Source organism: Cherax quadricarinatus, chromosome 39 (assembly GCF_038502225.1).
Source record: "Cherax quadricarinatus isolate ZL_2023a chromosome 39, ASM3850222v1, whole genome shotgun sequence".
Taxonomy (NCBI): Eukaryota; Metazoa; Arthropoda; class Malacostraca; order Decapoda; family Parastacidae; genus Cherax; species Cherax quadricarinatus.
Window position 1 is genome coordinate 23449904 of NC_091330.1, and position 72089 is coordinate 23521992.

Sequence of the window (72089 nt, forward strand, 5' to 3'; positions counted from 1 at the left end):
CAATCCTCTACATATACATAATTCAATTAGAGGTCCCCAAATTATCATCAACCCCTGACATTCCAAACTTACCTACTACGCCCTCTACAACCGTTTCTCTCAATGTAACATTTTAGCCCCCCACAACAATTTTCTCACTCAACATTTGCCTAACACCTCTCAAAATCTCCATCTATTCTCTACACTCCTCTTTCCTAGCCACTTCTAACATTCTACTCTTGCCCACTTAAAAGTCTTCAACTCGTAAAGCTTTGACTTACTGTTAGGACATCAAGCTGTCTTGTCATTCATTACATTAACAGTCAATTATTTCTCTTGAATGTACGTAGGTACATTCAAACACCCTAACTTCAAAATTTTCTTCTTTTTCGTTTTAGTAATGTATACTAGTAGCCATTTAGATACCCATTGCTTAAGAGATTTAGCACTGCACTCTTCCAAAGAGACGATTGGAAACACTACAAGGACAAGAGCTATTAAGAAATTGTATGCACACTCATCTGAGTGTGCATACACATACATGTATTTGTATAACCGCAAATGCAGTATGAACGACGTAGAAAAAGAAAAAGCAGCAGCAGCAGAAGCTGCCGCAGGAGAAGAGGTACCTGTCATCTCAAATATATATGTCGTGCCGAATAGGTAAAACTTGTGATTTTGGCTCAAATAGCAACGCTCGTCTTACCGAATAGTTTAAGCCAAAATTTGTGAATGCAATAATTTCACAAAAAATCATTCTGAACCTAACAAAAAAAATATATTTCATTGTGTTTATTACTAAATTACTGTAAACTTATCTAAAATATATTTGGCTGGATTAGGTTAAATTAAATTGCGCTTGTTATAATAAGGTTAGGGAAGCTCACTAATGTTCTCTTGGAACAAAATTATGAATTTTTACATTAACATAAATGAAAAAAAATACATCTCTAAACGTATAAGAGAAAATTTTTGAAAGGACCTAAATTTAAACGAGTTCTTGCTAATTGACCAATTTTACTTAATCGGCACGACATATACATCAGAGCTCTCCCGAGCTGGAAGAGTTAGTGAGAGCCCTGAGCCACAGCGGAGGAAGATATAACCAGAATTACCTAATTGCTAGTAATTTTAAGACCTTTTTCATTTACCCATTTTAACTGTGGAATAAATTGTCCACGTTGCTTTTTATGGTGTAACTGTGTTTATTGCCACTGCTCACTGTGTGTGCTATCGGTTCTTATATCCTTCCTAGGCAATAAACTAGATGAACCCTTCCTTCTCATTACTTGACCTGTTTTATAAAATATTGCTGTAGAATCTCAAAGATTTCGCTACACAAAGATCCAGGTCGTGAATAAATAAGACACACTGTGGGTTATGCCATTTTATGGTCGAGACGTTTCCTCCACCTGGGTGAATTGGTAGTCTCTAGTAGACGAAACGTTTCTTGAATAAAATGCGATTACCTGCATTGCGTGTGTTGACATACTGTGGTATACTATATCGTTGAATTACCGGGGTAGTGAGGAACAAGTTATAGGTGACAGTGTGTATTTTCGAGACAGAATCATTAGTGATGATTGCTTGTACGTGTGAAGCCGGGCAGAAGTCAGCCGACAAGCTCCTCAACATGTTAACGTAACAATAGCCTATCTCCTGGTCTTCCCTTGCGTTTAGTTATTTACCATTATATTCAAGCATCCTGTCTGCAAGTCACGGTCGAACTCGTAATAACCATGACTGTAAACAACTCACGGAATGGAGAGGATTTGAACCCATCCGAAGCCAATCTTAGAACTAGCCAGCATGGTACAGTGGTACATCTCTAGGTATCCATACACTGAGATATAAACATCTCGGTGTGTATATACGCCTACATCGGATTTTCCTATATACACCTCTAGATGTATATACACAGATATACAACTTCTGGCTTATATACAGTCCACGATATATATTTCGAGGTGTATATGTATACACACACACACACACACACGGCCTGACGACACTGGAGGACAGGAGGGTCAGGGGAGACATGATAACGACATATAAAATACTGCGTGGAATAGACAAGGTGGACAAGGACAGGATGTTCCAGGGAGGGGACACAGAAACAAGAGGCCACAATTGGAAGTTGAAGACACAAATGAGTCAGAGAGATAGTAGGAAGTATTTCTTCAGTCATAGAGTTGTAAGGCAGTGGAATAGCCTAGAAAATGACGTAGTGGAGGCAGGAACCATACACAGTTTTAAGACGAGGTTTGATAAAGCTCATGGAGCGGGGAGAGAGAGGGTCTAGTAGCAACCGGTGAAGAGGCGGGGCCAGGAGCTAGGACTCGACCCCTGCAACCACAAATAGGTGAGTACACCTCTGAGTGCATACAGGCCCATATATACACCTGTGGGTGCATGCACCTTCAGATATACACCACTATGTGTATATACACTCATATATACACCTCTGGTTGTGTTTACCCTTCCACCGTGTAGTTGGTTCACGTTGCTCGGGCTTCCTAAGTCTGGTGCTGACAATTACCTTCAAGTTCTGGCTCAAACAAACAACTGGCAGCAGTTGCTGATGTAACAGCGCAGCGTTCTCAGCCTCTTCACTCACGAAATTGGTGAATCAACGCGCGAAATTACTCTGTGATTGTTCATCCAGTTCTACTGCTTCAAGTGTGCCTATTGAGAAGGATGGAAAGAAGGTAGTGGAGAGGAAGAGAGGGGGGGAAGGGATAGATGGATCAAGGGGAAAAAAAGAAGAAATAGAGGGAGAGGTGAATTTACGACTGGATAAAGTCGAGAAGGAAAATAATGAGGAAGGAAGAAATAGCTCGACGGAGAATCTTAAAAAAAAAGAGGACGACGAGAAGCTGCACAAATTACTCTCTCTTACCAAACAATCGCTTTATTGACGTCAAATATTCTTTAAAAAAAATTAGGACGTATCTACATTCCAAACAAAGCCGGTCGATCCTTTAATTCAGTTCACGCTAGTACAGAGAACTAAACCAGTGACACTACTCTCTTTTCATGATACTTGTAAGTGTAGTAAAAGACTAAGTTTCAAAGTCTATTGGAAACCCACTAACCATCTTAACAAAAGTAGAAGCAATACTGTCCCAGGCTTTTTCCTAAGAACTCACCGCATCTGCCTTCCTCGAACCCTCACTGAATTACACTGCCGACGACATTTTATTAAGGATTACATTCAACATGCTCATAATAGCGTCAACTTGCCCAGACTCGACACCAAAAGAGAGAGAAAAAAGTTTTCTCTTAATAATTCGTTGGCAAAACACATCACCAAGATCTTCTCCAAGTGCAAACTCAGACTAGCCACCAATGCCTCTAATACAATCAAAGACATCACCCGACAGAAACAGAAAGCTGACTTGTAGTGATTTGATAATTTTTATTGTTTATTTTGCACAGGATCTTTGCGTCCTCAAATCTTATCAAATTTATTTTTATGTACTCCTTTAAGTCATTTATATCAAATAAAAACTATTATCAAGGCAATTATCGATTTCTGTGGCACCCCACTGCCAACACTTTTTCAATTTCAGAGGTTTTATGCACATTCTTCTCAAGCCCATTGTGATATCTCAAGTGGTCGTATCACTTTTTGTTTTGCTAATATTCAGTATTAACCTCTTTTACTTCTTCTTTGGGTACTTCAACATTGTTTACATCAATCAGCAGTTCGGGATTATAATCTCTGCATGTAAAGTATTCTCATCTTACCTATTATCTTGTATATTCCTTCCCTACTTCGGTGTTTGTACTATTTTACTTTGATTCTTTGTATTTCGTCTTTCCCATTTATTTCAATTTTTACAAATTTTAATAGGAAATTTAGTTCCATCTTGCTTTTGTCTAATATTTAACTTTCAAAGATTCTTTCTTCTTACATCTGAATATTAATATCTGTCTTGTCTGAATCTCTAATAATAGTCTCTGGGATAACTATCTTTTTATACCGCTTCCAAATCTTTCTTTTTACGAAACTCTCGAGCAATTTCCTAATAAATCACTATTATTCTAACACCTTTTTCAGAAAAATTGTTTGATTGCATATATGATGCACAACTCTTAATAAATTGGTTACCTTTGCCCCGTGTAACATTTTATTTCATTTAGTTTTTCTAAACGTAGCTTTGGATCAAGTTTTTCCTTCTAATACTATAGTCGTTCAAACATTATTTTTTTTCTATTCTAAGTCATCTTTGGAAATTATTTATTTTTAAATTTTCGAATACAGTCACTCTTTCCAAGTGGATTTAAATATAAAAGTCCGGTAAGTACCATGCCTCGAATTGGTGTGTTTTTCTCACTACGGTCGCTTCTTTAAAGTGTCGAGTCATAAAAATTATATAAAAGAATTTGGCGGACTACTTGCATAAACTGCCCAATCTAAGTTTAGGGCAAAAAACTCCAAGTTACAAAGACATATTTACGTTCATTATATTTGGATTTTTTTTTTGTTATTCCTCCAAGGTGTGTGTGATAACATTAGAATGCCTCGTCTGATTAGCTTCAGAGTTGAAGTGTTGGTATATCTTAGAGGAATTTTCGGATTGGTACAAGTTGTGTACAGTGCCATTTTGGTCTATTCTATACTTGAAAACAGCTCAACAGTTTCCCTGTGATAACCTAAGAAAGCCTTTTTTTAGATCAGTTTCGCACGTTTCACACAAGTGTACAGCGTTACAAGATTTAGGTTGTAACTTGATTAAATTACTAATTTTCTAACTTGACTTACGAAATCGTAATGACACGATTGGAGTTTTGTGACTCTCTGATCGCGGGTTCTACCCCCACCCGTGGTATGGTTTGGTTAATTTTCTAATTTTAATTGAAAAAGAGTTATTTTTCCATAAGATTACTTGAGAATGCCTCATTGGAACAACTTCAAACTTTAGAGGGAAACGCATCTAACATAAAAAAAAAGCACTTTAGTTTTAGGCTAAGTGAAAATTTCTGAATTCTCTAAAACTATTAACAAAAATAGAAATTACTGTCTTCCCATGTAATACCTGGAGAATACATCTGATCGTCTTCAAAGGTTTACCTTCATAATGGCTTGTGTAACACTCAATTTGACATTTTTTTTAAACAGAAGTATTAGTTTTTGTGCGACAACCCCTTGTGTGTTGCTAACCTTTCTGTCGGTTTTAAAACTTTAATGCATAAGTATTTTACTTAGTGAAAAGTTCCGATAGCTTCTTGACTGTATAAGAGCCAAGTTAAGAAAATGGGATATCGGTTTCTGTGCAATAACATGTGAATGCCTCTTGTGATTGGCTTCAAACTTTCATTGCCAATATATTTTACTGGGATCATGGTTCGGAATGCTATTGGACTGTCTAGGGGTCAGTTAGTCTAATTTACTGTGAATTGCCCCCTAAGTTCTGTATGACTGCTAGCTATGCCAGCTCCCTTCCACATTAAACAAAAATATATTCAGGTGGCTGTGTGATCCTAGTTCCATAACCCCTGTACCTCAGCCCACACAAAAGGAATAGAGAGAGAGTAGCGTAAGTTTCAGATACAGCCAATTATAAAAGTATCTGTACTGTAACTCAATTCTTTTGAAACGTCCAAGAGCTGTAGATGTCTACAAAGAACTCTAGATTCAATGAATTGAAGCTACTTTTTTTTTTTTTTTGCATGTATAAAATCTGATTACCTCTCATTCCCCGGACGCTGCATAACCCATATGAATTTTGAGTTTCCTTATAAAACAATAGAACACATTTAAATACTATATATTGGCACCAATCAGCCGTGCTCTTAAGATTCTCGCAAATGGCGAAACTTGTCTGGAGACTGATGATATATCACGGACACCAGTAAACTGAACATAATAAAACTCGAGCTATTCTGCCATTCTAGGAAATATACCAGGGTACAAAATTAAGAAAAAATGTAATTTTTTTTTAAATTGTTGAACAGATAAAAATGATCTAACAGCTAAAAGGAATTGCATAATTTTTCAGCTTTACAGCCCAAATGGACAAGAGTACGATGTTAAAATATTTGTACAAATATGGTAAAAAGATGGCTACAAAGCCCACTAAAAAGCATTATCCTTCTCAAAGTCGGACACACGAGCACTATAAGCTAGAACTCGAGTTAATAAGGAATTCTCAAATAAGAATTCCAAATTTATAATTAAATTATAAAATTATAAATTACGCAGTTCAGAACCTATTAACCTTTACTAATTATCACTAATTTACTAATTATTACTGGCTTATAGAAGGCAGCAATAATAAGCACCTTCCTATGGATATAATAGAGCAGTGCTAAAAGTTGGAAGCTGATCAAACGAGACATTCTCCAGTTACCGCATGAAATCTAATAATCCCTGCATTTAACTGTGAATAAATTAACAAATCTGCATCAGTATTGAAGGTTTCAAACCTTTCAAAAGCGACAAGTTATTTTATTGAAAAAATATCAAATTTCAAAAAAATCGACAAAGTGGTACTTACTCTCTTCAGTAACCTGAACCTTCTAAGTAGGACACAGCAGTGTTTATATCCGACCAGATGACTTATCAAATTTCTACAAGGAAATCATAATCACTTTCTGGTCTATTATATGACCAACAGGCAACTGCATATTCTAATAACAAACTCTTCCCTAGATACTTTAAGATAATCGACAGTTTAAATCTGATCGTATCCCCATTTGGGGAAGATAAGATAAGATTTCGTTCGGATTTTTAACCCCGGAGGGCTAGCCACCCAGGATAACCCAAGAAAGTCAGTGCGTCATCGAGGACTGTCTAACTTATTTCCATTGGGGTCCTTAATCTTGTCCCCCAGGATGCGACCCACACCAGTCGACTAACACCCAGGTACCTATTTGCTGCTAGGTGAACAGGACAACAGGTTTAAGGAAACGTGTCGAAATGTTTCCACCCGCCGGGAATCGAACCCGGGCCCTCCGTGTGTGAAGCGGGAGCTTTAGCCACCAGGCCACCGGGCCTGCTTAAAATAAAAAAAAGTTTTATAGGAATGTAAAGAATTATAACCAGAATAATTCTATGACAACTGACAATATTAAAAACGTACCTGTTAATGGTTTGTAAAAATTTAATAAATTTAGCTTGATCCTCAATACAAAGAAGACGCAGATAGCTGTCCAGAAGTGAATATTTTTTTTTATTTTGTGAGAGATTGAAGAGTATCAAAAACTGAATAAAAATATGAAAACACTTGAACATAATGAAAAAAAATATCTTGCGTTATTATTACTAAAGTTATACCAAGCACTAAACCCATGAATGTCATTTAGTGCCAGGGGAATGGGAGGTAATCAGATTCGAACCGAGGAAGGGGAGGGTTATTACATTTCTTTGAATCGAGAGACCTTCCCTAGGTATACCACTTGAGTGAATTGCGTTAAAGGTACTGGGCTTTTGAAATTGTTGCTATTCAGCTCCTGGGCCTCTTGGGAGAGTTGAGCTATAGCTTGTAAGTCTCCTGAGAGTTGAGTTGTAGCCTCTTTTTTTTTTTTTTTTTTTTTTTTTTTTGAGGGTTTTAAGAAGAACTACTGAGCCTCTTGCGTGGAGTGAGGTATTGAGGCTGACGTTCGGGAATACTTGTAACACATCTAATTCTCTTAGCATATTATGTAGTCTCTTATCTTTTCAAATTCTTCTCTCTCTCTCCCAAGTGTTGTATATTATAGGCATGAATGCATGTATTCTCGTAAGTTTCTCGTCTTGATTTTAGATTTTTGCCACTTAAATATCAACTTTTTTATTTTTTTTTTATTTTTGTTGTTCATTTTCACCAATATTCCTGTCTTCCTAGCTGTATTTCTCTACACCGGGTAGTTTCTCTTGGATACTGCCTTATTTACAATATATTTTTCAACTAGATTCACGCTTTTTCTTCATTTACATTGTCGCTTAACTCTAGTGTTTATTTAGATTATTCGATCTATGTTTGAATAAAAAGTCTTTGTAAATGTATTTGTTTCAGAATTTCACTTTTTTTTACACCTGTTTTGTCTGGGTGCGCCTAAGCTGTGAAAAAAAATATAGGCTGTTAGGTGGAAAAGTAGGTTAGTTATAGATGCCGGGGATGGGGTTATGTCTTTGCTTACCGCACCTCTACTAAACCACGCACAACCTACAGTTGTATATCAGTGATATTCAGTGCCGACAAGATGAAGAATTAGACACATGTACAGCTGGGTACCTTTTCTTGTTGACATTTCGCCATCTAGTGGCTTTTGCTGCATCCCTTCCTGTGTGCACTGACATTCTAATTCATAAATTGTGTACAGAGTTTGCTTTCTCCATTTCCTCTTCTAGATTATTTCACTTCTAAACAATCCTGAAATGAAATAGTTATTCCCAACGCCTTTTTCTGTTTACTTGCATCTTAAACTTACGTTTATTTTGTGTTTTCTGTCGGCCCCGAGCCAAGCCTTGTAGACGGTCTGTCCCTGTCCACCCTCTCGTGTTATACTGGCCTTCTGTCCTCTTGGGTCGTCAGGCTCATTTCCTAAATTCTTTTCTCGTTGGTCAGCCCTCTCAGCTGTGGAACCATTATTGTTGCAGACCTCAGGCTATTCTCTAATTTCTCTGGTCGTATATAGATACGAGCAAGAATTAAAAACCTAAATTAAAATGGCTGGTCGCTCACCAGCGGCATTATCCTTAGATTACTATAATAAAACCCTAATGGGCGAAACATCTCTTTAATATCATTCAACTGACCAAGCGCAGATTCTACGCTGATACCAAGTTTTACTCTTCATCATACTGTGATTCCTCCACATTCTGATCACAGATCATGTAATCTCAAACGCAGTAATATACTCGACGACTCCTATGTAACAATCATCTACTTACGACCCGTCTTAATCCTCTATTCTTTCTACTTCCTCCTCCACAGTCTTCTGATACCGTTTTCCAATCCACTCAGTGTATGTCCTTAGTGACCCCCTGGTTTCTGCCACCAGATCCTGACTTTATTGATCATTCACCCACTTGGCCTGTATGTTTTCGTTTTCAAATAATCTGTATATTTTACATTGGAATATTTACAATGGAATATTCTATGGTTCACCTCGTCCTTCATAAACTCATCTGCTGATATGCCAGCTCTAAATATGTAAAACACATTTATTTCTTCCATACTCCCTCCCTCAATCTGATAAGTCAATCTATCATTGCCTACACTTTTTGTTATCCTCATCACCTTGCATCCAAAATTCATCCACCAACTTTCGTAATTTGCCTTCAGAATACCCTAAAAGAACTGTGTCATCAGCAAAACGTAACTGTGATAACTCCCACCATGTATCTGATCCAACATCCTTCAGTCCCACAATTCCCAATAACCTAGAGTTTACTTATGTCACACCCTTATCTATAAATATATTAAGCAACCACAATGACACACACGCTTCCCTAAGTCCTACTTTCACTTATAAATAATCCCCTCCCTCCAACATGCTCTAACCTGAAGCTCACGCTCTGCATAAAAACTTTTAACTGCTTTTAGTAACCTACCACGTCTTTCATTCATTTGCAACATGCTCCCTATGGTTAACATACCCACTTATAATATGCATTTTATATGCTCTTAAATGCATCAAACAGTTCCTTACCTTTATCTAAGTACTGCTTCTCTGCGATCCTACTTTCTGTCTTACTACTAATCTCTTCAGCAATAATTTAACTATAATCTTTGCCTTGTATACCTAGCAGATTTACCTCCCTTTAATTATTACATTATCCACCGAGCCCTTTTCCTTTATACAAGGGAACTATACCTGCATGCTCCATTGGTACCTTCGCTTGTTTCACGCACATACTGAACAAACACACCAACCACTCCATCACTACATCCCCACCTGTTTTTAACATCCCTATTTTAACCTAGTCAATCCCAGCCGCTTTATTCCCCTTTCATTCTACCACAGCCTCATGGTTTTTCCCTCACTTCCACCTCAGGCTCCTCCTCACCCCTCTACACGATGCTTTCCCTCCTGGCCCTATGCATGAAATCACTGCTTCACCTTCATTAGTAACATTAAACAACTCATCAAAATATCTTGTCCATATTTTACGTACCTCAACCTCCCCATCTAACATCTCCCCTCTTGCGTTCTTAACTGGTGTGTGTACTCACCTATTTATGGTTGCAGGGGTCGTTTCATAGCTCCTCGCCCCGCCTCTTCGCTGATTGCTTCTATGTCCTCCCTCTCCCTGCTCCACGAGCTTTATCAAACCTCGTCTTAAAACTATGTATGGTTCCGCACAGTATTTTATTTGTTATGTCTCCCCTGACTCTCCTGTCCTACAATGTCGTCAGGCCAATTTCCCTTAACCTTTCCTCGTAGGACAATCCCCTCAACTCTGGGACTAGTTCTGTTGCAAACCTTTGCACTTTCTCTCATTTCTTGACGTGCTTGACCAAGTGTGGATTCCAGACTGATGCTACATACTCTAGTATGGGCCTGACGTATATGGTATACAGTCTTGAACGATTCCTTACTGCGGTATCGGAACGCCTTAGGTTTGCCAGACGCCCGTATGCTGCAGCAGTTATCTGATTGATGTGGGCCTCAGGAGATGTGCTCGGTATTATGCTCACCTCAAGATCTTTTTCCTTGAGTGAGGTATGCAGTTTTTGGCCACCTAGACTATACTCTGTCTGTGTTTTGCCCTTCCCCGATCTTCATGACTTTGCATTTGGCAGGGTCAAATTCAAGGAGCCAGTCGCTGGACCAGGCTTGTAGCCTGTCTAGGTCTCTTTGTAGTGTGTGTGTGTGTGTGTGTGTGTGTGTGTGTGTGTGTGTGTGTGTGTGTGTGTGTGTGTGTGTGTGTGTGTGTTTATGCGTGTTTGTGTGTGTGTGTGTTTATGTGTGTTTATGTGTGTTTGTGTGTGTGTGTGTATTCACCTATTTGTAGTTGCAGGGGTCGAATCACAGTTCCTCTGTGCGCGTGTGCGTATGCGACCGTACGTGCGTGTGTGCGTGATTGCCCTTTAAAGTATAATGAACACTCATCAGTGAGAGAAACCATACGAGACCCCTAGTTGAGGTTTTCATCAGATGTGAAGGAATGAGGAGACAACAGATATTTGTGTGTGAGAAAAGTAGTCACTTCCTTGTAGATCATCATGCTGGAGCATATCTTCTTGGGTCCTCAAGGTGCTTGGTATCTCACATAAGGGTACCATTTATGGAATGTGAATGTGTTTAGATTACCTCTCTTACAGAACTGTCCTTATCTGGGAGCGAGTGTGTCTGGGTAATTCTTGTGTCATAAGATGCTCTGAAAACAAGAATAAAAGAGAAGACCACTGCGATAGGCCTGCTGTATTATGCTAGGCGGTTCCAGACCGTATTTAAAAACAAATTGTTTTGAGGGCGTCTAGGCTACAGTTGTATGCCTAATTCATATCTATGCAGGGATTTTTTTATTGATTATTTAATTACATCTGGTCTGAAATTTCCTTATGAAATGTTAACATTCGATATGGATTCAGTGTGGTTTCAATTGATTTTCATTTGAGTTTTCTATCGAGTGTGTCATGGCATCGACGAGGGCACCTGAAACGAAGTTAGCATGTAATGTGATGAACAAGACAATATATTAGATGGTGGACTGTTAAGACGACCTGACAATCCTCACTGAGTGGCACCAACTTTTCCAAGTTTAATGTATAAAATGTACAGGTGCACGAGTACCATTTTCAATGGCCATCAGCAATGGATCCTTCATGTATTGATTCCTCATTCTTTCTCTCTCTCTGCTGAACTTCTGTGGCACTGTTCTTTTGATTTGACAGCAGTGAACAATCTCCATTATAGCAATCATTTTCCCAATGGCTTTACCTCTCACTTTCATATCCGTATCCACTGTTTCTCCGAAGGCAATTTGAGCATGAAAATGTCACGTTATTTACGCACCACACCTGTTCCTTCCCCTCTCACCGATGTCCTCTTTGAATATGTCATTACATTTATTCGCTAACCCCCTTCTCTAATAGGCCGGAATTGACATTCATTGTACTTCAGATATACATTTTCAACAACGCGTACCCTGGTGGTCACTAGACTGTTCTCGGACTATTCGTCTCGATCGTCCAGCCTAAGAACGTTACCAGTACCATTTTTCCACCGCCCCCCCCCTATCATGCCTTCATATAACCAAAGGTCCACACCTACTGTGGTAAGTGTGCTTGACGGCGGGCTAACGTCTCGAATCTGAACGCCACCACTTCTACGAGTGCGGTGTGGAAAAAGAACGCGAGAAATGGCAAACAAATACTCACTTTAATCAGATCCTCTCCTTGACGTTAATGGTGTGGAGTTAACAAAATCAGTTGACGTGGCAAACACAATAGAATATCACACTTCACAGGTCTCTTTGTGGTCTACACCTGTCTCCTGCCTTTCTGAAGCCTAATTTCTTCCATGAAATTACTTCATGGGATTTTTGCCTGTCGCTTGGATTCATTATTTTCAACATATATAGTTTCTATTGTGATCATATATACACTGTCATTATCAATTTGCTATTGTCGTGATCCATACATTAATATTATTGAAATCACAAAGTAAAAAACTGGCTATTTTAGTTTTTTTTTTTTAATTTAACAATCCATATCAATAATATATCCATTGGCAGTAAGTTTGAACAAATTTAAACAAAAGGGCATACATCACCATCATTTTTGCCGAAAGAAATACTGGATTCTTAAAGAAGCCCTATAGAGGCACTAGTCCCAGAGAAGCTATAACCTCTAAGCTCAAACTGTCAGAGCACAACCCTGTTAAAACACAGCGTCGGAGACGTCTTAAGTGATCGTGACTGGCTTTACTTATCTCTGGTATCATGGGTTCTCTTATATATCATTTTAAAGTAGTGTATGGAGTCTGTCTCCACTCATTCATCGTCTGGTCATTCCAAATCCTGACCACACTCGGGCATAAAAGGTATTTCCTGACATTCTTGAGGCTCACACGCTTAACTTTCATTTGTGATCCATTGTTCAGGGTTTCTACCAGAAAACAATCTTTTCCTATTTACCCATTTAGGTCTTCCAAGTAAACTCTTGTCTTAATAATGCCTCCCCTGGTTCTTATATCCTCTATAGAATCATCTTATTCAATTCTTTTGCCTCTTACTTTATCATATTCACGAGGAAACACTAAACCCATAAAGATCACATACCATCTGAGGAATACGAGATAATCAGGTCTAATCCAAGGAATGGCAAGACAAGTCCAATTCTTTGGCTAAAAAGTCCCACATCAGCATCAAGAAACTTCCCTAGAGAGGTAGGCCAGTGGGCTGATGTGCGTCTCCGATGGGCTGTTGGGTACTGCACATTTATCTTGAATTTGCACTCACTTTATGGTTGTATTTTTCCATCATACGATTTTCATAACTATGTAACTGAGGGGGATGAATCTCATTAATTTCTCGTATTTCCAGCCCTGCAATTCACCCAGGTTGCCTGTATATACATCAATTTCTATTCACTTATTAGTGGCTGCAGGAGTCGAGTTTCTGCTCCTGGCCCCGCCTCTCCACTCCTCACGAACAGTACAATGAAAAAATCTATGAAACAGTACAACGAAAAATTCTTTGCCTCAATAACGAGTAAAAAATTCCCCTTCCCTCTTTGCTGTGATTTACAGCCCAAGACTTTGAACGAATTAAGGATATGTTTGGACTGCTAATAATGAACTTCGTTATTATATTAATTGTAATAGTGTTAAGCAGCAAATCTGTATTGATAGTCTGCAATCTGTATGATATTTTCAATTTGCATTGACAGTTTGTAACGTGCATTAATAGTTTGCGATTTGTATTGATAGTTTGTAATTTGTACTGTTTACAATTTGTACTGTTTGTAATTTGTATTGATAAATTGCAGTTTGTATGGTTTGTAATTTGTATTGATAAGTTGAAGTTTGTGTAGGCTGTAATTTGTATTAAGTTGCAGTTTGTATTGATAATTTGCAATTTGTATTGAGAGTTTGCAATCTGATTAAGTGAAAAAACAAAACGGTTCGGGTGCTTTATCTCATGATCAGACATCATTCCTATCTTCATCTCCAGTGACTGAAGCTGATGTGACATAATGAACCTCGAGTGACTGAAGTTGATGTGACATGAACTTCGAGTGACTGAAGCTGATGTGACATGAACCTCGAGTGACTGAAGCTGATGTGACATGATGAACCTTGAGTGACCAAAGTTGATGTGACATGATGAACTTCGAGTGACAAGATGTAACATGATGAGCTTCGGGTGACAAGATGTAACTTGATGAACCTCGAATGACTGACGTTCATGTGACATAAGCCCGGGTGACTGTCGTCTGCAGCAAGTTACCCTCATACGGTTGCTTCATAATTATTGTTGCAACAGCTGTATGATAGTTTCTAACGAAATGCACAAGATAACTGATGCAACAAGGTTAATTACCACGTCCATCATGAAAATTGTTGCAATTGCCTCTTTTCATGATTTACGAATCGTGTGTTGTTGCAACAAATTTTGTAATGGTAGGAGGAAGTCATTGAGAAAATTTCTTGCTAATTGATGTGAAGCAGGAGATTGTCATTGTTTTAATTACCCTGGCCGAAGCCATTAAAATCATTACAACATCGACTTTCACGTTTTTCAGTGGTCATGAATAAAATGGAATGATGGTTGTTGTGTTGTTGTTAGTGAACAGAAGCCAAAACAACATAGGTGTTCCTCCGTGCCCATCCCGCGCTCATCCCTACCGCTCTCCATCGCTATCCTCGTCTATTCGTCATTTCTACCAGCTTCTGAATATAATGTAATAAAATGCAAATTCCAGGGTATTTATCGCTGTGTTTTGTGAAGTTGAATTTCAGGTTTAGATGTTTCAGGAAGGCATTGGATCATTTTTAATGGCACCTTTATTAACTGGCTTAATATGTTAAATTTCAATGGGATTCCTATCAACTCCTCGTCCTTCCAGGTAAGCTCAAGACAAGTTATAATGAACGACTGTCAATGGATAAACAGGAGAATGGACGAGGGTTCTAACCATGGGCCGTTGCGCTTCCTAATGTTATTAAACGGTTTGATTTCCCTTTCATTCTTCCATTTTTCTTATTGAAGAAGGTATAGATTAGGCTACATAAACGTCTACAATATTAAAAATGACCAAGACATCTCTGGCAAGGTGGCAGATAAGTAATAGTAGTAGTATTATAAGTCAGGTGTGAACAAGTATTACTAGTACGGTGAAAAGGAGCTGCTAGTTCAGTAGTTACAAGATACTTCAACTTGTGATAATAAATCTTGGTGCAGTAGCTACACGACACTTGAGTTTGTGGTAGTAACTGCTCAAATAGTTCATTCAACAAGCAGGTCTTTCCATCACCCCAGTAGCTCATACAGCAAGCACGACCTTCCACCAATCAGGCAGACGTGCCCTTTCTTCAGTATTATTGACAGTACACCACCTGGTAAACATACATACAATACGGACGACTTGTATGCAAATAAGACAAAATGCGGGTTGATAGTCACCACCAGACTATCAACTCTGTGAATCATCTCTGGTGGACGAAACATTTTCCTCATAATATACCATACCCCTCAATTTGCGTCTTATTTACATACTTTCTGAATACTCTACCAGTATATGACTGACAGGAAGGACCTTCCGTAAGTCAGATAGACACGTACCTCCTGAAAATAGAAAAAAATACGTATTAGGAAAAGCACTTGTATATAAAATATGTGACTCTATAAAGATAGCTAAGAGTAATATAAACACAGCGAAATAATTATAGTCGGTTATTTCTTTTAATATTGGTCGATGCAAAATTATGAAGGGTTTACCGTTATAACATTCATTCATATATTTTAAACTATAAAAATATGGAAATTTTTACAAAAACACATTGGAAGTATTGGTTTACATTTGTATTTATGCAAAATTGCGTACGAACCAAAAATGAATTTAACGTTTTGTGTGTGTGTGTGTGTGTGTGTGTGTGTGTGTGTGTGTGTGTGTGTGTGTGTGTGTGTGTGTGTGTGTGTGTGTGTGTGTGTGTGTGTGTGTGTGTGAGCGCGCGCGCGCGCTCTCTCTCTCTCTCTCCATATGTTGAGGTATGGGCGGGGGGGGGGGGGGGGGACGAAAGTAGGCGCAGAATGCCACTAACTTAGGTTCCGAGGAAAACTGTGATATGTGGGAGTATCGTAGAGAGGGGGGTTTATATGTCACTAGGTCATGTATAGGAGTGTTAAGTTGCTGGAGGAATAATAATTCTCTTCAGTACTGTGAGTTTTAATGACTGCTGCTTTAGACATATTTTCCCCCATTCTAATTTTCCCTAAAAATGAATCATTACACATTTTTAGTTACGCATGTCTGTGTCTATGGCTGATACATGCACCGTTAGTGTTGTGGGTGATGCACACATGCAAGGTTTACTAAAATTTTTGTTTCAATCTGGCCTATTTTCCACACATAACATTAATGATATTACATACTTGAAAATGTGCAAACCTAGCCTTCATGTACTTGTGGTTAAGTAAGATCATGAATTGTGAACGTCAAGTGACACTAACAATCGTGGCAAAGCTTCTCTAGGTAAAATAATACACCTATCCATTTTGCTATTTTTTTTTTGGGGGGGGGGGATATTAAAGGAATATGTTGCACTCTTCGTTACCAAGCCTTTATGAATTTATATACGGAAATTTAGTCCAGATTTTTTTTTTAGTTGAATTAGGCTAAATTAAATTGCGCTTTTTATAATAAGAATCTTTTGGTACAAAGTTATTCATTTTTATATTAACAAAAATGAAAAAAAAAATTTTTGGAAGGACTAAATTTTAAATGAGTTCTTCCTATGTGATCAATTTTACATATTCGGCAAGACACACACACACACACACATATATATATATATATATATATATATATATATAACACTGATCTCTGGCTGAAGGAGACTCGAACCTACAAACCTTGAAACAAGGTACGCAGTGCTATACCAATCTACCCACACTGGCGTGCAGCTTGCGCTACACGTTGATCCAAGGCAGCCAGCTTTCAAGGAGAAGGCTTACAGCTTTTTCATCTCATCCCCTGCATGCATCAGCGTTACTAGAGATTTTAACAATGCAAGGAATTCGCAAGAGCAGGTGAAATATACACAAACAGTGTGGGTAGATTGGTATAGCACTGCGTACCTTGTTTCAAGGTTCGTAGGTTCGAGTCTTCTTCAGCCAGAGATCAGTGTTTGAATATATTTCGCCTGCTCTTGCGAATTCCTTGCATATATATATATATATATATATATATATATATATATATATATATATATATATATATATATATATATATATATATGCAAAGAATTCGCGAGAGCAGGCGAAATATATACAAACACTGATCTCTGGCTGAAGGAGACTCGAACCTACGAACCTTAGGACAAGGTACGCAGTGCTTTACCAATCTACCCACACTGGACAATACCTTGGCGTGTAGCTTGCGCTACACGTTTGATCCAAGGCAGCCAGCTTTCATGGAGAAGGCTTACAGCTTTTCATCTCATCCCCTGCATGCATCAGCCTGATGCATGCAGGGGATGAGATGAAAAGCTTTAAGCCTTCTCACTGAAAGCTGGCTGCCTTGGATCAAACGTGTAGCGCAAGCTACACGCCAAGGTATTGTCCAGTGTGGGTAGATTGGTAAAGCACTGCGTACTTTGTCCTAAGGTTCGTAGGTTCGAGTCTCCTTCAGCCAGAGATCAGTGATGTGTATATTTCGCCTGCTCTCGCGAATTCCTTGCATTGTTAATATCTCTAGTAAGGCTGATGCATGCAGGGGATGAGATGAAAAGCTGTAAGCCTTCTCCCTGAAAGATGGCTGCCTTGGATCAAACGTGTAGCGCAAGCTACACGCCAAGGTATTGTCCAGTGTGGGTAGATTGGTAAAGCACTGCGTACCTTGTCCTAAGGTTCGTAGGTTCGAGTCTCCTTCAGCCAGAGATCAGTGTTTGTGTATATTTCGCCTGCTCTCGCGAATTCCTTGCATTGTTCAAATCTCTAGTAAGGCTGATGCATGCAGGTGATGAGATGAAAAGCTGTAAGCCTTCTCCGTGAAAGCTGGCTGCCTTGGATCAAACGTGCAGCGCAAGCTACACGCCAAGGTATTGTCCAGTGTGAGTAGATTGGTAAAGCACTGCGTACCTTGTCCTAAGGTTCGTAGGTTCGAGTCTCCTTCAGCCAGAGATCAGTGTTCGTATATATATATATATATATATATATATATATATATATATATATATATATATATATATATATATATATATATATATATAATATGAAGGAGAGAGTTAAATTGCATAACATCACAAATTTGGCGGGGTCAAGTTTAAACTTGCTTTTATTAAAAGTTTAATGAGCCCGATACATACAGTGTGTATACTGTAACACAATATCTCAATAAGATACATGAAAGAAGCACGTACATTATTATGTGATAACCTTGAACAACTCTCTCCGTCCGAGCGGCTTCTTTTTCTAAGTTTGTATTAAACTCCCTTCTTGTTTTACGGTTGATGCGTTTGTTAAGAGTGGAGAGTGAAAACAGGATCATGTAGAGCGATGAATGAGCATTTGTGTGTGTGGTTGAGTCTCATTTGTTGATGAATGAGGGTGAACGAAGCGTATAATGGGATCGCCGTGTTGTTAATTGTCTGTATCTATGTGTACATCCAAAATGTATAAATGAATGACACTTGACGCAGGGCCTATGTTCAGGAATACAATTCGTGAATAATCGGATAGCACACTAAGGCTATCCGAAATTGCAAAATGAGTAACTGGAGGCTTCTGAGGCCATACTATTTTGTAAACTATCTTACAGTGCATGCCTGAGAAGGCGTCCCTCACTTTAAAGAGAGATAAGCGAGGTGATCTGCTTCCAGTAACGGGTATTAACACAAGACCACTGTATCGACAGTGATCACTCATGTAGACTGTACTGCTTATGTGACGTTTCAATGATGTCTACAGCTCATGTGAATATTTTTATGTATTTATTCCAACGTCTTTGAATAAACAGACTATGAGCTGTTGCTCAACCTCAGCTCTTTCCAAAGTGTATCTCTAACCAAGGTATACTTTCACTGCCAGGGACGCAACGCCAAACATCATTGGACACCCAGATACCTATGTAAACACAAGACTGCCTCGCTAAAAATTTAACATGTAGCAAAGCGTGATTACGATCGTGTAGAAGTGGGACGAATACATTATAGTGCACAAACAGCAACAAATAAGAAATGTTTCTGAATCAAAATTGCTATTGATATTTTAAATGTGTATGTAAATCACGGTGCGCCTTGTGAGGTGTCCCGTAGCTCAATCGCAAGTGCACTCACCTCACACTCTGAGGTCCGGAGATCGAATCTCCTTCGGTATGGCTGAAAAACATTAGGGACGTGTTTCCATAAGACACCTGCTGTCCCTGTCCCTGTTCACACATCCGTTTAAAATGGGTACCTCGGTGTTAGCCGACTAGTGAGTCACATCCTGGGACAAAACTGACCTAATTTGTCCAAAATGCTCTGCATAACAAGGAATTTTCTATGTAGTATGCCATTGATGTCAGCTAGGCCTGTATACCTTGTATATGTACTTGTAGCAAATAAATATATTATTATAAGCATTACGTATGCTGTAAAATTTGAAAATTATATAGTGACTGATAGTATAGCAAATATGTGAAATATTTTGAAGTATAGTACCTGTGATGATGAAAGCAAGAAATACGACACATAACTGGAGAATACTGTGTTGAACATTTTTCGTTATAAGGCCATCGAAATCTGACTTATAATAGAAATGGCAGACGATTTTCAAAATGGCTGCCACCGAAATGCTTAACATTTTCTCTATCGTATATCTGAAACTCAGTGGATGAAAATTAATGTGAATTGGCCTTAATTTGATGTAAGAACAAGCATAATGCCATCATACACACACATACACAATTTTACAATATTTTTTATGTATTTTTTTTTTTATATTTTAGGTGGAGCCGTTTGACAATGAATCCTTTACTTCCTGACATATCAACCCAGTGTTTAAAAACAGGTTGAACCAGTTCCGTTTTGTTCCAGGAAACAAAATCACTAGCTGCTTGTTGTCCTCCTGAATCTAAACGTATTATTATTATAATCAAAAAGAAGCGCTAAGCCACAAGGGCTATACAGCGCTGCAGGGCAGGAAGGAAGCGAGGGCATCAGGTGGCAAAAGGGAGGTGGATAAGTAATAGGTTACGGATAACAGCGGAGCAGTGGATGGTGAAAGGGTAAAGGGCAGCAAGAGACTGAGCTAGAAAGGGCTGAGGGGAGTGCGTAAGGTATCAGACTTTGTGGAGTAAATCAGTCGTTGTCAAGAAGTCAATGAGAGAGTCAGGATTAAAGGAGGGTCCATCAGCAAGAAAGGAAGGTAAAGAGAGAGTAGTAGAACGAAGACGGCGTTGGAGGTAAATTCTGCGTGCTCGTTGATAGAGAGGGCAGTCTAACAGAATGTGGCTAATCGATACAGGAACTTGACACTGCTCACAGAGAGGTACAGGGTGCCTCTCCATGAGATACCCGTGAGTAAGACGAGTGTGGCCAATGCGAAGACAGGAGAGTGTGGTCTCCCAACCATGGCACTGATGACAAGAAGACGGCCAGTAACCTATGCTCGGTTTAATAGAATGAAGTTTGTTACCAAGCAGAGTTGACCAACGTTGTTGCTAACGGGCGTGAAGGTGGGTAGCTATTGCAGCAAAATAGTCCAGAAATGGAACACCTCCATAGGAAATTGGTAGGTCATGTACTGCTGACCGCGCAGCAGTGTCTGCCTGTTCATTGCCCTGTACGTCGACATGACCAGGGACCCAACAAAAAATAATATCTTTATGCTTCGTAGAGATACGGCGTAGCCAAAGTTGGATATGGAGAACTAGGGGGTGAGATGTATCAAATTTTCGTATAGCCTGTAGAGCACTAAGGGAGTCTGAGACTACCACAAATGATGACACAGGCATAGATGCGATACGAATAAGTGCTGCAAGAATGGCATACAATTCAGCAGTAAAAATGCTAGCCGAAGATAGTAAATGCCCCCACACGACGCTGTCCGGAAACACTGCTGTGAATCCGACGCCGTCTGAAGATTTAGAGCCATCTGAGTACACAGCGATGGCATGAGAATGGGAGTGGAAGTGATCAAGAAAAAGAGAGCGGGAAGCCACCATAGGCAGTTGAGCTTTCGAGCACGGGAGTGAGAAAGAACAGACCCGAACAGCTGGAACTTCCCAGGGGGGTACGGAAAAGTGAGATGCTACATGAATATATAAAGGTGGTAACTGAAGGAAAGACAAGAGTGAATGTAGGCGAAGAGAAAAGGGACGGAGCAAACAGGGGCGGCGAACGAATAAAGAATGTCTACTAATATCGGTGACCATTCTATAAATGGAAGGATTGTGGAGATCGTGAGAGCGTACATAGTAGCGAAGGCAATGGGCATCACGGCGATCAGACAAGGACGGAACATTCACTTCTGCATAGAGGCTCTCAACAGGGGAAGAGCGAACAGCACCAAGGCACAAACGTAATCCTTGGTGATGGATAGGGTTAAGGCTAGAGAGAGTAGCAGGAGAGGCCGCTGAATAAATCTGGTCACCATAATTGAGTTTCGATAAAACGAGGGCTGAATGTAGGCAAAGCAGAGTTCGACGATCAGCTCCCCAGGAAAGACGAGCAAGGGTTTTAAGAAGATTTAGCCGGCTGTGACAAGTTGCCTTCAGAGAGATAATGTGAGGTTTCCAGGATAACCTACAGTCAAAGAGAAGGCCTAGAAACCTGACTGTATCACGTTCGAGGATACGGGAGCCATAGAGATACAAAGGATGATCAGAGATGACAGAGCGTCTAGTGAAAGTAATTTGGTGAGTTTTGGTACTTGAAAATTTAAACCCATGCATGGTGGCCCAAGTGGAAACACGGTCGACCGAATGCTGGAGAGAAACTGCAATGACAGTCAGCGCCTGCACAAGCAATAGCGAAGTCATCAACATAGAGTGATGACCAAATATTGGGTGGAAGAACAGAGGTCAAATCATTTATAGCAAGGAGAAAAAGTGTTGTGCTCAGAACACATCCCTGAGGGACACCTTCAGCTTGGACGAAGTCCGGGGAAAGAACATTATTGACTCGAACACGGAAATGTCTGTCAGTTAAAAAGTTCTTAAGGAAGGATGGTAGATTGCCTCGGAGGCCTAAGGAGTGGGCCTGGGCCAAAATATTATACCTCCAAGTTGTGTCATATGCCTTCTCAAGGTCAAAAAATATGGCAATAACTGAGTGATTATTCGCAAAGGCATTACGAACATACGTATCCAAGCGTAGTAAGGGGTCTATGGTAGAACAGCCCTTACGAAAGCCATATTGACTAGCGGAGAGACTGTTGTGTGTCTCTAAATACCACATTAAACGTCGATTTACGAGATGTTCCATCACTTTGCAAACTGCACTAGTAAGAGCAATGGGACGATAGTGGGAGGCATCATGTCCTGTAGTACCCAGTTTGCGGAAAGGGAGAACAATGGCAGATTTCCACAGCTGGGGAAGAACTCCTTGTGCACAAATAAGATTGAAGAGGTGTAAGAGGACTACAAGGGCTGACCGATGTAAATGTTGTAACATACGAATATGAATGTCGTCAGGCCCAGCTGCCGATGATCGGCAAGCTGAGAGCGTTGCCTCCAGTTCTTGAAGTGTAAAAGGCACATTATACTGTTCTTCTCTGAGAGAAGAAAAGTCCAAGGGTGGTAACTCTCTGGCAGACTTTGAGGAAAGAAACGAGGGGCATAGATGGAGCCCCCGAGAAATACGGACCAGATGTGTGCCAAGTTCAATGGCAACGTCGAGAGGGTTTGCTACATCAACACCAGCGACCCGTAGAACAGGAGCCGGGTCAGGAGAGTATTTACCACTCAATTTCCTCACTTTTTTCCAGACTGCACTCATAGAAGAAGCAGAGGTGATGGTGGAAACATAGTCTCGCCAGCAAGTGTGTTTAGCTTCACGGATGACACGGCGAGCGATCGCACGCTTCTGCTTAAAATCAAGAAGTCTATCAGCGGTTCTATTGTACCGGTACCTGCCTCATGCAGCGCGTTTCAAACGTACTACACGAGCACAAGCAGGAGACCACCAAGGCACGCACTTCTGAGAATGCCTGCCTGAGGTTTGGGGTATAGAATGAGAAACTGCGGTATAAACTGACGTCGAGAAGAGGTGTAGGAGCTCATCAATGGAGGATGAAGAAGGAACCTCACTAAAAGCAGTGAGTTGCGAGTAAAGATCCCAATTTGCCCGATCAAATTGCCAGCGAGGGCTACGGAAAGGTGGTGAATAGGAAGGAGAAGTAAGAATGATTGGAAAATGATCGCTGTCATGTAAGTCCGGTAGAACAGACCAGGTGAAGTCTAGTGCAGTGGAGGAAGAGCAGACTGATAGATCGATGCAAGAGAGAGTATGAGTACGAGGATCAAAATGGGTGGGAGTACCTGTATTTAAAACATGGAGGGGGTGAGAGGCGAGAAAAGCCTCCAACTGGATGCCACGTGAGTCACAATGAGACCCCCCCCCAGAGGAAATGGTGGGCGTTAAAATCACCAAGTAACAGAAGTGGTGGTGGTAAGGATGAAACAAGAAAGGTAAAGTCTGGGATAGAAAATGCTCGAGAAGGAGAGAGATATAAAGAACATATCGTAAACCACTTATTCAAGTGGATACAGGCTGCAGTGTAATGCAGCGAGGTATGGACAAATAGTTGACAGTACGGAATATCATTGCGTAGAAGAAGGGCACTTTCATTAAAGGTCCCATCTGAGAAAGGATCCGAAGAATACAATAAATTATAGCCTGAGATAGGTTGGAAAACAGCAGAGTGTAATTTTGGTTCTTGTAAGCAAGCACCAACAGGGAAAAACCTGGAAAGCAACATCTGAAGCTCACCCCGATTACCCCTGAGGCCGCGGATATTCCACTGTAAATAGGCCATGATTGGCGATGAAGAAAATACCAGGAATCCGTAGGGAAAGGCACCTACGGACTAGAGGGGTTAGCAAAAGCCAACGTGTGGTGGCATTGGAAGATGTTCAAGCAGCGAAGGAACGGAGCGTTGCGAAGAATGGGGTTGTGAAGATGGAGGAGAGGGAAGAGAAGGAACAGGAAGTGAATCAGTGTCCATTGAAGGTTTAGTCTCTGCAATATATTCTGAAATGGCTTCAAGTGTTTCTGAATTCAAAGATGTATGTGAGACCATATTGGAGATAGAAGGGGGAGGGTGAGTAAAGATTGGGACAGTAATGGACTGTACCAAAGTAGAGGGGGAAGAAAGAGTGTAAGGGACTGGAGATGAAGTGTGGGGGGGGGACAGAAGAGGCAGAAACCTGGGAGGTGGCAGAAGAGGGAGAAACTTGGGAGGGGATGGGGGTGGAAGGCATAGTACGAGGAGGAGGGTGAATCTCCACACTTGTAATAGAGCCAGAGAGAGGGGAAGAACTAGGCACCGAGACTGGAAAGGTAAAGTGTGGAGGTGGAAGAAGGGAAGGAAGGGGCAAAGAAGATTTGAGCAATGTGGATTTTTTTGGACTTCTGAGAAGTAGAGGGGCGATTGGTATTAGGTGTTGTACGAGGTCTTGTCGATACTGGGGCTTGTGAGGAAGGACGCGAAGATGTGAGAACAGACTGAGTTGTAGTCGGGACGTCAGAGCCAAGGACAGCAAAAGGATTAGATGCCGGAGTGGCTATGGGAGGGGTAACAACAGAGGAGGCTGCAGAAGATGGGACCCAAGAAGTGGGGGGATGTTTTGAAACACGAGAATAAGAAACATGGGGTAGTCTCCCTTGGAGGCGGAGATGAGTAACTGCCATAGCATAAGGGAGACCTTCTGCCTCTTTGAGGCAACGGATTTCACGTTCATTTAAGTAGACCTGGCAACGGCGGGAGTATGAAGGGTGAGCTTCATTACAATTAAGGCAAGATGGAGGTTGACTGCAAGATGTATTAGAATGGTCGTCGGCACCACAGACTGGGCATTCGGCCATAGATCTGCAATATTTCGCTGGGTGACCAAAACGCCAGCAATTTCTACACTGTTGCGGTGTAGGTATCACCTTTCAAACTTGTAACCGATGTCCCGTGACATATACAGAGGCCGGGAGTTCTCGGCTGTCAAAAGTTAAACGAGCTACATTGCAAGGGTAATGTCTCCGCCCACGGGCAGGAAGGACATAAGTGTCTACTTTGAGGATTGGGAGATTCTGGAGTTCCAGCTGTTCAAGAATGTCATTGCCACACGACTGGAAATTCTGTTGGACTATGGTATGGGGCAGAATGACAGAACCACTACAAGAATTGAGAGAAAGATGTTTTTCAATAGTGATAGGAGTAGTATCTATATGCGAAAGGAAAGAAAGATCATGAGCTTGGGTAGCATTCAGGACAGTGACGATGCGCGTACCACTCTTGAGCATGAAATGAAATATCTCTATCAACATGACGCAGGAGCGCTTTGCCAATACTATGGTCAGAAAGGTAGGCAGAAGAAGAAATCGGTCTTAAAGTAAAGAATTTAGTCCATTGTGTGGTCCGAAACTGAGCGTGGAGAGGGAGTGCATGACGTGTCGGTCTTTTCCGAGTAGAATGGGAAGGTAACGAAGGAGCATCATCAGGAGATTGACGTTGGCGTTTAGGAGTAGGACCGGAGTTGGTCCGGCGTGAAATGGGCGGGCGATTCGAAAATTGCCGTACCCGAGAGGGAGAAGCCGGAAGCATAGTCAAAGGAGAGCGGAGTTCAGACAAATCGAAGGAGTCAGTCGAAGCCCCGGTACCTGAAGCGGGTGAGGAAACAGCACCAGCAAGAGGTACAGGGGCATCAGGAGTGTCCGAAGAGTGGTCTAAAAACAAGGCAGGGTCAGAATGGGGTGCGGTATCAAGAAGGGGCCCGGGGGTAGTGGGTTCATGGATTGGGTTCTCCATGGTTAGGTTACTCCTTTGCTTTTTGTTTTTAAGAAAAAAAAAGAAAAGAAAATAAAATAAAAATAAAAAAAAGAATAAAAAAAGGGGGGAGCGGGGAGGAATAGTTCCCAGGAGGAATGAAAGGGCCAGAAATCTCCCTCTGCGCCCAATTGGACCTCAGCACCGCTAGTAGCGCAGATGCAGCATGGAACCCGTGCCATACCCTACCCTTCATGCCAGTAAACCAGCAATCCGGGATAGCAACCTCACATCTGCCGAGCTACCTCGGTGGACAAAAGAGAGGGCGGCCGGATATCCGCCACAAAGCATACCTCCTTCTGCCACCACCCCCGGAATCCGAAAGGTGGCTTCCAGAGATACACCCGTCGCCCGAAAGACACCCAAAGCTACTCTGGGGTACCAGAGAGGGATCAGGACATCCCCAGACGATCCAGATTCCACGGCAAACTACGCCACCGCCAAGAACCTCAACAGAATGGGATGGACCCTGGTATCCTTTACCTTACTTAGGAACTAGTGCGCCTGTGGGAGAAATCCCAAAGGCCAAAAAGAGGAAGGGCAAAAGGGAGGGGTGGGGAGGAGGAGGAGGAAAGGAAAAAGGGGAGGATGGGATAGGGGAGGGGAGATTGGGGGGTAATTAGGTTCGGTCTGAGGAAGAAGACCGACAGGTCTAATTCCTCAGACCAAGAGCCTCTTCACCACGCCAAGGAGCCCCCCTTGAAGAGGAATCTAAACGTAATATGAAGAGAACAGGCTACAATACAATTGCTGACAATGTGGGTTTTAGTAAGCTTGGTTGTTTGGAAAGAACAATTGTCATGTCACGCCTTGATTATGGTGAAGGCATTGAGACAACCTTGCAGCAACGAAAGCACGTTTTCGTATTTCATGTAGATTGAAATATTATAAAACAAAATTACTGAGTAGAACGACAGGAAGATACTGTCAGAAAACGATAATGATCATTCAAAGTGGATCATTTGTCGAAGTGTTGAAAAGGCCAGTTCCTCCAGTGTAGAAACATGCCTCTTCTGATAAATTTTCATTAGCTGTAGGATCCTTGACCTAAAGAATCTGTATTTGCCCTCAAATTTCGAGGCAAACCGCTGCTTGCTGACTTCAGGAGACCTGATTGCACGAGATGCCACGTAGCATACTCAGTGTCTTGTCTCCATGAATAACAAAAAACCTGGCGAATCTGACATGGATAAAATGAGCCATGGTAATGGATTCGCAAGAATTATATCTTATACTGACGATGCTCGAATGGACATTGAAATTGTTCCTATGTTCAAATTTGTTGACCTATAAAATCTGTACAGTACTAGGCTGATACATTTAGGGACTGATTCATCAGAGCGTATTCGTTCCACGAAGCTGCAAAACGAATTTTGGCCAACTTTTTCCCGACATGGAAGCTCACAAGCAAGGCTGAGATATAATGTTTATTTTTAATGATAATGCTGTATCCACACTGATGCTATTCAGTGTAAGGACAGACATGATAAAAATTAACAATCTATTTAAGGTTCATTTTGAAACAAATGCTAAGAAGAATCTGAAACATTTTCCTGCTATATATGAATTCATAGCTACAATGTGTTACAAGATTATTTATCATTTTGAATGTGTATATGTCTGAAAGCTTAGAGAAATACATACAAGAAGGGCAAAAGCTGTTCGAATACGTGCTGAACCATCAAGCCCAGGTTCTAAACGCTGGCAGTAGTTTCTCCTGCATTGGTAAGAATAAAATCCTTACTGTTTTCATTCCTGGAAGTGATGGGTGGAGTCACTGACCGACAAATACGTCACCACCACACACAAAACCAATGTCCATTGTATAAATCTCGAAGATATCAAGGAACTAGCCCCATGCTCCTTTACTGAAAAAAAAAGTTTACTCCCCTTACAAGTTGTTGCGCAGTGTTAAAACGAACAGTTTACTGTGATATAACATCAGCCAGTGCATAAATGTTAATGAACTGCGAGTTGAATTTAGTATTAGGAAGAACTTCCGCTTCCTTGTCACTGATGAGAAAGCACAAGCTCTGGGTCTTGATAGGTACATAGCCCTGCCAATGCTCCACGTACTTACTGGGTGTGACACTCATGTTTTTGGATGAAGAGGCAAGTGGACTGCAATGAGACACTTGGAATGTTTATGGAGAAGTCACCCTGCATTCTTTTCCTTAGATGGAAGGCGATTTGTCATCTCGCTGTATGACAACACCAGCAGTGAAGAAAATATTTAATGGGGCAAAAAAAATAAAAGCAACTTTTCACACTGAAAGGTAGAAGAATTGGTCTTCCTCTTACTCAGGTTGCAATTATTCATTTTACCAAAAGTGCCGTCTACCAGGCTGAGATGATGTTTAACATGACAGCTTCGCTCGCCAAGGGAATGAAGGTGAAAGAATAGGGTGGAGGGTGGCTGGGATATTTACTGGACGACTCTACCAGAAGCTACACAAGCATGTTGGGAACTAGTACGATGTCACTGTAAAAATGGTTGCGCAGCACAGTACAAATGTCGGACAGCTGCTCCTCAGTGCAACGCTCTTCGCGTATGTGGTGCTCTTTGTACATATCTAGAAAAATATTTCACGTTTAATTGCCTGTTAACAACATTGTTGTACTTAACTTTAATAAACCTCCAAAAATGTGTATGTTTTTGTTCACCTTAATTTTTTTTTTTAAATATTCATCAAGTTAAATCTTTTATTTGCGACAAAACTATTACATTTCACAAAAACGTGGTTAGGACCTTTTTGTTTAGATAACTGTATTCTCTATTATTTTTGTAATACACTAAATTTTGATACGACTCACCGCTGACGAGATATGACTGAAAACTCATCAGCCGCCATTTTTATAATTTGGCTAACTTCAGGGAGCGAACAGAAAATGGCTATGTAGTCCAAAAAAAAAAAAAACATTCATTCACGTATATTTACAAACTACGCAAAGTTTCATCCTTTTATGACAAAATACACAATTCATCTATTTGTCTTACAAAGACCCAGGATGTTTTTCGATTTGCTGAATCAAAATCAGATAATTCCACTGTGCTGCTACCCTGATCTATGCACACAAAAGTGATCTATATAAATCTTACAAGGCTAGAATTAGAACTATGTTTACCTTAAACAGACAGTAGGATTTTTCCTGTCATGCGCCATCATACAGAGTAACTTTGCATATAAAGTCATGAATGTGCCAGCCTGACCTGGAAGACTTCAATATGGCGATGAAAATATCGTCAAACTTTCAGTTAAATTCGAGGCTGTGAGGCGATGTTGGTTCCCTATACTGTTAAGACATGCTATGTAAATACAAATGTACAATACACGTGGAACGCCCAGCAGTCGTTGCTTAGATGACTGCTAAAGCTCTCGCTTCACACGGTAAGGGGTCTACGATCGATTCCCAGCGCGGGTAGAAACATTAGACGTCTATGTTCACCCATCAATAAAATGGGTACCTCGGAGTTAGTCGACCGGTGTGGGTCGCATCCTGGGACAAGGAACGAAATTTGCCCGAAATGCTCTGCATAACAAGGGGCTTTCTATATAGTAGTATGTCATTGATGTTTATCTGGAGTTTATCTGGAGAGAGTTCCGGGGGTCAACGCCCCCGCGGCCCGGTCTGTGACCAGGCCTCCTTAGGTCAGTGTCCCAGGATGCGACCCACACCAGTCGACTAACACCCAGGTACCCATTTTACTGATGGGGAACATAGACAACAGGTGGAAAGAAACACGTCCAATGTTTCTACTCTGGCTGGGAATCGAACCCAGGCCCTCACCGTGTGAAGCGAGAGCGTTAACCACCAGGCCACCAGAGGCCTGTATACCATGTACATTCACTTGTAGTAAATAAAGATTTATTATTATTATATTAATAATCTGTCTTTTTGTTGTCCTTACCAGTAAGCCAGCGTTATATATCCCGCTTCTTGACGCCACCCCCACTAGTCCTTAATAAATGTCCTTTGATTTAGGTATGTTTTCGTCTGTAACTTTACCTGTATAAACACATGTTTCTCAAGACACATACATTCTTGAAGTTAACAAAATTACACGATCGAAAGGTTCCCATAATAAAAAATCCCAAAAGTTTGCTCATGACTATCTTTAATTCCATAATTTTCTTACTGATTGCATCAGAGTTGGAGCTTCCAGGATCTACCCCGGCCCAACTCCGATACTTCGGTTTTCCCCTTCTCCAATCCGAGCCGAACTACCCTTGCAAGAGTGCGCGGAGAACCTAAGCAGTCTCCATGGCGTCATGGACAACACATTCAGAACACATTCAGAACACATTGCAGAACACATTGCAGAACACATGCAGAACACATAATATAAATCACCAGTACCAGTGTTCATCTGAGGTACATGCTCAAACAATATTGTCGACACTACTACAGCAGCAGTTGAAAGGGCAATAATAGGCCAGAACTTCATTCTACAACAAAGACACTTTCACGCAGCTGAAGGGAAGCTTCCAGTGGCCCAAACCCCAACTACAAATTCCCACTCACACGAACAAGCACTAGTAAGCAGGCCTCTGAAATGGGAAAACTGCTGAAAACAATATTTTCACTACTGTCTATGTTCTTTTGATGCTTATTAATGAACTTACATCTCTATTCCAACAACAACTGGAAGACTGCAGTCAGAACAGCATACAGATACGAGATTTTTTCAGCTGGCCAAATCCCTCTTGCTGAGTAAATTACCTTGACTTGGTATTTGCATTTGTTCACTTGCTCATGTCATCCGCACCTCTTCTTCGGTCCTCATTCCGCCAAGGGAAACGTTGTCCTATTAAATTATCCATTCTGCCTTTGATTCTTTGTTTATCGAATATCGGCTATAACTAAATCTAACAATATGCGTATTATTGAGGTTAGCTTTGCATACTGGATGGTAATTCGATTGTAGAGACTTTGTTTCTCGTTTTATAGATTTGAATCATATTTGTCATTTTCCACATCTCTAGTACAATAACTGCTTGCAATGATATATTGAACAGACTAGTCAGCGGCTCACTAAATTCCATTTTGCATTCTTTAAGAAAACGAAAACAGCCAGTCAGTGCTCGATGATACTTGACAATAATCGATTTACTTGTCTGATTAATTTGTCTCTAGTAACTGTGATATAAAATAATTTGCTTCTTTCAAGCCCTTATGATTTATTTATTGCCGGGATATTATTTGTGTCTTCCTGTGTGAAGGCCGACAGAAAATAACTGTTAAAAACTGAGCATATTTTCCATTCATTATCAGTTAGCTTCCTGGTCTAGTTTTAAGTACACCAAATTTTCCCCTATTTTTTTTTCTGCACATTTAAACGAATTCTTTCAGATTTGCTGGTAACGTTAATTTCTAAGTCACGTTTAGTATTTCTTATTCCTAAAATTTTCTCTTATACGTTTAAAGTTTTTTTTTTCATTTATGTTAATGTAAAAATTAATAATTCTGTACCAAAAGAACCTTAGAAAACTTACCTAACCTTATTATACCAAGCGCAATTTAATTTAGCCTAATCCAACTAAATATATTTTAGATAAGTTTACAATAATTTAATAATAAACAATATTTTTTAAGAGCGTTGCTATTTAAGCCAAAATCGCAAGTTTTACCTATTCGGCACGATATATATGTGAAGTTGCAAAATATATAAATGATGCAAAAATATTATGAAAATGGAAGTGTTTAGTAAAACAAAACCTCACTCGGAGACATGTACCTCCATTCTGCTGTCTTTTTTATCAAAAGATAATAAATAAAATGTGTGGGTATCTAACCGAGAAAGAACTTAAATTAATTGATTTATGTTTGTTTTGTTCTGTTCTGAAGAGAAATGAACATAACAAACGCCGCCTGCATGCGCTACCCTACAATCTTAGACCTGCACATGCGTATGGATTAACTAAGGTACACAGGCCCGGTATACCCATGAGACCTATCATCTCGAGCATAGCCAGCGGTATCTTGGTATCTTGGAACCATCAACACAGCTCACCTTCAAAGACACTTACATCACTTTGACATCACATTAGTAACCAAAGCGGGGGCTACACCAGCCATTCACCACCTTTGCTAAAAAAACATCACAATGGTCTTAACCTCCCGATTCATGCCAAAGATTAATTTCTTTACCTTGTTGAACTGTGTGTTAACTTTAATTATGTTCTGAGAGTTCTGTGTACAAGAAATCTTTTGGCATGACCATGGGCTCACTATTAAGAGCATTCATATCCAACCTCACATGGGGCACCTGGAGAAGGTAAGGATAAAAGTACATATACCCAAGGAGGTAGTATAACTCAGAAACATTGGTGATATCCTGGTAATTACTCCAAGACGCTTCAGCGCCATCAACCTTCTTAGCACAAACGAAGTTGAATCTTGTTAAATTTAACAAGGAAGAGGAAAAAAGATGGTTGAATGCCTCTTCCGGACGTCATGATCAACAAGAACGTAAATAAATTTGATATTAGGGTATACTGCAAACCCCCCCAACAAAAATTATTTACTTGACTTTCTAACTCTTGACAATAAAACAAGTTGAACTATTATTGGTTTCTTCCTAGGGGTTCACACAATCTGTTTATCATCCACATTCCTAGAAAAAGAATTCGGCCACATTAATAAAACTTTTGAACTTTGCTGTCCACAGTTCATCGCCAACCGTTGGTAAAGAACGCGAAGATACTACAATGCCAAACAAGTTTTCAACCACTGAAATAACACAAGCAATAACCTCTCCAAATCCTTACCCAAAACCAACATCTGGGTTGCCACCACAACTTCCAACGCAATAAAGGACTTACTGTAGTGAGAAAGAAAACCTAATTCAGAGAAACAACTGCTGGCGTCTATCGGATATTCTGTGGAGGCTATGATAGCTTTTACGTTTGTGAAATTTCTAGGAACCTGAACACGAGGATCAGTGATCGCAGAAGTGCCTGCCAGACAGAAGACACGAACAATGCCTGTACTGTTCACCACAACACTTAGAACCATCTGATAAACTTCCTGATTGCCAAACTATTTACTAAGAAAGCATACAGGATATTCTTAGAATCTGCTCTGGTAACTACGACTAACACCATCACACAAAAACCAAGTTCATTCCTACTTCCTGAAACACTGGCAAAACAATATTCTCAACTTTTATGTCACTGCTATTACACAAAACTATGTGGAGAAGTTCTGAAATCGGCCTACTGACCCATTTAATTTCAAACTTTGATGTTTCAACTCAGCTGCGTAATATTACAGTGAAATCGCCTGATCTCTATACCTCACATTTCTCCACTATTTAAATGCTCTCTCTTATCCATCTTTGTGAAAGTCGATAAAGTTCCTAGCGAACGAAATGTCTTCAGCAAAATGCTATAAACCGCATATTGTGTATTATTAACATGGGCTAGTAGGCCTACTGCAGTGCTCTCTCTGTTCCTAGGTTATGCTCATGTTCAGATGGAAAATCCAACGCTTTTCACTTCTTTCTCGTCTACCTATCATAATTTACACATCTGTTTACTGTTTTGCCCATTTCCCTTTACCCATTCCTTCTCCATGTTCTTTCCCTTCACCCATGTTTCATGCATTTTGAGGGGTCGTGATTCAAAACACATGAGCTACTTATCCCTATGCATATAAGGGACTTTATATTTTTCCCATTAATATAGCAGTTCTTCATGTCCCCACCATGTCTCTCTTCCTTTCTACTCTCTAAACTCCAACTCGCCTGAAGTTATCCACCTCCTTTACCTATCCTCCCTAGCTAGCCCATTCCAGGTCCTGCTGAGCCTCGTCTACTTATCCTCCCAAACTTTTATCTGACCCCTTCTTAACCAACTATTTTCTTCAGCTCTCTTCATGCCCCATCCAAGATCCATGGATTTTCTCCTTGCAACTGCTCACATCATTCACCTATATGTTCACTTCCTCATGTATTCCTTCCACCTCACTGCCCTCCCAGCACAGGCTGTCAGAATTCAACACCTTGTATGAGCCCCATCCTGCGTGATGGAGTATAACAGAAAAACATTATCAGCTTTTGTTCCGAATGTGTAAACACCATAAAAAACAGGGTAGCAACACACTGCTAATTAGATTTTGCGGCCGAAGGGGTTACTTTATTGTGCACCCTATATTCGTCCTGTGGACGATAACTTAAGAGAATATAGATACACAAAAGACCTGCCTTCCCACGTCCGTATCACAACTGGAAGAACAGACGAAAAAAAGGCATATGCTAAACAAAGTACGAGGCATCTGTAAAACTAAATAAAGCCACACGGGGTCTCGCATAACCATTTCCGCCATAAGCCGGGACCAACATAACCGCCACCCACACCCGCCCCTCTCGTTTCTTTTCTTTTCCCTCCCACCTCCATCTCCCACTACTTCCCCCCCCCCCTCTCATCCGCAATGAACCATCCCCGTCCCAACAAAACCTTCCCCCGGCCCCTCCCGGCCTTTCCCAACCGGCTTGAAATGGAGAGTTTCCAGCCACACAAATTGCTTCTCACCGCCGGGGGCATCCAAGGTCGTACCGTCTACACCAGAGGAACACCTGTAACTGGAGGGAGGGAGGGAGAGGGGAAGGGAGGGAGAGGGGGAGAGAGGGAGAGGGGGAGGGAGGGAGAGGGGGAGGGATAGGGGGAGGGATAGGGGAAGGAGGGATAGGGGAAGGAGGGATAGGGGAAGGAGGGATAGGGGAAGGAGGGAGAGGGGGAAGGAGGGAGAGGGGGAAGGAGGGAGAGGGGGAAGAGGGAGAGGGGGAAGAGGGAGAGGGGGAAGAGGGAGAGGGGGAAGAGGGAGAGGGGAGGTGGAAGAAGAGGAGGAGGAAAGAGAGAGAAAAATACTGCTTCCTAAGCTACTCTCATTGCTAACACACTCATCACCCTGCTAACACAATCATCAATGCTAACACTCATCACTATTGCTAACACTCATCACCGTTGCTAACACATTCATCATTGTTGCTAACACATTCATCACCGTTGCTAACACGCATCACCGTTGCTAACACACGCATCACAGTTGCTAACACGCATCACCGTTGCTAACACTCATCAACGTTGCCAACACATACATGCTCTTCTTTGTTGCCAAAACTCACTACAGCATTGCCCAAAACCTCATTATCATTGCCAATGCACGCCATCGTTGTGAACATACACATAGAGAAGCTTCTTCAGTGCCTAGATGGAGGTGAGACAAGAGGCTTCACCTACGTGTCACCGAGGTAAGAAAAGAGGCTTCAGCACGTTGCCGGAGATGAGAGAAGCTTCATCAGCACGCTGACGGAAGAGAAAGCACACTGACGGAGGTGAGAACAGCTTCGTCAGCACACTGACGGAAGAGATGAGAAAAAAGACTATCAAGAGTATTTTAATCGTAAGTCAGAAGGGGTAATGGAAGACCTGCTGAAGGAAAGATGAAAGAATAGGAAACGAAACTAGAACAATGGCAAAAGGGTAGAACCAGAGAGCAGCAGAAGAGTGCAGCACCAGAGAGCAGCAGAAGAGTGCAGCACCAGAGAGCAGCAGAAGAGTGCAGCACCAGAGAGAAGCACCATACAGCAGTGCCATAGAACAGCACCATAGAACAGCACCATAGAACAGCACCATAGAACAGCACCACAGAGCAGCACCAGGATCAGCAGTACTTTTAAGTGAGCTAGGAAAAAGAAACGGGAAGTCTTTGAAGCGTGTGGTTAAATCCCTAATCGGAGGTGGGAAGTAAAGAATTACTTTAAAAGAACGGAAATCCGCAAAAAGCCCCTGAAAAAAAATGGTACGTATCTTGTCTAATATTATCAGTCTTGATTAAACTTTCACTCCAAGAATAAGTCGAAGGAAGATTTACTTACAGCATCAGAGGGACTGAATGTGCCTGTGAAGTCAAATACTGAAAGTATTTCTAGTGGACTCCTTAAAATTACTGTATTATGCGAGACTGAAGCCTCCATTGCTCCACGCAAGAATTACCATATCTTATCCGTAAATTTTGAATATACAAATTAATGGATGCATTTGTTTGTGTGTATAATAAAAGCACTATTTTTCCAACACGAGGAATTGTCAGGTGACAGTGAACTCGGTGGTACTTTTAAATATAAGCTGTGACTTGCCCAACAACGCAATGATTCATTTGTAAATGGATGGATGATTACTGATCTACAGAGCGCGTACATAATGCATTACCGATAGAGGAGAGCGGTAATTTACAGTACATATCTCTCACGTACTGGAGAACAATTCCTAGTAATATGAGTGATTCTGTTTGGCGAGACAACCGCTGTGCTTGGTATTAAATCAGACATAAGAGTTATGCTTAAAGTGGGTACGAACGCAATGAAATAGTAACAGCGATTAAGAATAATATGGGTCAACATGCTTCGTACTTAGAATGTTGTTCGATCAATGACCTTAGCTATGGGTACAAGAAAATAAAAAAATCTACAAATTTTATTAAAAAAAATTAATTAGTAATGACAATTAGATATGTCAAAAGGTATGTTTTATATATTTAATGAGTTATTTTTCAAATGTTTTGTTACTGACCAGGTAGTCCACGCACCCCTTTTTTATAGTTAATTTAAAGCTAGATTCCCCACACATAATACGTTACTGTGTAATGAACAAATAATGAATAAGAAGTCTAATCTGTAGGGTATATTGCACCTATTATGCTTAGGAGCTAACACATTACAATTTGAGAAAAAAATTTACTATAATAATTTCATTTATTCCTAATGATTATTTGAAAAACAATAAATTAGTTATGTATTTAAAATATAAAAATTTAACCCTTGTGAGGCACTGAAATGTCAACAAATATTTTGTCTTGAAATAAGGTAGCTGACGCTTATTGTACGCTCATAAGTGGAGTAGGGTGTGTGGAGAAATTTTCTCCAGGAAGGAAGGGGAAAATCAGCCCTCCAGAGGGCTGATAGCCTTTCTTGCTTGTTTAATTTGTAACACATGTTCGCACCAGCGTGTCACGCCACTTCCTTGCAAGAGGCAAGTGTTGCAACCAATGTGAGTTAACGAGAGTAATTAATCTCTGTACCGTAGCAGGAAAGGTACAGAAAAACTCCTACCTCACTTTATTCACATGTGGGACAATAATGAACTCGCGGTGATCGAGACTTCTCAAGAAATCAAGTAACCTGCATTGCTTCCTGTGGCAGTTCGGCAAGAAAGGGAAAACTGTTGGAATCATCATATCTTTTGTGTGTCTGGAGATGCCCAGGGCAAGCGAGGGCGGCGAGAGGCGTCATAGGTTAGATTGCAATAAGACACGGTACAAGGAGCGTGTTATGCATGCACTGACTTTAACAAAGGAACTAACAATGGGTCCTCGACCTTTTAGACAATCTTAATATACATGGTAGAATATTGTGACATTAACACGAAAGAAAAATCTTGTGTAACGTAGTGTACCAGTGTGAGTGTTGCGAATTTCCAGACTGAGTGGAAGACATGGACATTCTTAAGGGCACTTCAGCTTCTATCAAGTCACCTGTATCTGTCGTACATGGTGCATTCAACACCATAGCTCATGCTACAAGGGCAAGGTAGGTTTCAAACGAACTTGTTATACAGGTGAGCTGTGCAGTTCTTGTAGTCACAAGGGGTTTGAAACTGTCCTATAGACGGCAGTGAGGTGTGGGTGTATGAGCCCAAACACACAAGTGGCATCAGCACTCATTTTCTGATGTATACTGAAATAACATCCATTCGGGGTAATTATACTTACACCTTCTTGTCATCTACAGCCTTAGGGAGTGGGAAGGACAACTCCTCAAGACACGTCTTTGGAGACGGCTGCAAGGGCGAGAGCTGTCATTCAAGTTGAGTACCATCTACAGTCCATTATTATTTGGTTTAACTTGCCCCATTTCCCTGAAAGTTGAAGATGACAAGAAGGTGTAAGAATAATTACCTGAAAGGGGTGTTATTTCAAGGGTGTGAGTAGAGCTAAGTGGAGTGAGGTGTGAGCAGATCTAAGTGGAGTGGGGTGTGAAGGGACTGGAAGGGATCCAAGCCAGACTGAGTTACAAATTTACTCGAAGTTGAAAATAAAAATTGTTGAAGAAAAATACTACCGGAAGACTGGGTAAGTGCTTCTTCTCTATTTTTATGGGTAACTTGTATGCGATACTTGTGGTTATACTGTACTCGCCTTTTTGTCGCTGAAGGGGTTGAGTCTCTGCCTTGTTCATGTGTGTGTCTCCGTCCGTGTACACGTGCGCATCTTGTAGTTAACTAATATAATTTTTCTTATAGACAGCTGTGTATTTAACAACGTTAGCGCCGGGGTGTTCATAAATATAACCGAAGGCTAAACTGGAGTTATTATTAATCTAATCCAAAGAGGTACATCTGAGGAAGGTCTCACCTTGTCAACCTCCCTCGTCTAAAAGATCGACGTTACTCACTCGCTGACCACCGGTGCTGGAAGATCAAGGTGGGGAAAAAGAATTACAAAGAACTAAAGCTGTTGCTTCTAGACTGAGTGGGGAGAATAATTCCTATTTCTAGTCTACCTACTTGAACCTCCTGTGAGAATAACTCCAATCCTGCTCTAGAATTATAGTACTCTTAAACTACTCTTGCTAACTAGGGTGATAGCTGAGACTCCTCATCACTACTCTCTGGGAGTGGAGAAACACCGACCTATGGTAGAAATCCCCTCGCAGATGCTGACGATGGTGATGCCTTTTTAGTAATATTTCTTTCCGGAGATTCTTTTTTGTGTTAATCATATGTACTTTGTGTTTAAAGATGATACCTACAGGATATCTTCCTAAACAATATCTGAAAGGATGATTATTGTGTGGGGGGTGGGTGAGGAGAGGGGAGAGACATCATTATTGCACCACAGTAGTGACATCACAGGCTTGGGAAAACACAGATTTTCACCTGCTAGAAGGTAACAGGTGTTCTTTAGAATTAGAGAGTAATAAATTTAGAGGTGTGAATAGACCTGTGAACCTCCCCATTGCCAAGAGTCCCTACTCAGCGAGAATTGCCAATTACTTAGTTATGGGTAGGGTGGTGCAAGTGGAGGATTGTTAAAGTGGAAGGGTGGTGCAAGTGGAGGATTGTTAAAGTGGAAGGGTGGTGCGAGCAGTTGGAGCGGTGACTGCAAGTGGGGTGACGTAGAGGATTAGTGAAGGTAGAGGTCTGAAGGTGGCGGGGGAGTGTCGCGCTCCCTCCAACTGTGATTGTGGCCGATTTTCAAAACTTTCCCTTATTCGTCGAGTGGCCGCATCCCTTCGCCAAAAGTCTACTCTCTGTATGTATCTAAAAGGTTCGACAAAAACAAGACAGTATCTGCAAGAAGGCCGTGAAAGTTGCACAATGAGGGCCTTTGCAGAAAAAAGTCTATGGGCGAAAACTCAAAATTCGCCGGTCTGGGCTTTTCATACTTATCAACTCAAGAGTTAATATTACAATAAATTTCAGTGCTAAAGACATGTGGGAAAACAGGCAAATTATCTATACTTTAATCATGGATTATCGTGAAGGTACATAAAGTTAGTTATCAAGAGGATTAGTTATCTGGGTTATCTTGAAGATGGTTCATGCTATAGTGAGTTGTCATAAAGGTGGTTGCTTATCATGTGTTATGTTCAAGGTGGTTAAAGTTAAAATGGGTTATCACAGATGATTGAAGGAAGAAATGGTCTAATATTCAAGAGATATCTTGACCATTTAACCCTTCTAGCACTCAGAAAGGGGATGAGAGGAAAGGGGTTCTTTATCTCAGATGATTATTATTAGTGTGTGTATGTGCCTATATATATATATATATATAATATATATATATATATATATATATATATATATATATATGTCGTGCCGAATAGGCAGAACTTGCGATCTTGGCTTAAATAGCAACGCTCATCTTGCCATATAGGACAAGTGAAAATTTGTGTATGCAATAATTTCGCCAAAATCATTCTGAACCTAACGAAAAAAATATATTTCACTGTGTTTGTTTAGTATTAAATTACTGTAAACAAATCTAAAATATATTTAGTTGGGTTAGGCTGAAATAAATTGCGCTTGTTATAATAAGGTTAGGTAAGTTTTCTAAGTTCCTTTTGGTGCAAAATTAAAATTTTTTACATCAACATTAATGAAAAAAATATATCTTTAAACGTATAAGAGAAAATTTTAGAAAGGACTTAATTTTAAATGAGTTCTTGCTAATTTACCAGTTTTACATATTCGGCACGACATATATATATGTATATATATATATATATATATATATATATATATATATGTCGTGCCGAGTATGTAAAACTGGTCAATTAGCAAGAACTCATTTAAAATTAAGTCCTTTCTAAAATGTTCTCTTATACGTTTAAAGACATATTTTTTCATTAATGTTAATTATTTTTTTTTAATTTTGCACCAAAAGAATCTTAGAAAACTTACCTAACCTTATTATAAGAAGAACAATTTATTTTAGCCTAACCCAACTAAATATATTTTAGATTTGTTTACAATAATTTAATACTAAACAAACAGTGAAATATATTTTTTTTCGTTAGGTTCAGAATGATTTTGGCGAAATTATTGCATACACAAATTTTTGCTTGTCCTATATGGCAAGATGAGCGTTGCTATTTAAGCCAAGATCGCAAGTTCTGCCTATTCGGCACGACATTATATATATATATATATATATATATATATATATATATATATATATATATATATATATAGTGGAACCTCTACTTATGAGTGCATCCACGTGGGAGTTTTTCCAGATACGAGCAGTCGCTCGGTCGATTTTTTGCTTCCAGATGTGAGCGAAATTTCCATATGTGACCGAGCCTCAAGGGAGGTTCCTTGATGCTGGTGAGGGGCTCTTGCTCTTGATCTAGGGAACTGGATCTCAGTTGTTTGGTGGACTATCGTATTGAAATTTGGGCAATGTATGATGGAAAGATGCTTAATGTACACCAAAAATGAAAGAAATCGGACCATAAATAACGGAGTTCACTTCTCAGCCATTAGCCTCCCCTTAGCGATATATTATCGTATGGTGTTTATGGTTGTGTTCTCGTTTTTTGGGGTCTCATTTGATAGAATAGAAGATATACTATAGAAAAGTACCTTGAAACTGAGCTCAAAGTAGCAGAAATGTTCGATTCTTTGGCCATGTTCAAGAGTAAACAAATGACGTCACCGTCCAATACCTGTCCGACTGGTACTGCCCCTCAACCTTCACATACTGGAAAGCTCTTCAGCACCCTAGCAAAAGTGGGAGCAAACATCATGAAGCAGCAGTGGCAGACATGAAGCAGCAGTGGCAAACATCATGAGGTAGCAGTGGTAGACATCATTAGTGGCAGACAACATTAGTGGCAGACATCATTAGTGGCAGACAACATGAAGCAGCAGTGGCAGACATGAAGCAGCAGTGGAACACAACATGAAACAGCAGTGGCAGACTTGAGTTTCCGAACGCCACCGCGAGATGGCAGTATGAATCAAAACAACGCTCAGTCTACTCCACTCACGATGGAGGGAATTCTCGTGTTCTCACGTTTCATGCAGTTATTTTGCGAAATTTCTTGTTTCTAACCATGGGTCCTAAGAAAGTGCAAAGGACAGTGCTGAGAAGAAAAAGAGGATGATTTCCATGGAATTACAGCAGGAAATCATCGATAAACAAACTAGGTGGAGGGTTAAGGACTTGACCAGGCAGTACCAGCGTACCACTTCTACGATTGGGCAATTCTAAAGCAGGAAGAGTCAGTGACAAAGTGTAGCAATTATAAGTCACTCTGTCTGACTTTTTTGGGTTATCCTAGGTTCTCTACACATGTAGTCAGGAGCAGGAATGGCCGCTGTGGTGGCCCTGTAAAGCCCAACAACAATGGCCGCTGTCACCACTAGCCACATACCTAATGACATGTATTTTACTCATTCTAGAGTATATATCATGTTTCTATGTTAATATTGTTTATTATGTTACATTAGATGTCTGCCACTGCTGCTTCATGTTGTCAGATACTGCTACCTCATGATGTCTTCTCCCACTTTTGCTAGCATGTTGAAGAGCTTTCCAGTATGTGAAGGTTGAGGGGCAGTGCCAATCGGACAGGTATTGGACGGTGACGTCTCATGTTTACTCTTGAACATCGCCAAAGAATCGAACATTTCTGATACTTTGAGCTCAATTTAAAGGAACTTTTCGTAGTGAAACCAATCAAAATCATATATATTTCTGTAGTATATCTTCCATTCTATCAAATGAGACGAAAAAAACGAGAATACAACCACAAAAACCATACGAAAATATACCGCTAAGGGGAGGCTAATGGCTGAGAAGTGAACTCCGTTATTTATGGTCCGATTTCTTTCATTTCATTTTTGGTTTACGTTAAGAAGCATCTTCCCATCATAGATTGCCCGAGATTCAATACGATAGTCCAACAAACATCTGAGATTCAATTCCCTAGATCAAGAGCAAGAGCCCCTCACCAGCATCAAGGAACCTCCCTTGAGGCTTGCTCGCATATGGAAATTTCGCTGGCATCTGGAAGCAAAAAATCGACCGAGCGACTGCTCGTATCTGGAAAAACTCGCACGTGGAGGCCTCATAAGTAGAGGTTCCACTGTATTCTTCTTTCAACTGGCCGTATCCTATCAAGGCAAGGTGGCACAAAAAGAAAAACGAAAGTCTCTCTTAAAATTTAGAAGTGTATACAGAAAAAGGGGTTACTAGCCCCTTGCTCCCGGTATTTTAATCGCTAATGACAGGCATGGCTTACGGAGGAAGAATTCTGTTCCACTTCCCCATGAGACAGGGAGAAACAAACAAGAACTAGTAAGAAAACAGAGGAAAACCCAGAGGGGCGTGTATATATATGCTTGTACATGCATGTGCAGTGTGACCTAAGTGTAAACTGAAGTAGCAAGACGTACCTGAAACCTTGCAAGTACATGAGACAAAAAAGACACCAGCAATTCTACCATCATGTAAAACAATTACAGGTTTCCGTTTCACACTCACTTGGCAGGACTGTAATACCTCCCTGGATGGTTGCAGTCTACCATCCTATTACCTAGGATATATATATATATATATATATATATATATATATATATATATATATATATATATATATATATATATATATATATATATATAATGTGCCGAATAGGTAAAACTGGTTAATTAGAAAGAACTCATTTACAATTAAGTCCTTTCAAAAAAAAAGTTTCTTATACGTTTAAAGATACATTTTTTATTTATGTTAATATAAAAATTAATAATTTTGTACCAAAAGAACCTCAGAAAACTTACCTAACCTTATTATAACAAGCGCAACTTAATTTAGCCTAATCCAACTAAATATATTTTAGATAAGTTTACAATAATTTAATAAACAAGCAATGAAATATATTTTTTTCGTTAGGTTCAGAATAATTTCTACGAAATTATTTCAAACACAAATTTTCGTTTGCCTTATCCGGCAAAGAGAGCGTTGCTATTTAAGCCAAAAATCGCAAGTATTATCCATTCGGTATTACCTATTGGGTATACTTGTATACCTGCTCGTTTCTGCAACTATCTAATCAGCCAATCACGTGGCAGCCCCTCAATGCCTAAAAGCACACAGACATGGTCAAGAAGTTCAGTTGGCGAGACCAAACGTCAAAATGGGGAAGAAATGCGATGTAAGTGACTTTGACCGTGGAATGATTGTTAGTGCCAGACGGCTGGTTTGAGTATCACAGAAATTGCTTATCTGGATTTTTCACGCGTAACAGTCTCTAGAATAGTTTGAAAAACATATATCCAGTGAACTGCAGCTCTGTGAGCGAAAATGCCTGGAAACTGGAAGTAGTCAGCAGAGAATAGCCAGACTAGTACGTGCTGACAGGTCTGTGACAGTAACTCAAATAACCCCGGAAGTGCTATGCAGAAAAGCATTTCTGTACACGCAATACGTTGAACCCTTAAGTGAATGCGCTATAGCAGCAGAAGACCACACTGGGTTCCATTCTTCTCATTTAAGGGCAAAAAAAATAGACAGACTCTCCAAAACAGGACAGATGAAGATTGGAAAAACGTCGCCTGATCTGACGAATCCCAATATCTGCTGTGACATGCAGATGGTGGGATCAGATTTTGGCGTAAACTTTTGGGATGTTGTGGAACGGGAAATTCACAGCATGAATGTATAGCCGTTAAATCTGCATTGATGCTGTCATGTCATCAAGGCCTGGATCTCTTGAGTAATGTTTGCAACACCTTGTTGAATCCATTGGGATGTTCTGGGAGCAAAGGGGAACCCTACCCTGCACTAAAAGGGTGTACCTAATAAAGTGGACACGGAATGAGAGGGATTGTGTGTGTGTGTGTGTACTCACCTAGTTGAGGTTGCGGGGGTCGAGTCCGAGCTCCTGGCCCCGAAACAGTTTCCCGTGCCGGGAATCGAACCCGGGCCTCGCGGGTGAGAGCCGCGTATCCTCACCCGTGTGTGTGTGTGTGTGTGTGTGTGTGTACTCACCTAGTTGTAGTTGCAGGGGTCGCTTCATAGCCCCTGGCCCCGCCTCTTCACTATCCGCTACTGGGTCACTCTCCCTGCACCATGAGCTTTATCATACCTCTGCTTAAAGCTATGAATGGATCCTGCCTCCACTACATCGCTTCCCAAACTATTCCACTTATTGACTACTCTGTGACTAAGAAATACTTCCTAATATCCCTGTGATTCATCTGAGTCTTCAACCTCTGTGTCCCATCTCAGGAACATTCTGTCTCTGTCCACCTTGTCAATTCATAAGAACATAAGAACATAAGAAAGGAGGAACACTGCAGCAGGCCTGTTGGCCCATACTAGGCAGGTCCTTTACAATTCATCCCACTAACAAACATTTGACCTACCCAATTTTAAATGCTACCCAAGAAGTAAGCTCTGATGTGCAAGTCCCACTCAAATCCAACCCATCCCACTCATGTATTTATCCAACCTAAATTTGAAACTACCCAAAGTCCTAGCCTCAATAACCCAACTAGGTAGACTGTTCCACTCATCTACTACCCTATTTCCAAACCAATACTTACCTATGTCCTTTCTAAATCTAAACTTATCTAATTTAAATCCATTACTTCGGGTTCTCTCTTGGAGAGATATCCTCAAGACCTTGTTAACATCCCCTTTATTAATACCTATCTTCCACTTATACACTTCGATCAGGTCTCCCCTCATTCTTCGTCTAACAAGTGAATGTAACTTAAGAGTCTTCAATCTTTCTTCATAAGGAAGATTTCTAATGCTATGTATTAATTTAGTCATCCTACGCTGAATGTTTTCTAACGAATTTATGTCCATTCTGTAATATGGAGACCAGAATTGAGCTGCATAATCTAGGTGAGGCCTTACTAATGATGTATAAAGCTGCAGTATGACCTCTGGACTTCTGTTGCTTACACTTCTTGATATAAATCCCAGTAATCTATTTGCCTTATTACGTACGCTTAGGCATTGCTGTCTTGGTTTAAGGTTGCTGCTTACCATAACCCCCAAGTCCTTTTCGCAATCTGTATGGTTAAGTTCTACATTATTTAACTTATAAGTGCTAGGGTTATGGACACTCCCGAGCTTCAGAACCTTGCATTTATCTACATTGAACTGCATCTGCCACTTTTCTGACCAAGAGTAGAGTTTGTCTAAATCCTCCTGAAGTTCCCTAACATCTACGTTTGAATCAATTATCCTACCTATCTTCGTGTCATCGGCGAATTTGCTCATATCACTAGTAATTCCTTCATCAAGATCATTGATATATATTATAAACAACAACGGGCCCAAGACTGATCCCTGTGGAACGCCACTTGTTACTGATCCCCACTCGGATTTAACCCCATTTATGGACACTCTTTGCTTCCTGTCTGTGAGCCATGATTCGATCCACGAGAGCACCCTTCCCCCAATGCCATGAGCTGCTACTTTCTTCAACAGTCTTTGGTGCGGAACTCTATCAAATGCCTTACTAAAATCTAAGTAAATAATATCAAATTCTTTATCGTGGTCAACAGCCTCAAAAGCTTTACTGAAGAAAGTCAATAAATTAGTTAGACAAGACCGGCCTCTTGTGAATCCATGCTGAGTATCATTAATCAAGCTATGCTTATCGAGATGGCTTCTTATAATCTCAGCTATAATTGACTCTAGTAATTTGCCTACAATTGAGGTCAGGCTTATTGGGCGGTAATTTGACGGTAACGACTTGTCCCCTGTTTTAAAAATAGGAATTACATTAGCCATCTTCCACATATCAGACACTGCACCTGTTTGAAGAGATAAATTAAAAATATTAGTTAATGGTTCACAGACTTCCATTTTGCATTCCTTTAGAACCCTTGAAAAAACCTCATCAGGACCCGGTGACTTATTTTGCTTCAGTCTATCTGCTTCACAACCATTTCACTAGTGACTGTGATGTTACATAATTTATCTTCTTCTGATCCACTATAAAAATTAATTACCGGAATATTATTAGTGTCTTCCTGTGTAAAAACCGAGAGAAAATAATTATTTAAAATCGAGCACATTTCATTCTCTTTGTCAGTAAGATGCCCATAGTTATTTTTAAGGGGACCTATCTTATCTCTGACTTTTGTTCTATAGACCTGGAAAAAACTTTTTGGGTTAGTTTTAGAATCCCTAGCAACTTTAATTTCATAGTCCCTTTTAGCTTTTCTTATCCCCTTTTTAATGTCCCTCTTAATGTCAATATACTGATTCATAAGATGACCCTCGCCTCTTTTGATACGCCTATAAATTCGTTTCTTATGCCCTAGTAGATATTTCAGCCTATTATTCATCCATTTTGGGTCATTTCTATTTGATCTAATTTCCTTATAAGGGATAAACGTTCTTTGAGCAGCATGTATTGTGTTCAGAAAACTGTCATATTGATAGCTCTCTTCGTTACCCCAGTCAACAGATGCTAAGTGCTCTCTAAGCCCATCGTAATCTGCTAAGCGAAAATCTGGGACTGTTACTGAGTTATCCCTACTATCATACTTCCATTCAATTCTACATGTAATTGATTTGTGGTCGCTAGCACCCAGTTCCTCTGAAACTTCTAAATTATTAACAAGGGATTCATTGTTTGCCAGAACTAAGTCAAGCAGGTTATTACCCCTTGTAGGTTCTGTCACAAACTGCTTCAAAAAACAATCCTGAACTACTTCTAAGAAATCGTATGATTCTAAATTCCCAGTCAAGAAATTCCAATCAATATGACTAAAGTTAAAGTCTCCTAGAATTACTACATTATCGTGCCTTGTGGCCCTAAAAATTTCCTCCCATAGTAGTCTCCCCTGGTCCCTATCTAAATTAAGGGGACGGTATATCACACCTAAAATTAATTTTTCATGCCCCTCTGAAAATTCTATCCAAACAGACTCTGTATGTGTTACTTCAGACTTAATACCCGTTTTTATGCAACAGTTCAAGCGATCTCGGACATACAATGCCACCCCACCCCCCTTCCCGATACTTCTATCTACTTGGAACAATTTACAACCCTGAATGTGACATTCTGCAGGCATGTCCCGACTTTTTGAATTAAACCACGTCTCAGTAATGGCAAATACATCTATGTTACCTGCACTAGCATTTTAAATGTCGTTATCATGTCCCCCCTATCTCTCCTGTCCTCCAGTGTCGTCATGTCGATTTCCCTTAGCCTTTCCTCGTAGGACTTACCCCTTAGCTCTGGGACTAGTCTTGTTGCAAACCATTGCACTTTCTCTAGTTTTTTTACATAAGAACATAAGAAAGGAGGAACACTGCAGCAGGCCTGTTGGCCCATACTAGGCAGGTCCTTTACAATTCATCCCACTAACAAAACATTTCCCCAACCCAATTTTCAATGCTACCCAAGAAATAAGCTCTGATGTGTACTTAGTGGTGACGTGTACTTAGCTCTGTGAAGACCTGTTTGTGTGCTCTCTGTGAATTGAACCAGGATGCCCTCTCTTGAGCAAATTTACCAGCAGCTGAGAGAAGAGCTCAGAGTTGCTAAGATGGAGATACGGCGATTAACGGAGGAGAACAAGAGGATTCGTAGTAATCCTTCTGTTGTGAGTCCCCAGGTTAAGAGGGGAGCTTGGTCAGTGGCCGGGCAACATGGAACCAAGCTGAAGATAAAGAAAACGGTTGGAGAGGCAGAAACAACGAGAAACCAGAAGACTACCGTGGAAACTTCCAACCCATTCTCGGTGCTACCTGACGAATGTGAGTGTTCTACTGGGAATGCCACAACGAGCACCAAATAAGCATTGGCAGACGTGAGTAAGACTTCCCTAGAAACCCCAACGAAGACCATCGAGAACGTCTTGACGAATTCTACAAGTGGTGTAATGCTACCTGGCGAATGTGAGTCGACTACTCGGAGCATCACGACGGACGACGCCAAGGAAGGTAAAAACATTGTTGTTGTTGGGGATAGCCAGATTAGGTACATGGATAGGATATTCTGCTTGAAGGATAGGAGTAGGAGGCAGAGAGTGTGTTTTCCTGGGGCGGGGATGAAGGATATTGTTAGCCGTCTGGATGACATCATGAGAGGTAATGGGAGCAATCCTATTATCTGTCTCAGTGCTGGAGGCAACGATGTTGGCAGACGTAGGAGTGAGGACCTGATTAGCAGGTATAGGTCAGCAATAGAGATAATTAGGAGGAAGGGTGGGAAACCTGTCATATGTGGCATTTTGCCAAGGAGAGGAGTTGGAAATGAATGGTTGTCCAGAGCAATTGGTGTCAATTGCTGGTTGGACAAATACTGTAAGGAAAATGCAGTAACATTCATTGACAACTGGGACCTCTTCTATGGCAGAAATGACATGTATGCCAGGGATGGGGTTCACTTATCTAGGTGTGGGGTGGGAGCACTGGCCAACGCAGTGGAGGGAGCTGTTAGGTCTTTAAACTAGGAATAGTTAGTGGTATGGGTTTTGGCGGGAAAACTGTGAAGTCTCAGGGTAGTAATATGAGTACTAGGAGAACTAGTAATAGGCAAAATGAGGTGGATATTGGAAAGCCAGTGGCACTAATTGACAAGGACAGTAATAGGTTTAGTGGAATAACAGAAAGGAGCAGGAAGGGTAAAGAGAGAGGAGGGTCTTTAAATATTTATTACACAAATAGTCGCAGTGCTAGGAATAAGATGGACGAGTTGAGACTAGTTGCTAGTGCAGGTAACATAGATATATTTGCCATTACTGAGACGTGGTTAATTCAAAAAGTCGGGACATGCCTGCAGAATGTCACATTCAGGGTTTTAAATTGTTCCAAGTAGATAGAAGTATCGGGAAGGGGGGTGGGGTGGCATTGTATGTCCGAGATCGCTTGAACTGTTGCATAAAAACGGGTATTAAGTCTGAAGTAACACATACAGAGTCTGTTTGGATAGAATTTTCAGAGGGACATGAAAAATTAACTTTAGGTGTGATATACCGTCCCCCAAATTTAGATAGGGACCAGGGGAGACTACTATGGGAGGAAATTGTTAGGGCCACAAGGCACGATGATGTAGTAATTCTAGGAGACTAACTTTAGTCATATTGATTGGAATTTCTTGACTGGGAATTTAGAATCATACGACTTCTTAGAAGTAGTTCAGGATTGTTTTTTGAAGCAGTTTGTGACAGAACCTACAAGGGGTAATAACCTGCTTGACTTAGTTCTGGCAAACAATGAATCCCTTGTTAATAATTTAGAAGTTTCAGAGGAACTGGGTGTTAGCGACCACAAATCAATTACATTTAGAATTGAATGGAAGTATGATAGTAGGGATAACTCAGTAACAGTCCCAGATTTTCGCTTAGCAGATTACGATGGGCTTAGAGAACACTTATCATCTGTTGACTGGGGTAACGAAGAGAGCTATAAGAACATAAGAACATAAGAATGTAGGAACACTGCAGAAGGCCTACTGGCCCATACGAGGCAGGTCCTTATCAAAACGACATCTACCTAAAGCTACTCAAGAAATAACTCCCGTACCCCTTGACACCAATCAAACCCAGCCCCTCCCACTCATATATTTGTCCAGTCTCTTCTTAAAGCTACCCAAGGTCCTAACCTCTATCACCCCACTGGGAAGACTGTTCCACGCATCTACAACTCTGTTAGAAAACCAGTACTTACCCATGTCCTTTCTAAATCTAAATTTATCCAACTTAAATCCATTATTCCTGGTTCTCACCTGGTTCGACACCCTCAGTACTTTATTAATGTCTCCGTTGTTTATGCCCGTCATCCACTTATACACTTCAATGATATCTCCCCTCATTCTACGCCTCTCCAGAGAGTGGAGATTTAAGGCTTTAAGTCTATCTTCATACGGGAGGTTCCTTACACAGTAAATCATTTTAGTCATTCTTCTCTGTATGTTCTCTAATGAGTCTATGTCCATCCTGTAGTAAGGGGACCAAAACTGAGCAGCATAATCTAAATGAGGCCTCACTAGTGATGTATAGAGCTGTAAAATAACTTTTGGACTTCTGTTACTTATACTTCTTGAGATAAATCCAAGTAATCTGTTGGCCTTGTTGCGCACACTAAGGCACTGCTGTCTTGGCTTTAGATTTCTGCTTACCATGACTCCCAAGTCTTTTTCACATTCTGTATGACCAAGCTCTACTTCACCTAGATATAGCTTCGAGGGTTATTTTCATTACCAAGGGCAAGTACCTTACACTTATCCACATTAAACTTCATCTGCCATTTTTCAGACCAAGACATTAATTTGTTCAAATCGTCCTGGAGTTCATTGATATCCTCCTCAGAGTGAATTATACGGCCTATCTTTGTATCATCAGCAAACTTACTCATGTCACTAGTAATCCCTTCATCAAGGTCATTAATGTAAATTATGAACAGTAGAGGCCCTAAAACTGATCCTTGTGGAACGCCACTAGTGACTAATCCCCATTCAGATTTCACTCCATTAATGGTAACTCTCTGCTTTCTATTGGTAAGCCATGCCTCAATCCATGCTAGAACTTTACCTCCTATACCATGAGCTGCCACTTGTCTTAAGAGTCTCTTGTGAGGTACTCTGTCGAAGGCTTTACTAAAATCCAAATAAACAATATCATATTCCTTATCACTGTCAACTGCCTCAAATGTTCTATTGAAGAACGTCAGTAAGTTTGTCAGGCAGGAACGACCTCTCGTGAATCCATGCTGAGATTCATTTATCAAGTTATGCTCTTCAAGGTGACTTCTGATAATGTCAGCTATAATTGACTCTAATAACTTGCCCACTATAGATGTCAGGCTTATTGGACGGTAATTTGAAGGAGTGGACTTATCCCCTGATTTGAATATAGGAACCACATTAGCCATCCTCCACAACTCTGGCACAACACTGGTAAGGATGGACGCATTGAATACACTCGTTAATGGCTGACTAAGCTCCATCTTGCATTCCTTAAGTACCCTTGAAAACAACTCATCGGGTCCCGGGGACTTATTTTGTTTCAGTTTGTCTATCTGTTTAATAACCATGTCCCTCGTGACAGTAATATTAGTTAACTTAAATTCATCAGGAACTAAATAATTGTTAATTACTGGAATCTCATTTACATCTTCCTGTGTAAAAACTGACAAAAAATAGTCATTAAATAAGGAACACATTTCCAGTTCATTATCCGTCAGCTGTCCATTCCCAGATTTCAGAGGTCCTACTTTTTCCTTCACCTTCGTCCTATACACTTGAAAGAACCCCTTTGGATTAGTCTTTGATTCATTAGCAACTCTAATTTCATAGTCACGTTTAGCCTTTCTAATCGCCTTTTTTACTTCTCTTTTAAGCTGAACATATTGGTCAGTAAGGTTAACCTCTCCTCTTCTGATGCGCCTATAAATTCCCCTTTTCTCCCCTAATAGATGCTTTAGCCTCTTGTTAACCCATTTGGGATCGTTATTATTAGACCTAATTTCTCTCTGGGGAATGTATATACTCTGGGCACTGTGTACATTATTAAGAAAACAATCATAAAAGCAGATCCCTTCAAATTCATAAGTATGATTATCGTCCATAAAATCATTAGCTAGATAACCCCTATCAAGATTAGACAGATGTTCCCTAAGTCCATTATAATCGGCAGAACGAAAATCAGGGATTTTTACTGTATTATAATTATTCTTGCATTCCCAATTAATGCTAAAAGTGATGGATTTGTGATCACTTGCGCCAAGCTCTTCAGTGATCTCCAGATTATTCACGAGTGTTTCCTTATTTGACAAGACTAGGTCTAGCAAATTATTACCCCTGCTAGGCTCCGTTACACACTGTTTCAGAAAACAGTCCTGAACTGTTTCCATGAAGTCACTGGACTCTAGATTACCTGTCAAAGAATTCCAGTCAATTTGGCTAAAGTTAAAGTCCCCTACTATGACTATGTTACTGTGTCCAGAAGCCCTAACAATTTCGTCCCAAAGAAGTCTCCCTCTACCGTGATCCAAGCCTGGAGGTCGGTATATTACACCTAGAATTAGTTTTTCTTGACCCTCCACGAACTCTACCCAAAGAGACTCTGTTACTGCTCCATCTATTTTTATACCTGTTTTTATGCAACAATTAATATTTTCTCGAACATACAATGCAACTCCTCCCCCCTTCCCATTACATCTATCCACATTGAACAAATTAAATCCCTGAATATTACACTCAGCAGTCATATCCCGACTCTTTAAATCATACCACGTTTCAGATAATGCAATGATATCAAAGTTCCCAGCACATGCTACCAAACGTAGTTCATTAATTTTATTTCTTGCACTTCGACTGTTAGCATAAAATACCATCATATGTTTTTTCTTCTGCACATTTTTCCTATTCATCTTTGTTTTTACACAATTTCTGAAATTATCATTACCCAGAGTTACTCCATGACAGTTACTATTAAGATTCTTAATAACAGAGCATAAGTCAATATATCCATACTCATTATTAATCATTTCTAAACCCATACCTCTAACTAATCCTAGTTTAAAGTCCTAACAACCCCCTCAACTGAGTTAGCAAGAAAACCCACACCTGCCCTGGATAAGTGAACCCCATCCCTGGCATACATGTCATTTCGGCCATAGAAGTTGTCCCAGTTGTCAATGAATGGTACTGCATTATCCTTACAGTGTTTATCCAGCCAACAATTAATACCAATTGCTCTGGACAACCATTCATTACCAACACCTCTTCTTGGCAAAATGCCACATATAACAGGGCGCCCCCCCTTCTTCCTAATCATGTCTATAGCTGTCCTGAGCTTTCTAACTAAATCCTCACTTCTACGCTTGCCTACATCATTGCCTCCAGCACTGAGGCAAATAATAGGATTGATCCCATTACCGTTCATGATGTTGTCAAGCCGGCTAACAATGTTCTCCATCCCAGCCCCAGGAAAGCATACCCTTTGTCTCCTACTCCTGTCCTTCAAGCAGAATGCCCTATCCATGTATCTAACCTGGCTATCCCCAACAACAACAATATTCTTACCTTCCTTGTTGTCGTTTGTCGTGACGATCCCAGTAGTCGACTCACATTCGTCGGGTAGCACCGAGAATGCGTTGGAGGTTTCCATGGGAGTTTCCACAGCAGTCTCTTTCTTCTTCATCGTTTCTGGCTTTCCATTCGTCTTCTTGATCGTCAACTACGTCGTCCCCTGCTGTCCCGCCACTGACCACGATCCCTTCTTGACCTGAGGACTCGAAACAGGAGGACTACTACGAATCCTTTTGTTTTCCTCGGTCAATCGCCGTATCTCCATCTTCGCTGCCCTCAATTCTTCCTTAAGTTGCTGGTAAAGTTGCTCGATGGAGGGCATCTTGGTTCAGTCCACGGGAGCAAACAAGACACTTCTTCACAGAGTTAAGTACAGGTCACCACTGAGTTAAGTACAGGTAGCATTACATCACTTGTAGAATTCGTCAAGACGTTCTCGATGGTCTTCGTTGGGGTTTCTAGGGATGTCTTACTCACGTCTGCCAATGCTTCTTTGGTGCTCGTTGTGGCATTCCCAGTAGAACACTCACATTCGTCAGGTAGCACCGAGAATGGGTTGGAAGTTTCCACGGTAGTCTTCTGGTTTCTCGTTGTTTCTGCCTCTCCAACCGTTTTCTTGATCTCCAGCTTGGTTCCATGTTGCCCGGCCACTGACCAAGCTCCCCTCTTAACCTGGGGACTCACAACAGGAGGATTACTACGAATCCTCTTGTTCTCCTCCGTTAATCGCCGTATCTCCATCTTAGCAACTCTGAGCTCTTCTCTCAGCTGCTGGTAAAGTTGCTCAAGAGAGGGCATCCTGGTTCAATTCACAGAGAGCACACAAACAGGTCTTCACAGAGCTAAGTACACGTCACCACTGAACTAAGTACACGTCACCACTCAGCTAAGTATACGTCACCACTGAGCTAAGTACACGTCACCACTGAGCTAAGTACACGTCACCACTGTGCTAAGTACACGTCACCACTGAGCTAAGTACACGTCACCACTGAGCTAAGTACACGTCACCACTGTATGTTCTCTAATGAGTCTATGTCCATCCTGTAGTAAGGGGACCAAAACTGAGCAGCATAATCTAAATGAGGCCTCACTAGTGATGTATAGAGCTGTAAAATAACTTTTGGACTTCTGCTACTCATGCTTCTTGAGATAAATCCAAGTAATCTGTTGGCCTTGTTGCGCACACTAAGGCACTGCTGTCTTGGCTTTAGATTTCTGCTTACCATGACTCCCAAGTCTTTTTCACATTCTGTATGACCAAGCTCTACTTCACCTAGATTATAGCTTCGAGGGTTATTTTCATTACCAAGGGCAAGTACCTTACACTTATCCATATTAAACTCCATCTGCCATTTTCCAGACCAAGACATTAATTTGTTCAAATCGTCCTGGAGTTCATTGATATCCTCCTCAGAGTGAATTATACGGCCTATCTTTGTATCATCAGCAAACTTACTCATGTCACTAGTAATCCCTTCATCAAGGTCATTAATGTAAATTATGAACAGGAGAGGGCCTAAAACTGACCCTTGTGGAACGCCACTAGTGACTAATCCCCATTCAGATTTCACTCCATTAATGGTAACTCTCTGCTTTCTATTGGTAAGCCATGCCTCAATCCATGCTAGAACTTTACCTCTTATACCATGAGCTGCCACTTTTCTCAAGAGTCTCTTGTGAGGTACTCTGTCGAAGGCTTTACTAAAATCCAAATAAACAATATCATATTCCTTATCACTGTCAACTGCCTCAAATGCTCTATTGAAGAACGTCAGCAAGTTAGTCAGGCAGGAACGACCTCTCGGGAATCCATGCTGAGATTCATTTATCAAATTATGCTCTTCAAGGTGACTTCTGATAATGTCAGCTATAATTGATTCTAATAACTTGCCCACTATAGATGTCAAGCTTATTGGACGGTAATTTGAAGGAGTGGACTTATCCCCTGATTTGAATATAGGAACCACATTAGCCATCTTCCACAACTCTGGCACAACACTGGTTAGGATGGACGCATTGAATACACTCGTTAATGGCTGACTAAGCTCCATCTTGCATTCCTTAAGTACCCTTGAAAACAACTCATCGGGTCCCGGGGACTTATTTTGTTTCAGTTTATCTATCTGTTTAATAACCATGTCCCTCGTGACAGTAATATTAGTTAACTTAAATTCATCAGGAACTAAATAATTGTTAATTACTGGAATCTCATTTACATCTTCCTGTGTAAAAACTGACAAAAAATAGTCATTAAATAAGGAACACATTTCCAGTTTATTATCCGTCAGCTGCCCATTCCCAGTTTTCAGAGGTCCTACTTTTTCCTTCACCTTCGTCCTATACACTTGAAAGAACCCCTTTGGATTAGTCTTTGATTCACTAGCAACTCTAATTTCATAGTCACGTTTAGCCTTTCTAATCGCGTTTTTTATTTCTCTTTTACGCTGAACATATTGGTCAGTAAGGTTAACCTCTCCTCTTCTGATGCGCCTATAAATTCCCCTTTTCTCCCCTAATAGATGCTTTAGCCTCCTGTTAACCCATTTGGGATCGTTATTATTAGACCTAATTTCTCTCTGGGGAATGTATATACTCTGGGCACTGTGTACATTATTAAGAAAACAATCATAAAAGCAGATCCCTTCATATTCATAAGTATGATTATCGTCAATAAAATCATTAGCTAGATAACCCCAATCAAGATTAGACATATGTTCCCTAAGTCCATTATATTCGGCAGAACGAAAATCAGGGATTTTTACTGTATTATCATTATTCTTGCATTCCCAATTAATGCTAAAAGTGATGGATTTGTGATCACTTGCGCCAAGCTCTTCAGTGATCTCCAGATTATTCACGAGTGTTTCCTTATTTGACAAGACTAGGTCTAGCAAATTATTACCCCTGGTAGGCTCAGTTACGCTGTTTCAGAAAACAGTCCTGAACTGTTTCCATAAAGTCACTGGACTCTAGATTACCTGTCAAAGAATTCCAGTCAATTTGACTAAAGTTAAAGTCCCCTACTATGACTATGTTACTGTGTCCAGAAGCCCTAACAATTTCGTCCCAAAGAAGTCTCCCTCTATCGTGATCCAAGCCTGGAGGTCGGTATATTACACCTAGAATTAGTTTTTCTTGGCCCTCCACGAACTCTACCCAGTCTCTGTTACTGCTCCATCTATTTTTATACCTGTTTTTATGCAACAATTAATATTTTCTCGAACATACAATGCAACTCCTCCCCCCTTCCCATTACATCTATCCACATTGAACAACTTAAATCCCTGAATATTACACTCAGCAGTCATATCCCGACTCTTTAAATCATACCACGTTTCAGTTAATGCAATGATATCAAAGTTCCCAGCACATGCTACCAAACGTAGTTCATTAATTTTATTTCTTGCACTTCGACTGTTAGCATAAAATACCATCATATGTTTTTTCTTCTGCACATTTTTCCTATTCATCTTTGTTTTTACACAATTTCTGAAATTATCATTACCCAGAGTTACTCCATGACAGTTACTATTAAGATTCTTAATATCAGAGCATAAGTCAATATATCCATACTCATTATTTATCATTTCTAAACCCATACCTCTAACTAATCCTAGTTTAAAGTCCTAACAACCCCCTCAACTGAGTTAGCAAGAAAACCCACACCTGCCCTGGATAAGTGAACCCCATCCCTGGCATACATGTCATTTCGGCCATAGAAGTTGTCCCAGTTGTCAATGAATGGTACTGTATTTATCCAACCTAAATTTGAAACTGCCCAAAGTCCTAGCCTCAATAACCCAACTAGGTAGACTGTTCCACTCATCTACTACCCTATTTCCAAACCAATACTTTCCTATGTCCTTTCTAAATCTAAACTTATCTAATTTAAATCCATTACTGCGGGTTCTCTCTTGGAAAGATATCCTCAAGACCTTGTTAATATCCCCTTTATTAATACCTATCTTCCACTTATACACTTCGATCAGGTGTCCCCTCATTCTTCGTCTAACAAGTGAATGTAAATTAGACACATGTGCAACTCTTGGGTATCTTTATTGAGGAAACGTTTCGCCACACAGTGGCTTCATCAGTCCATACGTAGGAGAAACTTCTAGTTTCTAGCTTCTAGTTTCTCCTACGTATGGACTGATGAAGCCACTGTGTGGCGAAACGTTTCCTCAATAAAGATACCCAAGAGTTGCACATGTGTCTAATTTATCATCATGTCGGTTCTCTGAACCATTCATCTACAAAGTGAATGTAACTTAAGAGTCTTCAATCTTTCTTCATAAGGAAGATTTCTAATGCTATGTATTAATTTAGTCATCCTACGCTGAATGTTTTCTAACGAATTTATGTCCATTCTGTAGGTGACGTGTACTTAGCTCTGTGAAGACCTGTTTGTGTGCTCTCTGTGAATCTGAACCAGGATGCCCTCTCTTGAGCAACTTTACCAGCAGCTGAGAGAAGAGCTCAGAGTTGCTAAGATGGAGATACGGCGATTAACGGAGGAGAACAAGAGGATTCGTAGTAATCCTCCTGTTGTGAGTCCCCAGGTTAAGAGGGGAGCTTGGTCAGTGGCCGGGCAACATGGAACCAAGCTGAAGATCAAGAAAACGGTTGGAGAGGCAGAAACAACGAGAAACCAAAAGACTACCGTGGAAACTTCCAACCCATTCTCGGTGCTACCTGACGAATGTGAGTGTTCTACTGGGAATGCCACAACGAGCACCAAGGAAGCATTGGCAGACATGATTGAGACATCCCTAGAAACCCCAACGAAGACCATCGAGAACGTCTTGACGAATTCCACAAGTGGTGTAATGCTACCTGACGAATGTGAGTCGACTACTGGGAGCATCACTACGGACGACGCGAAGGAAGGTAAAAACATTGTTGTTGTTGGGGATAGCCAGATTAGGTACATGGATAGGGCATTCTGCTTGAAGGATAGGAGTAGGAGGCAGAGTGTGTGTTTTCCTGGGGCTGGGATGAAGGATATTGTTAGCCGTCTGGATGACATCATGATAGGTAATGGGAGCAATCCTATTATCTGTCTCAGTGCTGGAGGCAACGATGTTGGCACACGTAGGAGTGAGGACCTGATTAGCAGGTATAGGTCAGCAATAGAGATAATTAGGAGGAAGGGTGGGAAACCTGTCATGTGTGGCATTTTGCCAAGGAGAGGTGTTGGAAATGAATGGTTGTCCAGAGCAATTGGTGTCAATTGCTAGCTGGACAAATACTGTAAGGAAAATGCGGTAACATTCATTGACAACTGGGACCTCTTCTATGGCAGAAATGACATGTATGCCAGGGATGGGGTTTACTTATCTAGGTCTGGGGTGGGAGCACTGGCAACTGCAGTGGAGGGAGCTGTTAGGTCTTTAAACTAGGAATAGTTAGTGGTATGGGTTTTGGCGGGAAAACTGTGAAGTCTCAGGGTAGTAATATGAGTACTAGGAGAACTAGTAATAGGCAATGGAAATAAATGGTATCAAATACCGACACAGTGGAAATATAAACACATATGCAGTATAATGTGATCCTTTATTGACAACGTTTCACCCACACAGTGGGCTTTTTCAAGTCACACACAGATCTACCTGGGGTGGAAGGTACGGGAGTATTTATAGTCATGTTCAGAATGTTGAGGTCAGGTGGAGAATGCTGCATCTGATGATCTACCGGGTGGAGTTATAGAGTCTTGGGTAGCTTGGCCGGGGTATTGGACAAGTTGTGAGTAGACCTTCTGCAGTGTTCTATGTTCTTATGTGGGATAGCGATGAAGTTTCTTGGCGAGTGGTTCAGCTATGTTATAGAAGCCGTTGTTCTGGTTGAAATTGTTGGTTATAGAGATAAGCGATGATTCCAAGATTCTTCGGTATTGAGTGTTGTCTTCTGTGGCGATAGGTCTCGAGTTTCTGTAGTTAATTAAATGGTTGTGTGAATTACGATGTTGTACACAGGCATTCCTTGTATCAGTCAGTTCTGCTTGCATATTGGTGTTCTGAAATACGTGTTTGGAGGTCTCTTGATGTTTCGCCCACATATAATTTGTTGCAGTCATTACAAGGGATTATGTATACCCCTGCAGAGGATGGAGGCCTGTCCTGTCTACTACTGGTGATGTCCTTGATGGTCGTGGTTGTGGAGGTAGATACTTGGAATGATGTATTGGAAAAGATGTTGGAAACATGTTTGGCAATGGAGTTGGTGGGGAGGACTATGTATCTCTTCTCGGCAGTGTCTTCTCTGGGTGTGTTGAAGATGTTTAATGCCCGCCGTCTGCAGTCTCTGATGAAGTGACGAGGATAGTGGAGTTTAGAAAATACTTGTTCAATTATAGTGCATTCTTCCTCAAGAACTCATTGCTGCAGATTCTGAGTGCACGCAGGAAGAAGCCTATAATTACACCACGTTTGGTTTTGGTGTCGTGGTGAGAGTAGAAGTGGAGAAGATCGTTTTGGTTGGTGGGTTTTCGATAGACTTTAAAACGAAGTTCGTGGTCAGCTTTGCAGATCAGAACATCAAGGAAAGGAAGAGTGTTGTCGACTTCTTCAAGTGTGAACTGGATTGAAGGCTCGACCTGGTTGAGCTTGTCATCTCAACACGCAGCTCCCCAGTCATACCTCGACGTTACATCAATGCACTCAAAGGTTTAGCAGCAGACACGACCATCAGGGTCACCACCGCTGATAAAGGAGGTGGTGTTATCATGAACACTGGCGATTACAGGAACAAAATGCTCAACCTACTTAATGACCCAGATACCTACAAACCTCTCACAACTAACCAAGTGGACAACCTTACTAAAACTTTTCTTCAAAGGACTCGCCGCATTCTGAGGGGCTCAGAACAAGGGAAGAAACTTCTGCACACCATCCCAAGCAACCCCAGACCTGCCAGAATGTACGGCCTGCCAAAAACTCACAAGCCTGGTATCCCACTGAGGCGCATATCCTCGGGAATAGGCAGTGCTCCCCACCAGCTCTCAGGAATTCTCGCAAAATACCTCTCTAAACTCTTGGGCACTATCAGTCCAGCACATCTCAAACACTCGGGTGATCTTCTCAATCGCATTCGCAACATCAACATCAGGAACAAGAAACTTTTCAACCTTGACGTGACTTCCCTATTCACCAAAGTACCTACTACACAAGCCATCGATCTCTTGCGCAGGAAAATTGACGATTCACTTGATCTTCCCATTCCAGCCAGCGATTTCATCGACCTTGTTGAACTATGTGTTGGCTTTACGTGTTTCTCTTTCGAAAATCACCTCTTTCAGCAGACTTTTGGACTACCCATGGGTTCGCCACTCAGTGCGGTCCTGGCGAACCTATACATGGAACATCTAGAAGCCGAACGTTTCTCCACCATTATTCCTTCGTCTGTCACCTGGCTCCGTTATGTTGACGACATTCTCCTCATAACTCCTAAACGCTTCAACGTTCAAGCTCTCCAAGACAAGCTCAACCAGGTCGAGCCTTCAATCCAGTTCACACTTGAAGAATAAGTCGACAACACTCTTCCTTTCCTTGATGTTCTGCTCTGCAAAGCTGACCACGAACTTCGTTTTAGAGTCTATCGAAAACCCACCAACCAAAACGATCTTCTCCACTTCTACTCTCACCACACCAAAACCAAACGTGGTGTAATTATAGGCTTCTTCCTGCGTGCACTCAGAATCTGCAGCAATGAGTTCCTTGAGGAAGAATGCACTATAATTGAACAAGTATTTTCTAAACTCCATTATCCTCGTCACTTCATCAGAGACTGCAGACGGCGGGCATTAAACATCTTGGTTTAGAAAGACACGTAAGCAAACACTATAACATATTTATTAGAAAACGTTTCGGTCCTGGGACCTTGATCACTTCTGAAGTGATCAAGGTCCCAGGACCGAAACGTTTTCTAATAAATATGTTATAGTGTTTGCTTACGTTTCTTTCTAAACCAACTTGTCGGTATTTATTACCAAGGTTTATACCATTAAACATCTTCAACACACCCAGAGAAGACACTGCCGAGAAGAGATACATAGTCCTCCCCACCAACTCCATTGCCAAACATGTTTCCAACATCTTTTCCAATACATCATTCCAAGTATCTACCTCCACAACCACGACCATCAAGGACATCACAAGTAGTAGACAGGACAGGCCTCCATCCTCTGCAGGGGTATACATAATCCCTTGTAATGACTGCAACAAATTATATGATAAATTAGACACATGTGCAACTCTTGGGTATCTTTATTGAGGAAACGTTTCGCTACACAGTGGCTTCCTCAGTCCATACAAAGGAGAATCTTGAACAGGAGGAGAATGAGGTAATCAGTCCCTCAACCTTGAGTCGATGTGGTCAGTCCATCAATCTTGAATAGAATACGGCATACGTGCTGAGAAGGAGCTTATAAACCGTAAAATGGTACAAAATACCGACAGGTTGTTAGGTAAGACACATATGCAACAGTTAGGTATCTTTATTATGAAACGTTTCGCCTACACAGTAGGCTTCTTCAGTCAAGTACAGAAAAGTTGATAGAAGCAGAAGATACTTGAAGACGATGTAATCAGTCCATCACCCTTAAAGTTTTGAGGTGGTCAGTCCCTCAGTCTGGAGAAGAGCATTGTTCCATAGTATGAAACAATATGGAGATGAAGTGACAGGAGAGGTGCAGCAGTCATAGGTCGTGTAACATTTGTTCAATGTTGAAGTAGGTCGTGCCCAAGAATTAGGCAAGCGAAGAATTCCCAAGTACATCGTCTTCAAGTATCTTCTGCTTCTATCAACTTTTCTGTACTCGACTGAAGAAGCCTACTGTGTAGGCGAAACGTTTCGAAATAAAGATACCTAACTGTTGCATATGTGTCTTACCTAACAACAGACTCTGTATGTGTTACTTCAGACTTAATACCCGTTTTTATGCAACAGTTCAAGCGATCTCGGACATACAATGCCACCCCACCTCCCTTCCCAACACTTCTATTTACTTGGAACAATTTAAAACCCTGAATGTGACATTCCGCAGGTATGTCCCGACTTTTTGAATTAAACCACGTCTCAGTTAAGGCAAATACATCAATGTTACCTGCACTAGCAACTAGTCTCAACTCGTCCATCTTATTCCTGGCACTGCGACTATTTGTGTAATATATATTTAAAGACGTGTTTAGCTAGGTGTGGGTTCCAAACTGGTGCCGCATACTCCAATATGGGTCTAACGTACACAGTGTACAGGGTCCTGTGTGTGTGTGTGTGTGTGTGTGTGTGTGTGTGTGTGTGTGTGTGTGTGTGTGTGTGTGTGTGTGTGTGTGTGTGTGTGTGTGTGTGTGTGTGTGTGTGTGTGTGTGTGTGTGTGCGCGCGCGCGCGCGTGTGTGTGTGTGCGCGTGTGTGTGTGTGTGCGTGCGCGTGTGTGAATATGCGCGCGTGCGTACGCATGTAATAATCGCGAAGGAACGATGAAAGATGCAAAATAACCCTTTACAACTCCCCCTGCGGTTATTTTGCATATATACATGAAGCGCTGAAACCATGCGTGTCATTCAGCACAAGTAGTATTGGAGGCTCAAACCTCCGTCCTCTAAGCATGAGAACGCAATACCAAGTTGCACTCGGGCTTAAAGCGTCTTTTCAAATTTCCCTATCCTTCTCTCTATGCTTTTTACCCCTCTTGATATCCATCCTATAAATTCTTCCTATCCCTCACCTCATCCTTCTCCCTAACCTGTTTCTCTAATTCCTTCTCCTTTCCATTTCCCTCTCATTTCCCCTCCCCTTCCTTCATCCTCTCTCTCTTTCCCCCTATGTCCTCCTCTTCCTCCTTTCCTTCAACATCTCCTCCTCCTCCTTTCCATCCCTCTACTGCTGCTTTTCTCTATCCCTCTGTTTTTCTACTATCCATCTCCCTCTTTTTTTGCTCTTTCTCCTTCTCTTGTTTTTCCATCCTCACCCGCTCCTCCTTTCTATCCCTCTCATTTTTCCTCTATATTCCTCACCCTCTCTTTCTTCTATCCATCTCCCTTTCTGTTCTCTATCCCTCTCCTCTATCTATCCTTCTCCCTCTCCTCTATCCCTCTCCCTCTCCATCCCTCTCCTCTCTCCCTCTGCTCTCTTTATCCCTCTCCCTCTGCTCTCTCTATCCCTCTCCCCTCTCTATCCCTCTCCCTCTCTCTATCCCACTCCTCCCCTCTCCCTATCCCTCTCCTTTCTCCATCCCTCTCCCTCTATCCGTCTTTTCATCCCTCTCTCTCTCTCTCTATCCCTCTCCCTCTCCTCTATCCCTCTCCCTCTCCTCTATCCCTCTCCCTTTCCACTTTCCATCTCTCCCGTTCCTTCTGATTATCCTCATCGTAATTCGAATTTGCATTCACAAGAAACTGGAAGAGGAAGTCTTCATAAGAGCTGCTCTTACCACCCGTGCACACAAGAGCTGCCCTTACCATCCCTGCTCACAAGAGCTGCTCTTACCACCCGTGCACACAAGAGCTGCCCTTACCATCCCTGCTCACAAGAGCTGCTCTTACCACCCGTGCACACACGAGCTGCCCTTATCATCCCTGCTCACAAGAGCTGCTCTTACCACCCGTGCTCACAAGAGGTGCGCTTACCACCCCTGCTCACAAGAGCTGCCCTTACCATCCCTGCTCACAAGAGCTGCCCTTACCAGAGTTGGCCTTATGACCTTTGCTCATAAGAGCCACTCACCACCCTTTCTCACAAGAATCGCTCTTATCACCTTGTTGACAATAGTAGTTATTACCACTTAGTCATAGGAGCTGCTTTTACCATTCTGCCCACAAGAGTCGCTCTTATAATTCCTGCCCACAAGAGTCGCTCTTATAATTCCTGCTCACAAGAGTCGCTCTTATAATTCCTGCTCACAAAGTCGCTCTTACCAACCATACACACAAGAGACACGCTTAACTATTTGAAAACCGGTGAAATTATTTACAAGCATTATCTCTCAGTGAACAGTAGGATTCGAGCCTCCGCAGTATGATTCAAGAGTATTGTGTACTTTGATGCACAGTGCGCAGATTCGGACTCTGCATCAGTGTGTGTGTGTGTGTGTGTGTGTGTGTGTGTGTGTGTGTGTGTGTGTGTGTGTGTGTGTAATGTGCCGAATAGGAAAAACTGGTCTATGTACTTTGATGCACAGTGCGCAGATTCGGACTCTGCATCAGTGTGTGTGTGTGTGTGTGTGTGTGTGTGTGTGTGTGTGTGTGTGTGTGTGTGTGTGTGTGTGTGTGTGTGTGTGTGTGTGTGTGTGTGTGTGTAATGTGCCGAATAGGAAAAACTGGTCAATTAGCAATAACTCGGATATATTTCTATGATCCAAATTTATTTTTCAAATATCCTTTAACCACACTATGTTATCACTAATCTTGTGTATCTGTCAACGTATGGTACAGTAACAGCTAATCCCGTTAAATAACTATTCACGACAGACGTAGCATGTTGTTTTGGTCCGTAGAAACTGGTCGAGCGCCACGAATCCATCATGAAACAACCTGGCATAATGAGCAATCCTGTGATTTTGTATAGCATTGCTGTTTAAGATTGTGTACAACAGACTCTACTAAATAGCTATCGAGCTTATATAACCCATAATTTGAGTAATATACGGTATTCCTTTCATGTTTCAAGAGAGAAGATTTAATTATGTTTCTTACTATGAAAGAACTGTTGGGCACAATAATCTGAGCAGCAGCCCACCCCAGTGGGTGATTACAGGAACTAACTTTGTTAAAGATAGCGTTCGACTCCTGCCTTGTCCTGAGTATTTATGTTGGACTATTCTGGTTTCCAGAAGTTTACCTGTTTGACCAATATATATGAGAGAGGACACTGAGTACGTGGGACCTTGTAAGCCCCACCAACTTTGTTGGAGGGTGTGTTTTTAATCAACCTCCATTTCACTACCCCAGTGTTTTTGAAACCAAGGTTAATACTGATCTTATTTAATGCCTAATGCAGGCAGACCAGGTTATCATTGTATGGTAAAGCTAGCACAATTTTCTTGGCAATCCCTTCCTTAGGTCGAGTCCTGTAGAAAGTCTTCCTTGCTGACATTAGTGCCTTCTCGACAAAATCCCTAGGATATCTCAGTTTTGTGGCTATGTTGAATATCTTTCTTATTTCATCCTCTAAATACTATGGACTGCAGGTGCACAAGGCTCTCAAGAACATTGTGAGGAACACACTCCTTTTACCCTAGATTCGTGATTGGAATAGTAATGACTGTATCATGACACATTGGTGGACTTCCTACAGACTGTAAATTTGAATTTTCTGTCCACACGATGGATTAAAACTCTAGGAGCGGCAAAGTGTTTTTTATTTCATGTTCTGTTGTGAACTTAATGGAAGGTACTAGACTACAGAGTCTAGGTAGGAATTCATCAATGTTGTGATCCCTCTGCGCTACTTTGAGGAAGAAAACTTCCCCTCACTTCTTCAGTTGCTGCTTTGCAACTTTGCACAGCTATTGATGACGCACTGAGAAGTGTGAAAGTACTTGAGCTAAAGATTTCCACATCCCGTGGCTTGTCTTGCATATATAATTACACGAAAGGAGGCGCTGACCAGGGAAGTGGAAACTATCGAACTTAAGCTAAATGACTCTTACAGGAACCAGGAGAGGTAGGAGGAGCTTAAAGCTATTAGTGAAATTGAAAGAAATTCAAAATATTTCTTTTCATATGCCAAAAACAAGGCAAATACCACATCTAGTATCGGGCCCTTACTCAGACAGGATGGGACTTACACAGATGACAACAAGGAAATGAGTGAAATATTGAAATCCCAGTACGACTCTGTGTTTAGTGAACCACTAATCGGTCTGAGGATCGACGACCCAAATGATTTCTTCATGAATGAGCCTCAAAACTCCATAAATGTATGCCAGATTTCCGACATTACCCTAACTCCGATAGATTTCGAAAAAGCCATTGACAACATGCCTATGCACTCAGCCCCGGGCCCAGACTCGTGGAACTCTGTTTTCATTAAGAACTGCAAGAAACCCCTCTCGCGTGCCCTAAGTACACTATGGAGGAGGAGCTTGGACATGGGTGAAATTCCACAGTCACTTAAAACAACGGATATAGCCCCACTCCATAAAGGTGGCAGCAAAGCATTAGCTAAGAACTATAGACCAATAGCTCTGACGTCCCACATCATAAAAATCTTTGAAAGAGTGCTAAGAAGCAGGATTGCAAATCACCTGGATTCCCAAAATCTGCACAATCTAGGGCAACATGGGTTCAGGGCAGGTCGCTCCTGCCTCTCACAACTACTGGATCACTATGACATGGCCTTGGATGCACTGGAAGAAAATCAGAATGCAGATGTAATATACACACACTTTGCAAAAGCATTTGACAAATGCGATCATGGCGTAATAGCCCATAAAATACGTGCTAAAGGAATAACTGGGACAGTGGGGAGATGGATCTTCAACTTCATAACAAATCGAACACAAAGAGTAGTGGTCAACAGAGTTAAATCGGAGGCTGCCATAGTGAAGAGCTCTGTTCCACAAGGCACAGTACTCGCCCCCATCTTATTCCTTATCCTCATATCAGACAAACAGAGATATACACCACAGCACCGTATCATCCTTTGCGGATGATACTAGGATCTGCATGAGGCTGTCATCTGCTGAGGACGCGGTTAATCTCCAAGAAGATATAAACAAAGTTTTCCAATGGGCAACGGTAAACAATATGATGTTCAATGAGGACAAATTCCAACTACTCCGTTATGGAAAACTGGAGGAGATAATAACTAGAACAGAGTATACTACTGACTCCGGCCATACAATAGAGCGGAAAACTAATGTAAGGACCTGGGAGTAGTAATGTCTGAGGATCTCACTTTCAAGGATCACAACAGTGCCACGATCGCACGTGCAAAGAAAATGATAGGATGGATAATGAGAACTTTCAAAACGAGAGATGCCAAGCCCATGATGATCCTTTTCAAATCACTTGTTCTCTCTAGGCTGGAATACTGCTGTACATTAACATCTCCATTCAAAGCAGGTGAAATCGCAGATCTAGAGAGTGTACAGAGATCCTTTACTGCACGTATAAGTTCTGTCAAGCACCTTAACTACTGGGAACGCTTGGAAGCACTTGACTTGTACTCGTTGGAACGCAGGAGGGAGAGAGATATCATAATCTACACTTGGAAAATCTTGGAAGGAATGGTCCCAAATCTGCACACAGAAATCACTCCCTACGAAAGTAAAAGACTGGGCAGGCGATGCAAAATGCCCCCAATAAAAAGTAGGGGCGCCATTGGTACACTAAGGGAAAACACCATAAGTGTCCGGGGCCCAAAACTGTTTAACAGCCTCCCATCAAGCATTAGGGGAATTGCCAATAAACCCCTGGCTGCCTTCAAGAGAGAGCTGGACAGATACCTAAAGTCAGTGCCGGATCAGCCGGGCTGTGGCTCGTACGTTGGACTGCGTGCGGCCAGCAGTAACAGCCTAGTTGATCAGGCCCTGATCCATCGGGAGGCCTGGTCATGGACAGGGCCGCGGGCGCGTTGATCCCCGGAATAACCTCCAGCTATATATATATATATATATATATATATATATATATATATATATATATATATATATATATATATATATATATAATGTATATATGTGCGTGTGTGTGTGTGTGTGTGATGAAAGACCCTTGTTTTCATTGGCCATGGTTAATAAGGATAATTATGGTTCATTATAATTATTAGTGAGGAACGCTGAAGAAAGAGGACCTGAGGCGTCCGCATCAGGAGCTGATCAAAATGCACGACGGGAAGCTGGTTAAGAAAAGTAGATTACCTGCAACATTCAATTAGATGATTTGATAATTGTAAAAAAAATCCTTTGGTCCAGTGATGGAACTTAGGGTGAAGTGGTGGATTCCCCTGCCCACCAGCAGCATAGTATGAGAGTGATGGTGGCCCGGTGGCTAAAAGCTCCCGCTTCACACACGGAGGGCCCGGGTTCGATTCCCGGCGGGTGGAAACATTTCGACACGTTTCCTTACACCTGTTGTCCTGTTCACCTAGCAGCAAATAGGTACCTGGGTGTTAGTCGACTGGTGTGGGTCGCATCCTGGGGGACAAGATTAAGGACCCCAATGGAAATAAGTTAGACAGTCCTCGATGACGCACTGACTTTCTTGGGTTATCCTGGGTGGCTAACCCTCCGGGGTTAAAAATCCGAACGAAATCTTATCTTATCTCCTGCCCACCAGCAGTACAGTATGAGAGTGATGGGTTCACCTGCCAACCAGCAGCATAGTATGGTAGTGATGGGTTCTCCTGCCCACCAGCAGCATAGTACGAGTGATGGGTTCTCTTGCCCACCAGCAGCATAGTATGAGAGTGATGGGTTCTCCTGCCCACCAGCAGCATAGTATGAGTGATGGATTCTCCTGCCCACCAGCAGCATAGTATGAGAATGATGGGTTCTCCTGCCCACCAGCAGCGTAGTATGAGTAATGGGTTCTCCTGCCCACCAGCAGCATAGTATGAGTGATGGGTTCACTTGCAAACCAGCAGCATAGTATGGGAATGATGGGTTCACCTTCCAACCAGCAGCATAGTCTGGGAGTGATGGGTTCACCTTCCAACCAGCAGCATAGTATGGGAGTGATGGGTTCTCCTGCCCACTAGCAGCATAGTATGAGAGTGATGGGTTCACCTGCCAATCAGCAGCATAGTATGGGAATGATGGGTTCACTAGCCCACCAGCAGCATAGTCTGGGATTGATGGGTTCACCTGCCCACCAGGAGCATAGTATGAGAGTGATGGGTTCTCCTGTCTACCAGCAGCATAGTATGGGAGTGATGGGTTCCCCTGACCACCAGCAGCATAGTCTGGGAGTGATGTTTTCTCCTGCCCACCAGCAGCATAATATGGGAGTGATGGGTTCTCCTGCCCACCAGCAGCATAGTATGGGAGTGATGGGTTCCCCTGCCCACCAGCAGCATAGTATAGGAGTGATGGGTTCTCCTGCCCACCAGCTGCATAGTAGTACTGTGTAGAAATGATGGGCTCCCCTACTCACCAGTAGTACTGTGTGGAAATGATGGGTTCCCCTACTCACCAGTAGTACTGTGTGGGAATGATGGGCTCCCCTACTCACCAGTAGTACTGTGTGGGAATGATGGGCTCCCCTACTCACCAGTAGTACTGTGTGGGAATGATGGGCTCCCCTACTCACCAGTAGTACTGTGTGGGAATGATGGGCTCCCCTACTCACCAGTAGTACTGTGTGGGAATGATGGGCTCCCCTACTCATCAGTAGTACTGTGTGGGAATGATGGGCTCCCCTACTCACCAGTAGTACTGTGTGGGAATGATGGGCTCCCCTATCCACCAACAGCAGAGTGAAGTGATGGGTTCCCGACCCCATACCCACGAGTATCAGTGCGGGAGGGGGGGGGGTAGGTTTCCTAAATACCAACAGAAGAGTCTAGTGGCAACGGGCCCCAGCAGCAGACTCTGATGGTGACGGTCGCCTAAACCGGCAGAAGAATCTGCAGGTGATGAATTTGCCCTTCCCAGCAGACGAGATTACGAGGCCCTGTCAATGTCTGTTGTTAGCTCTTCCTAGTTTGCTGGACCAGTTTTAAATTTGAGACGCCGTCTGTAATCAGTGTAGTTTTTTTTTTTTTTGTCTTTTCGGCTCTTTTGTTATAGTATTTTTTTATATTTGATTTTTTCTTGCTGTGTCTTCTCTCAAGATCTTTCGTGATTGCAATGGTCTTACAGGCATCAGGTGCAAGGTCTCTCACTCGAGAGATTTTTCCTCACAGTAGCCTACCATGCTCCAGGTAGAAGCTCTGCAATCTTTTGAGAGATTATTCCTTATAGGAATGGTCCAGCAGGATCCAGAGAGATTATTCCTAAGAGTTGTGATCTTGCAGGCTAGCTGCTGTTTTCGGCATTTCCTCCAAATGCTTAACATTAGTAAATTAAATTTTTAGTAGCCAGTTTTCCTTCCTCACGTTTAACTGGTCTGTTATTTGAAGAAACTTGTTTTTGTGAGAAAAGGAGTGTAATAAAGTGTAATACAGACTTGTTCTGCTGTGTTTGTGCCTGGTCTCCTGTTCGTCAGAGCCGCTAACATCCTCGAATTTTAGCCATGTACTGAATCAAAGATTTGGAATGAACCCGGTGGATAATGGCATTATACCATATTTTGAACATAACTTAGACGCTGATAGTTTTTCTACGGATAGCAAAGATTGCACTAGACATTTCAATCGCTCTGTGATCCGAGGAAGGCATTTCCAGATCTCTTAGCCCAGTCCCACGTATTTCAATGCGCCCCAAAGAAGTAGTACACTATGTGGTACAAGCTTCTAATAGAGTTAACTATCAGCGATGAAGATCGGAAACAAATCAGAGGAGAGCTCCACAAATTATCGCCTGAAACCCATCACAATTTCACACATTTCTGTAATGAAAAGAACAGATTGGTGCCAACAGAGCTCAGAAGAAATCCAAACATTTCTCTAATTAAGATGCACCAGCATTTAAAGTGCTGCATCTGAAGCAATTTTAAATAAATTTAAATTGACCTATGCTATACATAGGAGAATTTAACTAAAAAGAAATTTTGTTAGTTTAAGTTGGATTAGGTGAAGTTTCCGAGTTAGTTTTGATCGAAAAATAACATTTTATTGTTAAACTCGGCTTATAAGGCACGATACTTGTGTGTGTGTGTGTGTGTGTGTGTGTGTGTGTGTGTGTGTGTGTGTGTGTGTGTGTGTGTGTGTGTGTGTGTGTACTCACTCACCTAGTTGAGGTTGCGGGGGTCGAATCCGAGCTCCTGGCCCCGCCTCTTCACTGATCGCTACTAGGTCACTCTCCCTGAGCCGTGAGCTTTATCATACCTCTGCTTAAAGCTATGTATGGATCCTGCCTCCACTACTTCGCTTCCCAAACTATTCCACTAACTGACTACTCTGTGGCTGAAGAAATACTTCCTAACATCCCTGTGATTCATCTGTGTCTTCAGCTTCCAACTGTGTCCCCTTGTTACTGTGTCCAATCTCTGGAACATCCTGTCTTTGTCCACCTTGTCAATTCCTCTCAGTATTTTGTATGTCGTTATCATGTCCCCCCTATCTCTCCTGTCCTCCAGTGTCGTCAGGTTGATTTCCCTTAACCTCTCCTCGTAGGACATACTTCTTAGCTCTGGGACTAGTCTTGTTGCAAACCTTTGCACTTTCTCTAGTTTCTTCACGTGCTTGGCTAGGTGTGGGTTCCAAACTGGTGCCGCATACTCCAATATGGGCCTAACATACACGGTGTACAGGGTCCTGAATGATTCCTTATTAAGATGTCGGAATGCTGTTCTGAGGTTTGCTAGGCGCC